Source organism: Tetrao urogallus (assembly GCF_951394365.1).
Source record: "Tetrao urogallus genome assembly, chromosome: 6".
Classification (NCBI taxonomy): domain Eukaryota; kingdom Metazoa; phylum Chordata; class Aves; order Galliformes; family Phasianidae; genus Tetrao; species Tetrao urogallus.
This window is the reverse complement of record NC_136819.1, coordinates 12,133,531-12,188,823: the sequence shown is the minus strand read 5'-3', so window position 1 is coordinate 12,188,823 and position 55,293 is coordinate 12,133,531. Positions and strand designations below refer to the sequence as shown.

At 36.7% G+C, this 55,293-nt stretch overlaps 1 protein-coding gene across 1 annotated transcript; it reads left to right on the top strand.

The window, feature by feature from the left end:
- Positions 1-2,354: 2,354 nt before the first annotated feature.
- Positions 2,355-45,016, top strand: USH1C (USH1 protein network component harmonin; the record flags this gene model as incomplete). Its single annotated transcript, XM_079537174.1, has 21 exons — positions 2,355-2,390; positions 5,956-6,023; positions 7,532-7,675; positions 8,192-8,330; positions 15,016-15,124; positions 15,224-15,248; positions 15,968-16,025; positions 16,750-16,853; positions 18,055-18,139; positions 18,532-18,591; positions 18,773-18,829; positions 20,535-20,677; positions 21,267-21,332; positions 23,036-23,160; positions 25,885-25,961; positions 41,003-41,044; positions 41,344-41,397; positions 41,518-41,617; positions 43,170-43,279; positions 43,981-44,036; positions 44,917-45,016. 21 exons carry the CDS (start codon positions 2,355-2,357, stop codon positions 45,014-45,016), a joined length of 1,758 nt encoding a protein of 585 aa, XP_079393300.1.
- Between the last annotated feature and the right edge of the window lie 10,277 nt (positions 45,017-55,293).

The following is a 55,293-nucleotide window of genomic DNA, read 5'->3' as shown; positions in this document are numbered from 1 at the left end:
CCTCTTCCTCTCTCTGTTGCCTTTTTTTATTATTATTTTTTTCTGTGCTTTTCCCTCTCCCATCTGCTGCTGCCTTTCCCCCAGTCATTTTGCAGGTGCACATATCCTATAACAGCAGCTTTAGAAGCTGCCCACACCGGGTGAGAAACTGCCTCGAATGAAAAGGGGCCTTTTCTGCCTGCTTTGGGAAGTCTGTTAACAGAAAGTCATTAAAAAGGTCTCTTTTCTGCCTTTGTAATTTGTCCCTGAGGATTGTATTTCTTGCTGCAACAAGTGTTTCATTTCTAATGAAATGATGGAAAACCAGCCATGTTTTCACCGAGGATTCTGTTCTCTCCTGTAAAAGTTAGAGGAAGAATGTGTATGAGAGATGAAAAGAAGAGACAGAAAAGATCCTTTTCTAAATAACCTCAAACAGAGTTTTGCAGTTGTTTTCTGCCCACGGCGCAGAGCCCTGCTCCTCTGGGCACACCACACACTCGGCTTTGGTGTGCTTTCTCTGTTCTTGACCGTGTTAATGGAAGTGGAGAGAGTTCATCAAAAGTATGTTTGTGCAACAGAAGTGCAAAAAACATTGCAAAAAAATGTTTGCACAACAAACATTTTAATGCATTTATTTGCTTTGCAAATGGGCTTGACCATTTTATTCATCTTTCCTTAATGCCACATGTAAAAATAATAACTGGAATGAGCTTAAAGCTGATTTAGGCATAATTTGATTTCCCAACATGAAAGATTTCATTACCAAAACTAATAAGCAGTCAAAATTATACCATCTTTTAATCTGGCCTATTTGAAGTAATGAATGATTCAGAACTATCTCACAAATCTCAGAACTATCTCATTATTAAGCTCACTGTTTTGGAGCAGGGATTTTACAGAAATTATTCTTTCATCAGCTGAAAATTAGGGTTAAAAAGTCAATTTCTTTCAAATACACATAATCTTCAGCTGACAAAAGATCCGTTTCTGTGAAGTCCTCCCGTAGTGATTGACAGACATCACTGACATAGAGTTCAATGTAAAACTGAAGGACGCGCACAAAGTAAGGAATGTCCTTTAAAGTTGTGCATCTCCTTCCTACTGTTGGCAAATACAAAACAATTTTATTTTACTTGTGCAGGGATGAAATTATTTCAATATGTGTAAAATGCTCGTTTAGAACAGCTTTTCAGCATGGTGTGGTATTGCAGCTTACCGTAGGCAGAAGACAAGTGATTTGTCTATTTGTTGTACTACTAAGAGAAGTTTGTTTTCTGAAAGCTCTCTGTGTTTGTACACAGGTTGGCAGTGCATTCCTCCTTCTTGTTCCTGATACCTATGTGCAAAGCAGGCAGCGGACCTACCACTGAAATGTGCCTACACAGCAAAAAGGGGCAGGAGCAATTTCCAAGGGAGCTGGTGTCACTTAACACAAATAATATATTTGTTATATGGTTTGTATTTGGCTGCTTGGATTTTTTAATTATTTTTATCATGCCTTTCTATACATCCCGACAGGTTCCCACAGTCAGGGAAGCTTCCAGTGCTTAAGTAACATTCCCTATGGAGCTAGGGAGGTAAAACTCATTCTGCTGTGAGGCTCAAGGACATGGGGCAGCTGCTCCCCTGCACTTCTGCTAGCCTTCATTGTAGAAGTCTTTATTATCAGGTACTAGATCAGGGAAGGTAGGAGGAGCAGGAGCCCAGGACAAAATGACCTACAAGAGATTAGTGTGAAAGAGCTTCCCTTTCAGGTGCTTTGAGCTTGATTCCTATCCAGTCACTCATTGTAGGCACTTCATGCTACCGATGTAAGCAGTAGTGTTTACTTTCATAGGAAAACCTGTTGGCAATGAAGTCAGACTTGAACACCCAACTACGGTACAACACAATCACACAGTTTACCTAAATATATATTACATATATTTCAGTAGAATAATTCACTGAAACAAATTTGCCTTCTACCCGTTTCGGGTGTTAGCATGCTATACATTTTATATCTTGCAGTTTGTGTATAAAGCAGAGCTAGAGGCACACCTGCCTACCAGAACCAGGGAGAAGGCTGGGCGTCAGCTCCTGCTGCGTGAGAGCAGGCTGTAAATTCATCCCGCAGCCAACAGGTCGGTGCGAGCTGAGGGAACAGCCCGCAGAAAAGGGTGACTTTTTTTTCTCTTATCTCCTGTTTTCTTTCTTTCGATTTGCCCTTAAGCAGCCGTCCCGTCGGTTCGCACTCAGGTACCCGCTTACAGCGGCCGGTACCGATAGCCGGGGCTGCTGGAGGCGGCGGCGGGTGCACCTCCCACCCCGCCGGGGCGCGGCCTCGAAGGCGCAGCCGCTCCGCGCAGCGTCCGCACCCCGCGTAGCAGCGCAGCATGGAGCGCCGGGTCGCCCGTGAGTTCAGGCACAAGGTAGGGAAAGCTCGGGGCACGGCTGCTCACCTCGGGATGGGGGAAACGAAGCGAAGCGCTGCGCTGGGGCACGGCTCTGGGCTGTGCGCCGCCCGTGGGTCGGGTGACAGGAGTGGCAGGGTGAGACTGCTGTGAGAGGGTCCCTGAAGTGGGAGGGAGGAGAAAAACAAAGAATCAAACCGCGAACAAGTAAGCAAACAAACAAAGCCACTACCAGCAAAAACCATTCTTCGAAGCATGAGCGTTGATACAGTGGGTGTTGTGTTATTTTAATAAAATCATATCGAAAGTGTAGCGCCCAGTCTGGCTTGCGGAAGGCAAAGGTGCAGGTGTTGAAGTCCAGGCCCACGGTTCTGCAGGCAGCTTCTGTGCAGGAGTTCAGTTCCTCCTTAATGCTTGGGAGTGCAATTGTGTGTGTGCAGCCATGTGCAAAGGCACTTGATGCATGGAGCGGCTCCCTCTGCCTGGCACATCTTGTATCATGTACCATCAAATAAGCCTTTGGCAGAGATCGAAAGCGCATGAGTGGAATAACCGCAAAAGGAAATGAAGAGAAAAGTGATTTACATGTTTAGGATTTTGTTTTTCGTAACAGTGAGTGCTGGCTTTGTTTGTTTGCTTTCCTATGATGAGGAGTTTCTTTGAGACAGCTCCTGAAAAGAGAAGAAGTGTTTTGTAGAAATATCATCTGGTAATGAAGTTGTTAACAAGGAAATGTTAGAATGAAGTAGAGGGGCTGTAAAAAAACATAAAAAAAACCAAACCAAAACAAAATAAACAACGAAATGAATTCCAAAGACTTTGAGAACCTGGATACTGAATAATGATGGCTGCAGCTGTGCAGCAAGTACTTTCAGTTTTGATATCTATTACTGTGTAACCCAGCAGTGGGTTGTGCAAGGTATCTGTAAGGGCTCAGGTTGCTAGGCAGATGGCTGCCATTCTGAACTTTAAACCCTCTTCCACCTCTTCCCTTTAACTGCTGCTGCAATTATTCATAAACTACCCCAGTCCCACCCTGATCGAGTAAGAAAGGCTTATTGTCAGCATGTGTTGGTGCAAGTACGTAGGGTTCATGCCTAAGTGAAAGCTCTTCCTCTGAGTAAGACGATACTGGAACATTTCTTTAAGTTGGTTTGTATAATCATGCTGAAGTGGCCTCTGTGAGGATTTCGATATCTTGACTGCTTTTTTTCCTTTGTCAAAATGAGGAAAATGACCAGTTATGTACCACTCAGATATTTGTCTCTTTCATTTCATTTTTTGTCCTCAGTAATTTCAATCAATTCTCCCCACTGATGAAGCACTAATACAAGTTATATATGTAAACCTATTGGCCTGCTTTTCAGTTTTCCTTATTAGCTTTCCAAGGCCTCAAAACTCACATGGAACTTGATATTGTTCTGCAAAAGCTGACTGACACGCTGCTGCTGCAACAGCCCCAGCCCCATCACTGTAGTACGAACCTGTTTCACACCAAAAAGTGCTGATTTTAAACAGTAAAAATGTATTTTCACTTTATTAAGGCTCCTGAGAACTGATTTAAGTTGATTCTGCAGTGTTTTAAAAGGGCAGCAGATGTTACACAGTTTGCTTTGCAGTCTTGTGTTTCAAGTTAAATGGTGCCGTATATTGAAGCTCATTCCGGAAACTGAATCAGTAAATCCATTTCTAAATATTCACTTTTACCTACAGAATCTTTCTCTATATCAGTTTTCTGATGAAAAGCATGCTTGAAGGCAAAGCTCGTAACAATTTTACAGGTAGTAAAAGAAATTAGTAGACATGATTAGTCAGCAGCAGCCAGCTCTGTGTTTTGTAATTGCCAACAGCAAAACATTTCTTCAGCTAGTGAGAGAACTTTGTCGTAACTACTTTCTTCAAGTTGGTCTGCTCTTACAGTTAAGAGAGTTTACATCAGTTGCACTATCTGTTTTAATCTCAGGTGTTACCTCTTTTCAGATAGATGTCTGTTGAATGTTTCTTTGTTTTTTATTAAGCCTGCTAGTATGCTGTGAGTCTTGTGATAGCACTGCTTTGACAGAACACAATAAAAAAACATGGAGAAGTTAGAAGCTGCAAAAATTTGTTGCACTGAAGAAAGATTAGAAGTGTATCTTTGACAAAGTTAGTAGGTACAGACATGTCTTGGCCATGGTTGGTGTCTTTGTAGACAAGTTTACCTTGTCCATGCGTGTATACATGTGTAACACTGAGTATGAGATGCTCTATGCTCATCATGCAAAGTAACTTTTCATGTGTGAAAATAAACTTTGTCTATTGTCTCTCCAACGCAGAAATACATTGGGTGAACTCTTAGAATCTTTTAATGTCTGTTAATTTCCAAGAGGGACAGTGGAGTTGAACCAGAAGCTATGGTCCTGGAGCACAAATCAACAGATGTTTTATAGGAGTTTCATATAAGAAAAACAAGTGGAATGGACACTTCTTGGCTTGAAAGCTGTGGAATCACCTATCCCATGCCTTCAAAATTAACTTTTATTGAAAAATAAAGAGATACTAGAATATTTCACTTGTCCAAGTTATGTCACCGTTGATTTCCTCTTTTCTTAAATCTGGAGGCATGATCTTTAACAGATTTATGAAGCTGGAGTCAGCTGATAGAAGCTATTGATGGCCCTAGGTAAATTGCTAAAAGGGACAAAGGGAATGTGAGGCATGTATTTAGTTTAGAATATAATATAAAGCATTGCAAACTTAGAAAGCAAGGGCCTTTGTTTAGCTATGCAAATTGGTCCTCAGTCTACACCTCACAGTAATATTAGCCTTTAGGTCAAATGTAAATTCTTTTCTTAAATATTGAGCTTGTCTAAATGTGAAGCTGCTGCACTGTGACCTCTTGCTGGAACGTCTCACCAGCATCACAGAGTGTAAGTTGAATTCCTCATATAAGAATTCTAGTTTGTTGTTGTTGATATATTTATATCTATATATATCTTTATTTTCCTGTAAGCATTTGAGAACAGGCACTGTAATGTGACACTGGTTTAACTAAACGTACTATTACAGGGGGAGGAAAGAATAACTGGCAAGTTCTACCAGTTAAGAGCTGTAGCTGAGAGGAAAGGTAGTGCAGCTGTTTACGTAATGTTACAAATGAGGTACTGCCTGAAATCAGTGGATTGGAACCACAGAACATAGATTGTCATTATCTCAGAGGAATGTTTTTATCTGTGACAGCATGTGCTATATTAACGAATGGCCAAAAAGGTTTTTGAAAACATTTATTCAACAGTACAGCGATTATCAGGTAAGACTGATATTCTGTTATTTTAGAGGTATTGCACGGCCAAGAGGACTTCAATATTTACTATTTTGTCCAATTGCTGCAATAATAAATTAAAAGAAGTCTTGTCAATTTCACTTTTTGAAGGATACTTTGTTAGAAAACCTTTTTATTTATAATTTTTTTTTATTTATAAAAAATAAAAATCCTTTCCCTGCTAAAGTCTTTGATCTGTGACGTAAGAATTTGTTGAACATTTGTACATTTGACGTTTGTGGCTGTTTAATCAGATCTACAGTAACGTCCTTGGATTTTCAGGTTAATCTGCTAATTGACAATGAAGCGGAGAAGGATTACCTTTATGATGTGCTGCGGATGTACCACCAGTAAGTAGCTTTATATATGTTTGTGTAGAACTTTGTGAATGTTTTGGAAGCCAAGACTTTAAGTGCTCTTTCAGGAAGTTACATCAGAAGTAGTATTTTTTTGTGCTTTTTAATGAAATATTATGCTTCTACAATGTAGCCTGCAGACATTAAAGGGGCATTTCTTTGTCGCTCATAAAGTTATTTTGACGTAATGACTTGGCTGTTTTGGAAATGAATTTGGTTGATTAGGGGTGGACTGTGGGAGTGAAGCATCTGGATGATAGAACAGTTCTTCAGAGACAGGAAGAGAATGTTTATCAAATTAATTATTTCCCAGTGATGCTTATTTCTTTATAGCAGAGGTTTTTGTTGAGTAAAGATTTTTGCTTACTACTTAGGATAAGACTTACTTTCAACTGCTTTACCCAAAAAGCTGAAAACTTAGGGTGGGAGTCTGGCTTGTTTAACTCTGAGTTATTATGATATAATGGAAAGAAACTGTAAGGTGATAGGCTGGTCACTAGTTCTTTTGCTGAACTGATTTAAACCACAGTTTCTTTGGACCTGTGTCGCTGCAGATGAGATCAGCATCTCATCCATTGTTTCTCAAAGAGGATTAGAAAGTATTTTCCACTCATCATAGACGAGTGGCTCTGATAGACATCATTTCCATTCATACCTTAATAGCATCTAAGCTGAGTGAAATGCAGACGTTTCGATCAGATGTTTGTACGGAGCTATAGCTTTTGGTGTATTCAGCTGCATATCTGATTCAGTTTCACTCAGGTCTGCCTAATTGCTTCTCCTTTCATAAAGCCTGTTGTTTGGAAAGCAGGTTGAATCAGTATCTCTTAATTATTTAAAATCTTCTTCCAGTTATAGAACTAACAATGTGTATAGTGTAACTGTTCCTCGGTTCCCAAAATTGCAATAGCTTAAGCAGAATTTCACTATCTCTATGAACATATATTGATGAAGTACCAATTTTTAAAAGACCCTTTATGGAGTATTCCAAGGAAAAATTATACACAATCACCGTTGGACAAAACACATTTTTACATTTCTTCTTTGTGAAAAGCACTTCAAAATGAAAGCTGTGTAATATACATTCCTGGTTTGTATTTTCAGTGCAAATGCCTGGAAAATATTTTACGCCAGGAAATGTAAACTATAAGAAAGGGAACAGCTGGTACTACTATAGACTAAGTTTAAGTGGATGTTGCATAAGTTTTCTTTTAGGAGCTTTGTTTAATTACAGATCTCATCGATAGATGTTATGTATATGACCTTAAATGATAAAGACAATGGATAAGAGATGTCAGTCATTTTGAAGGAGGTATTCTTTTTGTTTGCTTATAGAAAGTTTACTTTTCCAGAGGTTATTTTGGTTTGGTTAAATGAAGATTCATATAAATAACTTTCTTAGTTGCAAGGACACACCAATATTGAAGCCACATCAACAGCAAGTTATTTAATAGTGCTTTGTGTTGATGACCCCTGCCTCTTTTCTCGCTGTGTTTTTGTAGATCTATGAACCTTCCAGTGCTTGTGGGTGACCTAAAACTTGTAATTAATGAACCAAGCAGGCTGCCTCTGTTTGATGCTATCCGCCCACTTATTCCATTAAAACACCAGGTGGAATACGATCAGCTTACGCCCAAAAGATCAAGGTAAGAGAAATGCAGAACAATGTAGCTAATTCCAGATAAATACAAACAAGAAATATTGACTGAGTTTTAAGACAGCAGGTATTTTACTTGGAGTTTATCTAGGCAGAGCTGGGCACATAGGCGCTTTTAAACTTTGCTGTGTTTTGTAGAAAAACTTGAACTACCTGAAACTTTTTGCAAAGTAGCTTAATCTAGTAAAAGTAGGGTGTGGGAGTCCAAAAACAATGCTTCTCTTTTGAAATAAACTTTTCTCATTTTTCCTGCATTTAATAAAAACAAAAAATCTTACTGCTCTAACACCCTAGGAGCACTGACAGCTTCAGTGATTGCAGTGATTTTTCTTACGGGAACTACTTTGTGGTTTTAATAAATAGACATCCATCAAAGTTTTAGTCAACTTGTTCTTTTTTCGTATCTGAATGCTCTAAGAGGAAAATAATACACAGCTTTCATATGAAATGCTGTTACTAGGAAACGTTATGCAGCTGGGCAGTTAGGTATCTTCCCCTGTTTCAGAAAACTGAAGGAAGTGAGACTGGATCGTTTGCACCCTGAAGGACTGGGAATAAGTGTGAGAGGTGGAGCGGAATTTAGCTGTGGCCTCTTTATTTCCCAGTTAGTTAAAGGAGGACAAGCAGACAATGTTGGACTGCAGGTAAGACAATTATATCCGTTGATACTGTGCTGTAAAAAGCTTTTCTGTGACATTAGAGAAACAGGCATTAAGAAGTGTTCTTTCATGTTTAGAAAAAGCTAGGTTGCTAGGTGATTTTTGTCTCTTCTAACAAAATATGTGAGATATGTACGTTGATGTCATAGCAAATGCCACTGGTGAATGCAGTTATTCAAATTGTTCTCTTCATCAGTTTTATTTAATTGTAGATGATAAAACCTTCTTCATCTTAGGGCTGCGATCATTTTGGACAATAAAAGGTTTTTCTGGAGTTTATACTTTGTTACTTGCAATAATTAAATGTAAGCAGACAGAGAAGATTGTTCTAATTTTGCCAAATTCTCATTAAATGTAGGACAGAGTACATAAATATTAAGAATGCTATTTCCATGTTGTGCTGATATAATTTATACACATAGTTCAAATAAACACCTCATTACATAAATTGTATTGTGGTGGTGGCTTTTTTTCCAGTGAAAATGCAGAAAAGAAACATTCCCTATTTAGCCATTACAAGTATATTTTATACTGTATAGAGTTGCTTTTCCAATGATTAAACTCTAGGCATCAGAACTGTAATAGTGCTGGCAAAAAAAAAAAAAGTATAGGAACACTTCTTTTTCCTAATTCAGTACTTCTCCGACTTGTACATTTGAGGTTGTGTAGTTCTGTGGGGTTTTTTTGTTTGTTTGTTTTGCTTTGTGGTGTGTTGTTGGTTTTTTTTTTTTTTTTTGTATTTGTTTTTTGTTGCTGTTAGTTTCTTTTTAGTGTGTCATTCCTTCTTCATGCATAGTGAAGAGAGAAATGAGCAGTTGCTGTGGCAGTTGTCTACATAAATCTTTCTGTAGCTGATAAGGAGTATTTGAAGGTCTATTTCCGAGTAGAACAGTTGATAAGTCTGGCTAATTTCAATTTGTGGAGTGTGAATAGTTGTTGAAAGTGTTGACATTCAAGGTTTCTATTTAATACTAGTTCAAAATGTGTTAATCATCATGATTCGATACAGTGTTTAATTAAGTTATATTTTGTAGGTATGCTTCATTTTAACCCTTCATGATACGGCTCTTATGGTTAGAGTTCTGTATGGGAACTGTTGAGTCACGGCCTGAACCACTGACTGATCACCTGAGGCAAGGACTGGGTCAGGCCTGGGAGCACAGGTGAAGGCAATTCACCTGTTGACTGGAAGGGGTGGAGCCTGGCTGCACCTCTCCTAGACCCCATTTAAGGGCTGATTGCCACAGGGGAAGCATCTCTTTCTGGAGATCCCTTCTTTGTAGAGTTTTCCACTGTGAGTCTATATCCTTAGATATGGATGAGCATTTCTTCCTTGATTATCTCTTTCCCACCATGATAATCTTTCCAACTATGACACCTGTAATGGACCATCCTAGCTGCATTGTACATTTGCTGACTGTACAAGTTTCATGTTTGCATATTATATTGAGAGCTTTCTAAAATGTACATGTTGTTCTTGTTTCCTTATACACACGTCTGTACACGTTTCCTTATATACACATGCTCTTTTGTGCATTTACAGCTATGTATACCATTCACCAATTCAGAATCAACATTGAATTAGTCTTGTCTTTTGGCAGTGTTCTCTGAACATGACCAGCTTCCTGGACACTCTTAGAAGTTCCCTTTTGGAACAGAACCTCAAATTCAGGGAACACATGCTCAAAAATTCTGAGTTTATCATTGAGAGGGTGGTATATCAGACACAGTTAACATAGGCTGTAATGTCAGTAGCCTATTCCTAAGCACGGCAGGTACCTGTGGGTCATCCAGAAAGGGACACCGATGCACTGATGTTCCTGGATTGTAGCAAGTTTGGTCGTGAGATTCCAGCTGCATCCTTCCTTCATTGCTGGGGAAAAAAAATAAAAAAGAAGACTAGTCATCTATGTTGCTTTTTTTTAAAAAGTATCTCCTGGAGAATGCTTGAAGGCATTAGTGGTGCTGAGCAGTAAAGGATTTAATGGCCACTGTCTTCAGCTGTCATGGTAGTACATTCATCTTAATGCTGTCTTGCAGATCTGATTCTCATTTGTTTCAGGCTAATGTTTGGACATGATAAATAGTGATGGTGAATGGGATTGCACAGGAGGGCCTTTGGGCTGCTCTTACAAGTTGTTCTGCAACTTAGAAGCTTAGCTAGAGTTCAGCAGACGTAACAGGGACAACGAGCACAGAATATCCTTCAGACTATGAATTTGTTAGGGTTAGATTATATATATTAACAGCTGGTGCATCACAGCTAAAGTAACTGCCTGATTTCCGTTCCCTGATACGGGCTGTTAAAGATCACCTTCAGGTGCCTTCATAATAGGTGGCACTGGGCACTTTCTAAAGCCATCTGAGTGGCAGGAGTTGACAGGCAGCCCATTGTTCTAAATTGCTGTCTCGCAGTAAAGCCAACTGCTACTGAAATTTCATCCACTTGTTTTATTTGACTAAATCTCTACACATTTTCTAACCAGAAAATGCCGTCTGAGAAAGATATAATGATCTTCTTTATAACATCAGTCCATTATTGTGCTTAAAAAAAAAAAAAAAAAAAAAAAAAAGCTAGTTAATTTTGCAAATTTTTCTCCTTGAAGTAGTTTCCAAGCTACATGAAAATGGCAGAATAATCTGGATTTTTTTTCTAAGGCATTTGACCTTTTTTTTTTTTTTAAGCTACATTTTCTCAAAAAAGGCAAGTGCTTAGTCCTTTCATGAAGAACTATTTTTTTTTTCCTCTGCTTTCTCAGATATAAATATCTGTGAGGATTCTGTTGAATACAAAGAGATTAGGTTGAGATGAATGATGAAAGTAGAAGTAGTATACCAAATGAGAAGTTTGAAACAATGGTGTTATTGTGTAAAAGCCATTCAATTTCCTGGAAGCACTAAATATTGTATTTCTCATGTTAAAAGTTGAAAATAAAGGGTGTTTCACTTGGGAAAAAGGTTTGCAGCTTGAGTTTTGAAAGTTTGATGTCTCCTTGTTTGTAGAGAAATAGTAATATACAGTGACATAAGAGTTAGTGTTCTACTCTGCTCAATTGTGCAAACTTTTCTTTACTGCTTCTGAATGAGACATTTGGTATGGAATAATACTGGTAGAAAAGTAAGAAAGATATATGAAAACAGGTACAAATTAACTATGTGGACGCTTTTTTTTTTCTTCCCAGAAAAAGCAATTCAAATGTTGTAACAAGAAGTGATGTGTTACATTCCTATGATGTCTCCTGTAGTTTCAGCCTAGACTGGCATTGTTCTAAGGCATCATCAGTTTTCACTGACAATAATGGAACTGTTTTTAGAACGAGTTAAGCATAGCAAGCTTCAGAAATGGAATGGCAACATAGTGAAGATGAGTGGTGAAAATATCTACGTGGGAAAAATTCATTACTCTATGGGAGGAGAAAAGAAAATACTCTCTTGGCTACATTTATAATTTTGTGTCTGTTAGGACAATGATGTAATGCTAACAGATACGGCTAGCTTACTTCAGAGTAACACTTCTTCCTCAAAGGTAGATTCCTTTGTGTGTCACATCACTGCAATTGATCGCATTGAATTTGGCTATTTCCTTAAGAACAATTTACTTTTCTTAAGTTTGTCTTTTTGTTTTTATGTAGGCCAAGGCTCCATGGGCTGTTGTAGTTTCTTGGCTTAGAAGCGGGGAATAAAGCAACAGGTCTTGAACTGTTCTTAAAAATATTTAAAAGGAATAAACAATAAAAACCACCAACATAAGTGTGTAAGGTGAACTGAGCAGATAGAACAACTGAAGACAGTAGTACATATTTGTGGTAAATTATTTTACACAAACTTCTGGTATTTTTTAAAGTGTGTAATCCAGAGAAGCCAAAGGTGGGAAGGGATGAGGCTTTGTAGGTGTTTTATTACTGAGGACTCAGCCAGCCTTCCTTTGAAAATTAGGGCCGCTCACTCTCTTACGGTTTCCTAGCTTGAGCAGTAGAATCCTAAATACATTTGAAAGTCTTAATTATTTGTAGAGAATGTTAAGTCTCTGTGCACAAAGCCAAAAGAGTCTGAGTTTACTCACAGCTTGTTTTTTTCTTGGCAGTACAACCGTTGCCAATGAGAAGCCTGGTCTTAAAAATGCTTTTCTTACAATGGATTTTCTGAAGTGCAGAGGGCAGTGAAACAGATCTAGATTATATTCACTCTTAGTTTTTGGGGCAGGGAACTGTCTTAGAGTTTCACAGTGGATTTTCAGAGGAAAGGCAGTAGCTGTCAGTTAAGAATGAGTGAATGGATGTGGCTTTGAACATTTGCAACAAGACGGTTAAGAGAAGTGTCTCTCACATAAATAGAGCAATAAGAGGTGTGACACTACATTGCAGATGCGGTGTGCTTTTCTTTCTCAGATGCTCTGATTTTTATCATAGATTGTATGTTCAAAAGCCTTCAGTGCAGAGTTAACTCCCTTCTTTCTGAAAATCTTACTGGCTTAAATGAAAAAAAGTTAAGCTCCAGGAGTGCTGAGAATTGCACGTGGGTCATTGCCCTGTCTGATGTTTCCTAGGTAGTCCAGTGTTGACCACTCTGTTCATGAAAGAACAGGCCAGGCAGGATAAGGCCCTGGGCAGCTTGGATTGGTGGGTGGCAGCCTGCCCATTGCAGGGTGTTGGAATTGGATGATCTTTAAGATCCCCTCCAGCCCAGGCTATTCTATAGTTATACGATTCTGATTGTATGATTTTGAGTGTCCAGCAGGTGGGGCAGCAGTTCCACCTGCTGTGGACTACAGTCATCATGTGCCTCTGCAAAATATTCTCTAATTCAGGAGTCGTAGATTGCTTTTTGTTTATTTTTTCCTCCTCCACTTTGGTGGTCTTTTGAAGTCATACTGTGTTAGCTAAACATATTGAAGTGCAGTGGAGTCTGTGCTTCAAGAGATATTTTGGCACGAGGGGGAGGTTTCGTATACTACTATGTATGTAGTATTTTGCATACTACTATGCATCATGTGACACTTCCCAGAAAAAATAGAAAAGTTTGGGAAAGAATTGGAAAAGTAGACTGGGTTTTATTTTTTCCTTTGTTCCACTTGAACAGAGCACAGTTGGAAAATATATTTATTCCATATGAATAAAGGTAGAGATGGTGGATGATGGCATGTCTAATATCCCATCAAACAAGTTGGTGTACAAGACACAAGCCATACTGAAGAATTCCTGCTTCCTGTTCATTGTCTTCCTCTCCCAAGAACGTGGCAAAGTAAATGGTAGGATTTAGATAGAGCTAAATAGAACTGATAGAGCGCGTAGAGCCAGAGCAGGAATTTCTATCTGTCTCCATCTTTGCCTTAAAATTGTCAGCAAGGTACGAAGAAGCTACTCTTCAGTGGTCTAGACTGTGACTTCTTCACTTTTTAAAAGCCTTTTCAGGCACAGATACTCCCATCAAAATTGTATGATGGAAAAAACAGTGGAAACACTTCATGATTTAAACTAGCCACAGTAGATCACTTTCTTGTTGTGACTAAGGCTGGTGGTGTTATCTTCTGTCCTAGAACAGTAAAGCTGGAAAGTCTCCATGGGGGAGACTTCCAATCAAGCTGTCAAAAATAAAGTTGTCAAATAATACGCATGGATGTGAATTAAAGGAGAGGAGGCCTTTTTAAATGAAAGCTTTGCAGTGGTGCAGTGTCGTTTTATCACTAAATAAACATGAGCTATTGATACAGCTAATTCTGGTTCCACTTGAGCTTTCTTCAACTGAATTTGCCTTGGGAATAAACTTAGTTTTGTTCCTGCTGCTATTCAGGTTGCTTGTTCTTGGTCTGTTCTGTAGCTGATCGTGCTCTCTCTCGTCCATGTAGCCCAAATATGTATCACATGCATGCAGAGTAGCCTTGGGAATAAAATAATAATTTGTCTTCCGTTTGGTGGGAGCTTTCTTGTATGGTTTTGTTCCAAGTGTCCCGCTTATTTTTTTTGTGTCTTACAACAAGAGAGTTAGGACAATAGTGTGGCAGTACCATCTCCCCAGCCACAGTGTATGAAAAACAATGGGTTGCTGCTGTGAGACTCATGAAAGGATGTCAGATGAATAATGTACTCTTTTGTAACTAGTGTACATACTCCAAGAAGGTTTGAGCTACCGCAGCCCAGAATAAACCTCCATTATGCTAGTGTACGACTCTTACAGCCAATAAGATATTGCATCTGAAATTGAGCTAAATTCATTAAAATAACATAGTATTCTGAATCTAGAATCAGACAACTGGATAAGACCAAGTTTTATGTCCTAATGACCAAAATAGTTGAAAAGATATCTCAGAGAGCATGTGATAAAAACTAATTTAGCCTATTAAAACATAAAGAATCATCACTCAAAAATTGTTTGAACTGGAAAATGGACACCTGAACTTGAGATAAATTGTGAGGCAGAAGTCTGGCTCATCTTCATGCTTTCAATTGTATATTATTTCTAAAACTGTTATTCTGGCCATTAATCTATGCTATTGGTTTTGAGTATTAAGTTCAAGCAAGTACAAGTAAATTTCATCCAGTGTTTACCTGAAATCCCTAAAGTACTGAACAGAACATTATCAAACTCCTGCATTGTAATTATTGTCGATTACATCATTTCTTAGAAACTTTTACTTTCATTCACATTTTCCTTTTATCTTTCATTTGTTTAGGTTGGGGATGAGATAGTTCGTATAAATGGATATTCCATCTCATCATGCACGCACGAGGAAGTCATAAACCTCATTCGCACAAAGAAAATAGTGTCCATAAAAGTGAGACGTAAGTGGCATCAAAAATCACCTCTATTACTAAAGGTTGTTAATAGATAAGCAGCGACCAGGAGAAAATGTTACTTAACGCAGCATTTCTCTTTTTCAGATGTTGGAATGATACCGGTCAAAAGGTAATAATATTTAATTTTCACACAGCCTTTTTAGTACTCAAGGTATCACTCTTGTTTATCTGTATGCTTGAAAATTTGTGCCATGCATCTCTATAGCTAGTTAAAATGGCTTGCCTAGTGTGTTATCTTGTTACACAGGTCTGACTTATTATATGGCTGCTTTCTTAAATGAACAAATTCTGATTTCTTTGTTAATAGTTGATGCTTCCTAAAAATTTTATTCTCAACACATCTTGCTTAATAAAGAGCTTTACTACTTCTGCATGTATGCGACATTCAAGAATTGCTTTAGAGCTTAGAAAAAGATCAAACTATTGTCCTCATCCAATTTGTTGACAGTTTGACACTGTAAGTGGAACATTTGACAAATGTTGATGAAGTGTGCATCTGCATAGACGTTCATATAAACTGCCTAAGTTTTTATGATTATTTTCCTTGCTATTCCTGGAGTTTCTCATTATTGTTTCAGTTGAAGAGGATTACTCAGTTTTAAATTTGGCCAGCTTTACTCACTGAAGTAATTGAATACTTTACTAGTCTAAATAATTTTATGCTTGCTTGATATTCTGTTTAAATAGCTGAGCAAAACATACAAGTTATAGTGAATGGTATCCTAAGGAATGAGTGGATGCAAAACAGAATGCCTCATTTCAAAACAGCTTTTTGAACACATTCATGTTCTTTTTTCACTGTCATTTTTAATCACTCTTTCCTTTCAGTTCGGCAGATGAACCCCTTAAATGGCAATATGTGGATCAGTTTGTGTCAGATTCTGGGGTAAGAGATGAATTATGCTGTTTTCTGTGAAGTCTGTAATTGTTCTGAATCATTTTCTTCTTGGAACTTATCACAGAAGTCTTTGTATTTATTTTTTTAGGTGCCATATCTTATTACATGTGTTTGGGAAAAAACATCTTTTGTGATATGAAATGATTCTAGAATCACTAGATAAGGAAAGGGCCAGATACAAGTGTAATAACTTTTACTCACTGATTGGTACCTTATTTTGTTTGACCAGGCCATTCTTTAACTGTATAAATATTTAACAGATGATTTGATCTATCTTTCTTATATTGGTGGAGGAATGACAACGTGAATGCAAGTGAATTGTAGACATGTGGAGAAATACCACAATTATCTAATTTGTCTTTCAGGAAGAAAAATTACGTTATGTAGTGAGCATTATCAAGTCTTTTATCAAGCTTTTTTTGTTAGGGAACATCTAAATTATTATTTTGCCATATCACTTTCCTCTAATTTTCCTTCATCCTTGTCTGGAGAAAAAGGTGGATTATTGAAACAATTTTCTCCAAATAGATGTTTGTCTTTCACATCAGTCACACTGCACCACTGTAGTTCATATTCACTTCTAATTGATCCATGGAGGAATCTTAATTTGGTATTGTCAGGCTTTGTTCTTAGCTTTGCGAAGTTTCTATTGGTCTTCGTACAACTTCATTCAACACAGAGTAATGCCTGCAGTTTTTAAATCTCTCTCTAGGAAGGAAAGGGCAGTGTGGCTGGTCTTGCTTCTTCTGGAGGAAGAGACAGTAAAGAGAAGAAAGTCTTCATTAGCTTGATCGGCACAAAAGGCATGGGATGCAGGTGGGTCCACGGCTTGTTAAATGAAACATCCAGGGCAGTTTGTTCCTTCATTCATTGAGGTGATACGTAGAACATGAAGAACCACAGAGGACCAAGAAAACTTGACAGGAAAAGGAGGACATCTGTGACACGTATATATTATTAGACAAATATAAGTAACCGCGTCCCAGGTTCTGACTTAAAATTTTTTAAAAATCTCAATTTAAAAACCAAAGGAAGATCATAGTAACATCACAAAAGATGCGTTGTGGAACTAGATCTTTTAAATGCTTTCAAATTTCTAAATTTTTCAATATTTTGAAATGCTGCTCTGTAATATAGTAGGTTTTAGCATTGTCTACTGTCAAATTGACTCACCCAGACTACTTTCTGTGAAATTTTTCTGAACTAAGAGGCAGTGGTTTGGTTCCTAATATTAATTTTGGATATCTCGCATTTTTTGAAATATGAGCAAATGCTTCTCAGACTTGTGTCCTTTCATCTAGTTGTGAAGATTTTGAGGTAGAAGAGAAATTGTAGGTTTTCTTTGCATGTTGCAGTGTGTAGCAGCTGAGATTAGCAAGATTTGCCCGCACAGAATATTTTCAGAAGAATAATTTTTCTTTAATATTGTTAGGAAGATAAAAAGTTTCAACTATATTTACAAAACCTGGAAGGGTGATTTGACATCACCTGCAGGACGTATTATCTACAGAAATGACTGTTGTCTTGAGGGCCAGCATGGATTGCAGGTTGGATTTTCAACGCTAGATGTTGGATCCTGATTGCAATATCCTTTTTGTTTTTGGTAAACAATCCTGAACAATAATACTGTTATACATGTACACAGTATACTATAGTTCAACAAATAATTATGCAAGCAGTTATTAATTCTTCACTGCTTTACATGCTGACTTTTCAATACCATAAGCACCCTCAGTCCCTTAGCGTTAGGACCATGTACTGTGTTAGCTTCAGCATCCAAAGCAATCTCCAGAAGCCTGAATACTTTTCTTTTGATGTTGTTCTTTTAAGTATGATTTTGTGGCAAGAAGGGTAGAAAAGTATTCTCTGTACTTGCAAAGTCCAGTGCTTGTTTCAAAGTAATCTACACCATAAAAATACTTTCTCAATGAGAAAGAAAAAAACAAGACTTGTTGATTGCTTCTGTATCAGTCTATAATTATTATTTTTATAATTTATTTTTTTAATCTTCCACCAGTATTTCCAGTGGTCCGACACAAAAACCAGGCATTTTTATCAGTAATGTTAAGCCGGGTTCTCTTTCAGCAGAAGTGGGCTTAGAGGTAAGTATACCATTTTACAGTGTTGGTACTACAAAGAAATCTTGTTTGACATTTATTTCTTCAAGGATTCCGGATCACTGTAGAGACGTTAGCTGTTATTTCTTTCTATGAAAGAAATTTCTTTCTATGGGAAAGAAACACTGTGTGGCTAGATTTCCAGTCAAAAAAGTTCCCTGCCTTTCAAAATGTGTGGGTCAGAACAACAGTCCACCTAACTCAAAATTTCATCTCAAATAGTGGCAATTGGAAATGCCGGTGGGAGAACTTGCATGCTTGGCTGATTTCTGCCAGTACATGTAATTATTATATTGAGAATGTTTGACAGTCTCTCATTCCAGTTAGTATGTGTATTAGTACAGAATCTGTACTAAGATTTGGATTTACTCCTTTAGGTTGGTGATCAGATTGTTGAGGTGAATGGGGTGGACTTTTCGAATGTGGATCATAAAGAGGTAGGATTATAACTACTTAATTCCATTAATATGTAATTGTCAGGTTTTTTGTTGTTTTTTTTTTTTTTTTTCTTTTTTTTTTTTAAGCTTCTGTCTGATTCTCTTAGCTGCTTTTCATCGTATGTGCACAGGATGTTTACCACTAAGTGCAGGATAAATTTTATTTTATTTTCTTTTGCAGGCTGTCAGAGTGCTCAAAAGTAGCCGTACTTTGACTATCTCTGTAGTGGCAGGCGCTGTAAGTAGTATGTTTACAAAAGCACAATGTTTGTGAAAATTACTGTGTGGACAAGTAAATAGTAAAAATAAATAAGGAACAAAGCTGCATTTCATTACGATGTTTTTACTTCCAAATTTGGTCGAACTGAAGCCATTTGGAGTGGCTTCTTATTATTTCTAACTATCCACAGTATGCTCAAATACAACATTTCCAGGAATGTGTATTGTTCATGTGAAGTGTCAGGACAATACTGTTCACTTGCAAGGACTGGGAATTAATTTTTTGGTAATGATTTTTTCTGATTTTAGAGCTTGTGTTTTGACGGATAGCTTCTTCTACTGATACATGAAAGTTTGAGTCAATTAACATTTTCTCCTGAATAGTTAATGTATTCCTTGTACAACTGTTAGATCTCTTCTCTTTATTGTGTTTATTCAACACATTGAAAACTGTTCAATTTTTAATTTTCATTGTTTGTACAACAGAACAATATGCCTTTGGGTCCTGATCTAAAGTCAGCTGAAATTAATTTCTGCTGATTTCCGTGTGGCTTTCAAATAGTATTTCAATACTTTTTCTGCTTTAATCCTGACAGTAAAATGCGCAGTTTTATACAACAGCATACTTAAGTTCAGTAGACTAATCAAAGAAGATACTTTATAATTACCTCACAACTGAGTTAAATAGAAATAAGGTTTAATAAATCATTTAGACTATTTCATAAGGGTTGTTACATGCTGTTTATCTGTATGAAGGAATCCATATTTTAATTAAACAACTCTTACTGGAAGAGACAATTGTTCAAAGGCATGATAAAATTGTTTAAAGAAATGCTCCAGGCTAGCTGATTAATCATCTCCTAATGAACATCCAAAGGATTTCAGTTCCAAGAGATGCTACAAGCTGTTAGAAAAAGTGTGTGCCATTGGCCTCATTAAAATTTTTGCTGTGGAACTCCTCAACTCCACTGTACTTCATCTCATTTTTTTCTCATTTCTTTGGTACATGTCTCTGTACCAAAGAAGAAATGGCAATAGATAAACTTTGTTTCTTTAATCCTCTTTTCTGGTTAAATAAAGACCATGTCACAAAGGCATTCTTCAATGCCTATTTTTGTTTATGAGCTTTAAAACCACAGAATTTTGAAAACTCATGCATTGATAATTAATGTTATTTATATTTCAGTAATAACTAAATATTTTCAACGCATTCCACAATCAGAACCACTGATACACCTTTCTTGAGTAGTATTTTCTGGATTTTTAACTGTAAAGCAAATAAAATAGGACTAAAACCAGCTGAAACACATCATCTAATATAACCTCTTGCAAACTACATACCCTGCTTTATGGTATTCTGTAGCAGATAGGCACAAGAATGTTAAAAGATGATTACTGTGTGATTGTCTTTACTATTGGATTCTTTTGGTGCCTTGTTCACATTCTGTGGGATGTATTGAGTGTGAGTTGGGCATGACAAATGCACTACTGCTGCAAAGTAGTTGCATATGTTGGCACATCATACATTACTCCAAAACTGGAGTATTTCTTTGGAGTGAAGTGCCCGATCTTCTTGTCTTTCACAAAGCATTCTTGACTGAAAGTAATGGGAAGTAATGGCAAATGTACTTATGTGTTATGTAAGCAGTTCAGAATTATTTCCTAGGAAAATTGCATTTGTGAGACTCTCTAGTGACTGATTTGTGTTGGGGTGCTGGTTGCAGGGAAAGGAACTATTCATGACTGAAGAAGAGAGGCAGAGAGAAGCACATCTTCGTGAGCAGGAACGTCAGGAGTTAATGCATCAGAAGCGACTTGCACTGGAGACTAACAAAATCATCAAAGAGCAGCAAGAGAAAGAGAGATTGTAAGGAATCTGTCCAGGAGGGTCTGAAAAATTTTAGCTTAGATTTGAAGAGGGCAAGTAAGACAGGAATAATTATAAGAAGATTCCCAGCTGAACTTGATCTTATGGAGTCTCTAATCATGAATCCTTATTCCACTGATGCTTTGGGTTTTCAAAACCAGCATCATTCAAATAGGTGTACTGAGTTAAAGGGTTACTTTGTTCCTCAGCTGTCATACTCCCAATGCTTGGAGTATTGGGCATTTTCTTGATGCCATTCCCTTCTCTATGATTTTTAGTAGGATGGTAACAAATCTGTGCTCTTAGAATAACACACTATAGTACTGTCTCCGAAGGAGATAGAGAGTTAGAGTTAAATAGATAATGTGTCCTTGCTATCATATCATGAATGTCCTCAAGGTTCAAACAAAAGTACGTTGAACCCTTGGTATCTTAAAGACTTTATTAAAAAAAAAAAAAAAAAAAATTCTTTCCCTATGTGTATGTATTTGCTGACCATGTATTTCAGTAATTATATGCTGACACATTTTGTGCAAGTTCTTACTCAGAAAATACTATTTTTATCACGGTGTCCTAATTCCTGTTATAGAAGAAAAATGGAAATTTCCCAGAAGGCTGCAGAGGAAGAAGAGAGATATCGCAGAGAAATTGAGCAGTAAGTAACAGGCTACAGAGGCAATATGCTGCCTGGAAAAAGAAGGGGAAAAAAAACAAACAAACAACCAGGATTGTTATGTATTAGATCTGGCCAAAAACATTCTTTTCTAATAAAATTGTACATTTAATGAACTGTAGTATCCCATGGATCTCAATAAGAGCACCAGAGAGTTGCAAAATGGGAAACTGAAAAGCAGCACCTGGAAAACACAAGTGTTATGTTGATAATAAATAATGTAAACTTCAAGTTGAATGAAGTTGAATGTTCTTTTTTAAAACTATGTTGTAAAGTATGTGTCGAACAGGTATGTACAGAACACCAGATAAAAGAATTTGTGTCTCAGAACTTGATTATTCTGCTTCTGGTGTTTAATTTTAGTGGAAAGGAAGAAATGAATGTTGCAATGAAATTGGTCAAGGAAGAAATGGAAGAATGGCTGAAGAGCTGGAAAACATAAATTTTAAGAAAAAAAATCAGATATGCCTAAGTGACAGAGGTCATTAATTCTCAGTATACTTCAAGTTACATTGTAACACCATAGATTTTGCTTTTTTTATTAAATATAACAAGTTTAAACATTATTTTCAATGTGCCTTGCTGACTGTGCTTCCAATTTTAAATACTGACTTTCAGTGCAGATTAAATAGTGCTTTGGCCATGTGGATATGTTTTAAATTTACCTTAGCTAAATTTGGGATCCACAAGAAAATCCAAGTGCAAATAGTATCATATAAGATCTGGTAAATTTTGGCGCCGTTTGTCAGTTTACCAGTTCAAGACAGGCTGGAGCCAAGAATTAATCTTAGGCCACTTAAAGGTACTGTATATGAAACTACGAGTTATTAGGTTATGTGGTAGTACTGTTGTGATGTGGGATTTTCAGAATTTTCTTTTGAAGTGTCAATTGATTGATGGTAGTGCCTTTCTAGTTTTTTCCTTGTTTTATGAACTGCATTTTCCTGCGGTGTTTTTCTAAAATGCTGACTTTAATGTGTTTTGTGCCTCAACAATGTTTATGTTTCAAATTCCAAATGAGTCATTTTTTTAGTGTAGCCTAGAACTATGTCTTTAGGAAGCAATCATCAAAATAGAAATAAGATCCAATTAAAAATTTACAACTGAAACTTTTGACTCTAGGCATGTTGTAGATACTTCTACACTCCATATTTTAGTTGAAATGCTATTTTTCTAATATATACTTCAAATTTTGAAGTGGAAAAAAAATGAGAAACAGTTGGCGACTTCAATTAAGGTGGTAGTGTTGTTGTGGATTCCTCTTGGCTTAAAATTTGTGAATTTGTTTATATATCTGTATATATACATCTTAACTTGATATGAAAATCAGAGTATTTTACATAGAGTTTCCAAGTTGTCCTAATAGCCATTGAGGTATCAAAGACCATTAATAGATAACATTAAAATAGCTTTTTTTCCCATCTGTAATGTTGGAGTGTGTAAGTAAATTCTCATTTAGTGTTTGAACGTATTTCCAGCAAATCAGAAAGAAGTCATTAGGTTCTTCAAAAAATGACTCTTAAATCACTGAAAGGATTTTGGTTTGGTGCAAGAGGCATTTTATGATGCATTAATGGAAAACAAACACACCAAGATGTACTACAGAGTAAACAATTCTAATGAATTTATGTCTGTGTTGTTATTTTTATACTTTGTATTCATAGCTGCATTTTATTTCCACATAGGATAACAGCAGAGGAAGAGAAATTTAAAAGGGAGTGGGAAGAAGACTGGGGGCCTAAAGAGCCTCCCAAACCTCTGAAAACTGTAACTGCAGAAGTGCACTCTGCTCCTCGTTCTAAACACAAAAGTAAGTAATTGATTTTGGTCTGATTCCTTGGTAACTTTTTTGTTTCAGACACATTGAGTTGTATGGAATATATTGTATGTCAAAGCTGGGTTAGTGATCAGTTTGTGATTTTCAGAAGACTGGGAGCACGTGAAAATTGTATTTAATGGTTCTTAGGAGGTACCCAGCTCACAGATGCTACAACTACTCAAACAATCATAGTTTTTTTTTTTTACAATCAGCTGCAGGGAAGAATAAAATCAGTTAACTAAGAAATCACTGCTTGAGATACAATCTCTTTAATTTGGGGTTCAGATACATTGCATTCCTTGTTGTTTTTGTGTTTCATTTGTCAAACTTCTAATGGAGGTGTTCTTGAATCAGTGGACATGCAGTTTCCATTATATGTCCAAAAGAAAATGGTGTGTTTATATTTTTTATATATATGATGGTACATATATATAATGTACATGTACATAACGTGTACATAACATAATGTACACATAATGTACATAACATAACATGCTGAATTACATACATAAAAGAGTATTTACTTCACTGAAGATGATGTCACATAGTAAGTTACAGTTTTCTTCCATTTGTCATAAGTTTGTTACTTCTGAAAAGGAAGGTATGAAGAAGGGATAAGGGATAAATGTTTCTATTCTTTTTTCTCATTTGGGAATAGTTCTGACTTACTATATTATTCATAGCACTACGTAATTTAACTTTTTTTTTTTTTAATTTAGTGAGAGGCCTTGGGAGGTAAACTTTGAAAACACAAAACTAATACAAGATTTGCAGTTTGAGTTGGAGTGAATGAATGTTCTTTGTTGTGCTCCTTCTAATGCTTTTTTTTCCTCCCTCACTCTTAATTGAAGAATTATGTTAATTACTTAATTGAAGTATTATGAAGGATGGAGATAACAGTTTTGTGTATTTTCTGTATTTTGTCTTGTACTACTTTTGGCTTGAAAGAAATGAATGCAATGTTTAACTTTCATAAAATTCTAGATATCTTTTCTGTCCTCTTTTCACCAGAACCTGATTATCTTTTATTTTGGCAGACTTGGGAACCACTGGGATGTCTTACAGCTCCCTCACTTCTCTTTTACAAGGAGGAAGTGACTGAGCCCATTCTTAGCATCTCCCATTCTCACTCAGCATGAGGCCATGTGTTTCCCATTGCCTGAAAAAAAAATAATTCTCACTTCTTGTACTGAACTACAAGTCGTGTTGTACGGGTCAATATTTAGTTATAACCTTTAAGTAAACAATTGAGTAAGCAATTTAATATAATCAATGTGACTACAACAGAAGCTATTACTGCATGATGACAGTAGAGCACTGGATAAATGAAAAAAATCAAACACATCTTATGTGGTTTTCCCACTCTTTTTCTCTTTTAACAAATCAACTTCTTACTGTTATGACTTTCAGACCTCCTTTATTCATTTTAAGGCTGAATTACTTCATATATCATCTTCTGGACTTCGAGCTTTTTTGATTACTATGTTGAAAATGAAATAATGGCATAACAATGTTTGGAGTTCATACAAAAATTGTTGTATCTGTCTGTGATGCATGCTAAGAGCTTGTATGGACGTAACATCCACTAAAGAAATCAGAATTTCCACTTCCCAGTGACCTAATCCTTTGGGAAGCAAGGATACTTGTAAGCATTTGAGAAATCTGTGCATTTGTCTGTGAGCTAGTATGTGTAGCAGATGTGTTAACATCTTTAATAGACCATCTGTTAGTGGGAGAAAGAAATCCTGCTTTTTTTTCCTCTTTTTCTGTTCCCATCTTATTGTCACCTTTCTTCATGGATCCTGTTGTTAATCTTCTATTTCCTTCCCAGCCCTCCTTTTCGTATCTTTTTTTCATCTGTTGCAACAACTCTTTAACAAATAGTCTGCAGAGCCTGATTTGTTATCACTGGGCAGTCTGCATCAAAATTATTTGAGAGATTGAGGGGGTGTTTTTGTTTTTTTTTTGTACACTGCAACTTTTCAGTGAGGAATTACACTGAGGTGTTAAGTTGTCCAAAGGAATTTAAGGCGCATGGAGCTTAATTTGCAGTTAAGAAGCGAAGTTGGAAGCTATACATGATGACCAGAGAGTGTACTAAAACGGTATTAGACAAAGTAAGTAGTGGGAAATGCTTATGGAGCAGGTATTGCAAAATTTAAGGGAAACCTGGGTCATTTCTGAACGCACGTTATTTTTTTCATGAGTGGGCAAGTCAGTTTTCTTTCCATGGGTAAGAAACTGAGCTGGGGGAAATATTTCATCCATTTCATTTTCTGACTCTTCTGGACAGTGTTATCCCTGTACAGTGTTTGCCATACTGGCAGTGCAACAGAAGGCCGTTACCTGTTTCTGAAGCCAGACATCTCAGGACTTCTGATGGCTTAATAGGAGAAGCCACCTGCACATTTATCTTTATTGCAGAGCAGACTAATTGGCCATGTGTAAATTCTAACTGCTTTCTGAAGTTAGAGGAGATTAGAATTTGATTTGATCTGAGCAGGACTACAATCTTTTTTTTTTTTTTTCTTTTTTTTTTCTTTCTTTTTTATTTTATTTTATTTTTATTTTTATTTTTTTTGAGGCAAGATACCTCATTGCTAATTCTTTTTATTTCATGAAAACTACTAGTCACCCATTGCTGGTCTCTTTATTTCATAGGAATCTCCAGTTGACTTTCTGTCTCCTCATTCCCTTCCTCCTTTGTTTCTCTAGTAGATTTAGAGGGAGTTGCACATGACCAACTTGAAACAGATGACATGGATGAAGTGATCATGAAGCAGGACAAACAGGTTTGCCATCCAGCCTTAACTTCCTATCCTGATTCAGATCCTTCCTATGTTTCTCTTCCTTCTGACAGTCAGTCTTGACACTGAACTATGATCTGATTTTGCTAGAGCAATATATGTTGTCCTTTGGTATGATGAGAGGTTATGATACTGTTGTTGTCACTGCTTTCTAAAGATACTTCAACAAGAATACAAAACATATCAATCCTACAGAAACATGGATTATACTGAGAACTCTGTGTATTGTCAGTGTTTATTATGTACAATTATAATACTATATTATTTTGTCTGATTTTACTCCACTTTTTTTTTAATGTTTATGCACCTGCATGTGCATAGTTCACTGTGGGAAACAGCTTTTCTTGTCATCCTAAGCACCAATGTGTTCTGCAAGCTTGAAATAATTTGATTACTTTTTCATTTTGATAAGGCTTGTTATGGTTTGTGTAAAGTAGGAATTGGACTACAGAAATCTCAGCAATGGATATGGCTGTATGGTTCTGTATAATAGTTAATTGTTGCATTTGCTTTGCTTAATACAAAACGTGTATCAGCAAAATAACGGATATTTGTGACTAAATGTGCTAGCACAATTAATGAAGAAGTGGTTTAAGTACTTGTTGTATAATATTGAACATTCATTGTGCCTCCAAATAAATTTTAACCAGTTATATCTATCAACAGGGATCAATCTGAACTAGACATCAACTTTTCTTAAAACAACAACTTTTCCTTTACCTTTTTGTAGCTTTTGGATGGTTTTATCGGTATGAAGGAAAATTCCCCACAATCCGTAAGGTACAAAGTGTGATAAGTGAGCTTGTTTGCTGTGCATTTGAATTTTAATTCCTCTTCTTTCTTCTCTTCCACTTTAACACATAGAAATTTAGATGCTTTTCAGATATATCTGCCTATGAATGCACTCTTTTGAACACTTAGAACTTCTCAAAACCTGCCAGCTGCAGTGAGAATTGAGTGTATACTTTGCAGAAGCTGTTCAGCACAGATCAAAAAGTCCTCAAAATAATAAATAAATCCATAAATAATAAAAGTTTTTGAAGATGCAAAAATTCAATGGAAGTCATGTGTGCCATTTCCAGTTAAAGTTCTGCAGATCTCCCATTGAGAGTGCTGAAGGCAAAAGGCTTGTGTAAATCACACACAGAGAGGAAAAATACCAGAAAATCTTTAAGTATGATGGAATGCTTCTTAAATCGGTAGAGTCACATCTAAGACATTACTGCAGTTCCAAGTAGTACTTTATTCCTGCTATTGCTTTGTTCTCTTTATTTCTTTCAATATATCTTAGTTATATCATAGGTTTCTGTGTTGTTTGTTTCTTATGATGGCTGATAGTAATTTACTGGGGTAGGACAAACTGTCAAAGAGGGCTCATAGATCTCTCTCCAAAGAACTCAAAATTTCTGAGGACAGAGGAAGTATTTGAATCATCGTTTATGACTGTTTTTTTAACCTTCTAGGAGGGTAAGAAATGCCAGCGGTTTTGATCTTAACTAGAATAAGAAAACGACAGTGTGCTCTGATGCCATTTCTTATTGCTAGTGACTGTAAATCATCTTCGATCTGAAACACATAAAATCCAGTATGGTTAGGATCATCTGACAAAGATAAATACATTATGAAAATTCAGCCTCTTCACACAAATAGAGGATTTTTGCTATGGCTGCTGACCAAGATAATTTACGGAGTCTCCAAATACCTTCTCATATATTAATAAAGATTCAGCTCAGTTCCTGTTGAACTCTGCTACACAATGTGGACTAAAACTTGAAAGTACCTTAACCTTTTACTTTTAGAAATACTTTTAAATATTCAAATGGTAAATTTTCTTCCTACTGAAAATTGCAAATGGATTTCCTGCGTGTGCACTAAAAACAAAATTTCACTCTGTACTTAAAATATCTTTAATAGGAAATTAACTGAATCCATGGGGAAAAAGGACAGAAGAGATGACTCATCTTGTTGTATCTGAAAGCAATAAATGCAGCTAAGATGGTCTCTGATGTTGATATTTTGAAACTCTTTGGCATGCATACTGCTTAGCGTGCCTTTAGGTTTAGTAATTTTTCAAATGTTGAGAGCTGGTGGGTTGACTACCACCTTCCAGATGCATTAAGTGCTATCTATGAAATGTAGTATCTTCTAATTTATTAGAGGATAAAATTTTATCAAAAATTGTAACTAAACTAACTAGCCCTGCATAAAACATGCCAACAGAATGTTATTAAAACATGAGAAGCTAGCTGTTTGACTTAAGGTTGTTTTGTGGTTTTCTTTTTTATCTCTAAAAATGGTTGGTTTTCCAACAGTAGCTACACTTAACTGCAGAGCAGTAGTCAACTTATCACTGAACTCATCCAACAGGATCATGGGCTAAAAGACTATGAAGAAATCTTGCCCTTTGGTTGCATTGTGCATTCAACATTTTAGAATTATTATGTACAGTATTATTTCATACAAAAGCTGATTTTTGCTGCTGGTGGTAGGGACTGGTCTTCACGATCTGGAATTCTTTCCCGAGAGAAACTCTGTTGATCTAAACCTCTCCTTTAAAGATGCTTGTTTGTATTAAGGCATGCAATGGTGTGTTTACAATGTATGAAGTATGAAGCATTTCTTTTTGTTTTTTTAAGCAGAATGTTCGCATCTATGTGTACACGAGTGTCTGAAAGCAGTCAGTCTCCTACTGATGTAAAAAAAAATTGAGATAATAACTAACCAAACCAAACTAACTAAAGAGAACTAATCAAAACTGTTTGACTATTTGAAGTTTTGTAATGGACCTATCGGCTCTACAGTTGTAGCTTTGCAGAGAAGTAAGCTGAACTCTCAAATCTTCTATAAGCTAAATGGCTGTGTACAGGCAGTCCAAAAGAGGTTGAATTTCTAGCAAATTGCTGAGGAAATGCAGTTAAAAATTATACCTGAAAGACTGATTCCACACTTGCACTATACTTCAGTTTTCAAGGCAGGCACTCATGTACTGAGCTTGAAGTTTGCCATATTTTTAGTTTATGTAAAAATCTAGCTTAAATATAATAATAATTCCCAGAAAGGAAAGGAGAGAAAGAAGTCAAAAAGTGACAGTTTTTGTGAACAGAAGAAGAATAAAAAGGAAATGGAATTTGAGCAAAGACTTGCCAAAGAGAAAGAAGGAATGCTGGAGAAAGAAAAACAACTGAAAATAAATCGTCTTGTGCAGGAGGTATGTTGTATTCTTCTATCAGGTGAAAAATTACACTGGAGAACAATGAGGTGAACTTTCAGTGGAATTATCTGAATTGGGCACTTGTTTAATTGTCAAAGATAACAAAGTTTAAAAATGAATTACATTTCACTACAAACCTCTGTTTCCAAATTTGATTGTTGCTACCATCAATTTTTGTTCAAATGAGGCAAAAACTGCATTTATGTAGCGTCCACATTTAGTGGTGAGTTTAATGGAAGACAGCAGAATAGGAAGTCATTCTCAAAAGCACAGCTAGTTGTTAAACTAATCTAAATGGCATATCCTAAGTTTGAAGCCTTTGTACTGTAACTATATCTCCCATCTTTTTTTTAATACACTGGTGATATGCTTAAGGTATCTGAAACAGAACGTGAAGATCTGGAAGAATCAGAAAAAGTGCAGCATTGGGTGGAAAGACTTTGTCAGACACGGTTAGAACAGATTTCCTCTGTGGAAAATGAATCTCCTGAGGTAAAATGCTAGTTTTTCTATATGCTGCACGATCTCAAAATTACTCACTGGTTTTCTCCTAACAACAACAGCTTTTACCAGATGTAATAGAGAAAAAAAAAAACTGTCTTGTTCTTTGCTTCTCAGCATTTATCCTAATAAAGGAAAAAGGAAAGAAGAGGAAAACTGTCAGCAGTTGGTGAATGGCAATGTAAATCTGATGGTTAGACTAGATGATCTTAGAGGTCTTTTCCAACTTTAATGACTCTATGATTCTATAGCATTTGATGTTTCCATAGTTCATAGAGATGATGTCATCTGTTAAAGGTCAATGCTAGTGTTTCTGGTTTGTACATTTCAGTATGCTATTGCTACAAAATAACTTAATTGGTTCATGAGCACTCTTTGGGATAGGTAGAACATGCTGCCAATAAAATTTACTAAGTGAGAGTAGAATATCCAGCTGTATTTTTTTTTAATATTCTACACAAATGATAACATCACTAATCATTTCTTTAATGCCTGCTTGAATTGTAATCACAATTCAAGTACTAATTGCAACTAACTAAGTGACATTAAGAGACTGACAAAAGAAAAAACCTCCCAAATAATCAGATCCTTTGTTTTAAGTAGTCCCCTCAGATGAAGAAAAGTTGCAGAGAGTGATTGTGCCTTAGCTACGTGCCTCTCTGTGTGGAGAGAGGCTTTCCCACCATCCTGCTGTGTGGCTTTCTTCCAAGCACAGCTGCTTTCAGGAGGAACACTGCAATCTACTGAATTCCCCTGGGACTCCAAGCAATTGTAACCACACAACCACAAAGGGACCCTTGGGGAACCCTCTGAGTCAAATTTTCTACAGGTCAATATGCAGCAGCCCTGAAAAAAACAGCTGGTCTTCTATTCTTCCTACTCATAGGTTTGGATCCACTTTGTTCTTTAGTGCAGGTCTCCAGAATGGTGGAATGATTACGCTAAGTTTTCTTCGGCTTTCTACCGGATTTTTGTCCCTCTTTTTGGAAAGTAAAGTTGGAACATTATGGGCTAAAGTCATTGTTGCAGAGCTCTACTCTCATTTGAGACAAATATTCTGTATTTGCGCTACCAATTCTTCTGCATTGCATATAATTAGCCTATTGTAGAACTTCAACAAAACTACTCAAGCAGTTACACTCATATAATATGTAAAGACAGAATGCTTCTGAGGAATAGATGCAACTGAACTGTATTCAGGTACTACAGGCCTGAACTCCTGCTTGGGTACAAGAGCAACCAACATCTATTTTACTTGGGAAGAAATGTGTATGCTTTTTTTAGTACCAAAAAGTGATTATGCCACATGAGATCTCAACGTCAACAGAAATCCATTTGGGGAAAATGGTGTCAGATTAGGTTAAGATGCATGCGTCTGTAGAACAGCTTATCTCTCTTTAATATTTCCTAAGTTGCATCTGTCAACTGGAGTTTCTTACCTACTTAGATCATACCACTGATGAATGTCTAAACGAAACATTAGTAACTGTAACAGCACATATGCAATCTTTCTTTATACTTGTAAATGCTTTCTCTTAAGTTTCTGGGAGGTGAGTGGCTTATTCTGTTCAAATTGTGGAATTTGCAAGTCTTGTGTTGATCAATAGAAATTATAAAGTCCAGAGCTTCCTGAAGATTTGGATTTCATGGAACCCGAAGCTGTTTTGTTTTGATAGCTGTTTACTTTTACTTCCCCCTTCATCATTATGATCTGCTGCAAATTGTTTTCTTCTTTGTTTTTTTTTTTTTTTAAATGTCTTGAAACTTCAGGGATGCCTTAAGTTGCTTTTCTTTGATATGTAAAAAAAGCTTCCATAGAAACACTTCATGGATATTCTGTGTGCAAGAATCCAGGAGTTTTCAGAGCAGGAGCAGTTAGGTTGGGTGGTAGTGCAGGATTTGCCGTTGATTTCATTAGAGCTGTTGCGGATATTAACTAGTAAGGCAGATTTTTGTTTTCTCATGCATAGTTGGCAAGTGGACGTCCTGCCGCTTCTTCCTCTGCCACATCAGTGAGGCGGTTTGCTGGTGGCTTACAGCTTCATACCACAGATCTTGATGATATAAACTTAGATGAAGTTGAGAAACACGTGGCACCACTTCCACCACCACCACCACCACTTACTGTTACTCCAGTATCATCAGCTCATCCACTTCCTGTATTGAACGTTCCACTTTCCAAAGGTCCAGTCCTAACAGTATCACCAGCTTCCCAGGTGACCTCATTATCTGTTTGGATGCACGTGCCTCTACCATTCCCCTGCTTGGCCTCCCTCCCTGGTTCCATTACCCACTTCATCTATTGGATCAGCCAGTCTACTATTTGTAACATTAAAATAAATGAAGTGTTTCTGTCGTTTGATAATCCGTGAATGCAGTCCAGAGGTTGTTTCATTATTTATTCTTGAAATTTAAGCCTAGAGGGCTTTGCTCTCTCCTTCCTGCATGTGTTGCAGACCCATCACGTGCAAATATGTTGGGCAGAATGTAATAGTTAAAAAGATATTTGGATGTGTTTAAAAAAGAAAATGTCAGGCAGCAAATTTAATTCAAGTTTGAGAAAAAATATCTATGTAGTGAAAATCACTGCTCTGAAAGTCTTTAAAATTTTATCAGGTTTGTTTGTTAGCTGCAAAGATTGGAAGAAGAGAATTAGCTTGAAATCAGAAGACCCAACTTTTAAAACCTCAACACAGCATAAATTATCAGTAAAGCAATTTTAAATGAACAAGAGTTGGTGATCTTTCTGTAAATCAGGTTTGCTGACTTTTTGCTGACACAAAAGAGCTAGAGATTTCTTCTTCAGAATATTCCAACTTTATTACAATCTCATTCTAAAAGAGGATCACATATGTAAGAAATCTTGTGCCAGATCTCATTCTAGGAGAGAAATGGTAGCTGCTGCATTGCACTTTCTCTTGCACTGTGATGGGATTTGTGTACTCCAATTTGTGTACCAAAATATTATTGTTTCTTTCAAAGCAAAAGAGGGTCCTGTATTATCACGTCTTTCCTACATGTTGTTTTTCCTGCATGGATTTATCGATTGCACTATTGTGTGTGTTGTTTGCTTGGTTTTTTTTTCTTGCATTTTTACTTGGAAATACTAGATTTCTGCTTTTGCGTGATTTTGGTTAAAGTGAGAAAGGATATGCAAGTTTATCACCTCTTGGGGGAAACCGGCAGATTATGTGAATAATTGCCTTAATGCAAACTACATATATTTCATTATTATCTTCTTACAGTGCTTCCTCTTATGTGGGTTACAAGTTTGAAGTGCCAAGAATATGCTAGATCCATTGAAATGGAGATGTCGCATGTTCTTATGGATAACAAAGGTCCCTTGTTGTCCACAAATAAGTGCGTGTGCATCTAATGCTAAGGGTCTGATTTTTAAAGGTAACACAGGAGCTTCTAAACTGGATCTAACCTCAAACTCACATATTCCAATATGTGTTTCTGGTAATTATTCACTGCCAGATGTCTTTGAGCAAAAGGTCAGTAATTAAAGAAAAACACAGCTGGCAAGAACAACAAAAATCACCTAGCTTTCAGTAATGATAGGCTAGTTCTCACTGAATATAATTAGCTGTGTATACAAGGAAAGAACTAAGCTCTTAATAAACTACTAATACTGAACTAGAGCTGCTTTGTTTATAAGCAGTATTATCAGTAACCTAGTATTGCTAATGGGGCATCAGACATGATAGTAAAATCAGAAGCTGGACAGCTTCTCCTTGCCTCTTCTTTAAAAATGCTGCAAGTAAAACAAAAACATTTTGTTTGATTTCAATAATGAAACATCTTGCATTTATGCCAACCAAAGCAAAAATTAAGGAAGACTTCGTGTTGTCCACCAAGAATATTTTTCTCATTTTATTCAAAACTGTAAATCTTTTCTTTGGTGCTATTTTTCCCCCAAGATCATTGTATTTCAAATTCAGCTCTTAACAAATACCTGACAAAAAGAACGAAATTTCCTGTCGAGTATGTTCTTGGCAACTAGCTGTTAAAACACCTCGTATAAAAGGATCTCTTTCATAAGATTATTAGCAACTGTATATTTTTACCTGAACCCAGTACTAAGTCTGCTACTGTTTAGGTTGTAAGAAACACCTCCCACGTTGGCAAAGTGTCTGCCGTGTCAAGCAGTCCGCTGGTATGTCATGTGTTGTTAATAATGAATGTCGTTTTATGAGTTTCCCGTGTAATGGTAACGTAAAGGAAAGGTTAAGGGTCTCACTCTGCATGGCTGATTTATTTCAAATTTGGCACTTGCAGTCATGTCTATATCCTGTTACAAGATACCTAATGCCAGGTAGTGATAGTGACTTGTAATGATCTGAAGACTTCATATTTCAAATCTTCAACCATATACAGTCAAAGTTTGTGTGTTCCATGCAAAGTCTCTACACTGCTCACCATGTGAGAGTGCTTTTCTGCTAAGACAAAGAGCTGGGACTGAGCTGTATGTTAAACATCATGGCTACATGCTACAAAGTGAGCTCTTTTTTTCTTCTTCATGAGGACAACTGCATTTATTTCATGAGTGTTTGCATTGATTTTAATTTAGGATGACCGGATGTCAGTTTTCCCCATTCTGAGGCACTCTTCATGTTGCGCAACTCCAGGAGAAATTATTCAGTTCCAGTGTGATTTTAACAAAGTTAATCTGTAAACTTTCTCTTCTGAAATCAGAAAGTAATAATATATTTTATGGAGTGGAAGCAACATTAATTGAGGGATGTCTACGTGAATTGAGGGATTTTCAAAGAACTGGTTCCAAAAATTCTTTAAATAAATAAATAAAACAATTTACTGGAAGCAATTCAAATAATTTTAGAAGATACAGCATGTACCATGTGAATAAAATCTGGAATAGGCCATGTTTCTGATGAGAAACATTGACAAGACTGTCCTGAGAGATGCTGGGGTTAAGTCAAACTAAACCCACAGGGCTCAGTTTTGAACTTTTTACTTGAGCACAGCTACATTTGACGTCAGTAGGAGTTTTGACTGAGTAAAAAGTGTGGAATCAGTCACATAGCTGCATGATTAAATTTCAAATGCTTCTGGACATCTGTACTTTGTAGACTAGTTAGCATAGCTAATCTTTGTTCTTGACTCTGAGTTATCTTGAAGTTATTTATGTGGAAAGGTAATCACTACAGTCCTATTGAATTTCATCTTGTGTAAATCCATTTAGCCACCGGTCGGTTAAAATTTCATTTTAAGTTCTCTATCTTCTTGCATTCGATTTTAGCATTTTTTCTGTGGTTTCTCATTCAGTTCATTGCTTTAATGGGATGAATGCCAAAAGCAGAGATGAGATTATTTTCCATAATCTTGCTGGTGACGCCAAAAGTTAAGGGAAAAAGTTGTAGTTGGTATTTAAGAGAAATTGTGCTTTCATTTGTTAACTTTGACAGTATCTCATTTAAAATATTTGTGTAAGACTTTTGCTCTATTAGTATCATTAAATTCATTGCCATAAACTACGTTGGAGTATTTGGTGAAATTATGGTTTATAATAAATTATGCTGTAAATTGTAATTATCTTAAATTAACCCCATAGCAATTTGCTCCAAGTCCACCTACCCAACGACATCCAGGGGTACCAATAATCTCTAAACCAGTCATGCTTCATCCTGACCCAAACCTTATGGTCAGGCCAACTATCAAATCAGAGGCCCTGGTAAGCCTTTTAATGCTTTTATATTCTTGTGAATGTTACAGTACTGTGGGATTTGTTGTTGATTTCTTCTCAAAGAAGCAGTGCTTGTCTCATTTTCTGCTAAGTAAAAGTCATATAGACTTTCAAGTAATCGCTAATGGTAAGTACAAAAGGATATTTTTCCAGTTGTTCATAATCTAAGAGTCACATTAATGGCAGTTTTTGCACTACTGTGTAGAATTACAGAGCAATATAGACCTTAATCTCTGTAGGAGAGTGTGTAGATGTTATTTTTTCACTTGTTCGTGCATTGATTTGCATTTTCACAATTCGTGGGTCCTTTTAATAGAAATGAAATAGTAAAAAGCTTATTATACTGCTTTTTTTTCTTCTGTAAATAGTCATAAATATACTTGAAATGTATCTCTGCATCTCATTCTTCTGTTGGCAGAGAGAAAACAATGTTGGTATCTTAGATATCAATAAATGGATGGTGCAAAGTCTATTCACAGTTAGGTACTTTTTTATTTTACCAATATCTGTTTCAAATATAAATGAAGAAGAAAACCTGAAGATAAATATTATTGACCAAACATATAGCATCTTCAAGAACTGTTTTATGAGGGAAGATAAGCTATGGCTTTCTGAAAAGAAGGAAATACTGTTATGGCAAGTGGTAACTCCCACACATCAGCCCAGAAATTTCATCTAAGATAACTGATGGAGAAATCAGTAGTTACAACGTTATTATTGAGGATAACTTTGGCTTGTTTTGTTACCATTGGTGTTATGTGTCAATTATATGTATGTGTGTAGATGTGTGCATATATATGTACACAGTTACAAGAGGAGGGCTGTATATTGTAGTGTGAGCTTTTCATGTAGCGCAAAACATCACATTTGCATTCCATTCATTTAATTAAAAGCTTATGCTATATCTGACAATAAATGATATGCACAGCATTCGTAGCTGTATTTTGTGACAATGGGATGGATTTTTCTGTTACTTTCTTCCACAATTGTTCTCTACTTTCCCAATTAAGTTTGAAGAGATTCAAATGCTATCAAACAGCTCTTCTATAGACATATTTGCTGTGAAACTTCTCTATTATAAACAGATTGAAATGAAAAATTAAAGCAGGTTTTGTAAGTTGCTGCTCAAGATGAGGCAGATGGATGAGCTTGAAAAAAAGATAAAAATCATTCTAGCATAGTTATTTCCTTCAGTTGTATGCAAGGAACTTCCATTTTAGTTATGTTTAGAAATTTATAACTTCTGTGCAATTTGAAATTCCGTAGAGGAGGATTAAAAAGTGTAAAAGGCATAATCTACAGTTAATACAATCAAAAGTTGAAAAATAAATATCTGATATAGAAATATTAAGTAGTATGAAAATTTGGTAATACCCTTGTGTGTGATGAGAAGGTCTTGATATAAAATGGAAATATTGCTTTGTTTATTGTCACTGTGTACAGTTAGTGTGACAAACTGGCAATAAGATTCATTCTCATAGGGAAATTTCTTACCATTTGTTATGCATCTATGCACACTGTCCAGACCACAAGAGTACTAAAATGTTTTAGATATCAATAATCCTATTCCTCAACTGCCTTACATGAGTTGGAAGATCACAGTTTCATTGAGAGTAATATTCTAATAGGACTTTGAGAAAAACATCTGTCTGTGAATTGTTTTTGCAGACCTCTTTACCTCTTTGCTCTATTTATATCTTAATGCTATAAGAGTTATTCATCCTGGCTGCATTTGAAGCCACAGTAGTAGTATGTAGAATAAGACTTGCACGGACTCTGTCTTATATGTTGTGAATAGAATGCATGCATATATATTTTATATATTATATATATATTTTTTATATGTGTAATGTTTGCATATATATATAGTGTGTGTATATGTATCTATACATATATGTATTTGCAAGAATGGGTAAAACTTTCCAAATCTCCTGTTATCCAGGAGCTTTGATGACTGTTGTTACTTAAATCTTTATAGTAACTGAATTCAGGCTAGGATTTCCAGGTTTCTTAATATTTCATGAAAATGAAATTATTTTCACTTATAAAGTGACGGATGGAAATTAAATGTTGAATGTGGCCTTGAATGCACAGAGCTCTCTGGATCAAAATCAGTTTCAACTGTGTTGCTCCGTAGTGCTGGAGTGAATTAAAATACACTCATGGCAAGGCTAGTTAAGTTTTGGTTCAGAGAACAGGGGAGGATGGCTATGATTCAGCGGTAAGGTTTTCAGAGGGGCAAAACCAACATAGATACTAGTCTTCTCTCCCAGCTATCACAAACATCTGTTTTTGTGTTAGAAGGCCTTGATGCAATTGTGAATGATTTCTCTCCTGAGCTCCACTGTGGTTTGATATGGAGTTTCAGAAAGGAACAGTTAATATTTAAGCTTTCCTTGCAAGATGTGAAGCTTGATTCTGCAGGACTGCAGCTAAAGTGTATCAGATGTAGCAGCAATAAGACATAGTCAGAAATTTCAATTGTTAACCATAGTTACAACAAGACCATCTGAACAGAAAAAATTATTGCTTGTTGTTAAGTGGCTGGGAAGGGGCTCGACAGTTTTGGGATGTGAAAATGTGCACTACCTACATAGTTCCTTTATGATTTGATATCATTTTGCTATGTGTAGTCTCTCACTTGCAGTTGTGTAGGGAACATGTACTAAAAAGTGCAAGTATGATTCAGTCCCAAGAAGAGCAAAAAAACATTGAATTCTTGTTTATCAGGTGATATTTGTCTACAGCAAGGAGTTAATACCTGGTTTGGCCGTGTTCTTTCTTTTGCAGCCACAAGAGATGTTTAAAAGGATGGTGGTTTACAATTCATCATTTAGATCTAACAAAAAACAAGTAAAATAACATTTTCCATGTTTTGTGTGGTACTTCTTTTGACTGGTTGCAGATTTTAAACCCTCTTTTCTAATCCTGTTGCTCAGTTTCTAAAACAGAGGACTTAAGGCAGCACTAGTGCATGAAAACTGCTAGCCTTGGTAAGATTGCAGAGTGTGCATGTGGCTCCTGTAGCCTAGACAGGAGCTTCAGGTTGAACCATCTTGTAGCTGCTTACATAACGCAATATTTAAGACTGTTGAACTGATAAATGTCCTGAGATTGGGTGGTTTTTTAAAAATATATTCCCACAGCTGTTTGGTTTTTTTCCTCTTTCAGCTTCCAGTTACAATGCTTTCAGTAATAAAATATTTTCTTAGTTAAACAAATGAATCTATTATCATGATGTAGTTGTTGGTAGGAAATCAGAGGCACTGATGGTGGAAAGCACCTATTCATATAGCATTATATATATAATATATATGTAATGTATACATATTTTGTAGGACTTTCTACCATATTACTGTATTTATTGCCTTCCTCTGTGCAGCTTTAAATAACCATAGTGCTAAAACTTCCATCTCCCCCTCTTTGGTTGACTGCTCTGTTTTAATAGATTGTGCTGTCAAGTGAACTTTGTGCTTAAGTTCTCTATTGCTGTTAAAGGTGCCATTTTCCATCCAAAACAGCTTTACTAGTGCAAGCTAAGTTATGTGCATTATCACATTATATGGAAGTGTTGAGGCAAAGTTGTAAGCTCACAGGGTGAGCCTTTGGTAAAGCATGAAGATCAGTCATGACTTTTTCCTTCTTTTGTTTAGTTTTAGTCTTTCTTGATATTCAACATGGGTCAATTAATACGTAGAATCATTACATAGGCACCTTTTCCAGATAAGTGAAATTGTAATGCAGAAGAAGGAAAATAAAAATGATTTTTTTGAGAACTTCAAGGTTAACCATTATGTATCCTTATGAAAATGATGAATTAGAGCTGTCTCATAGGTGCAGTCAAGTTAATATGTGAAATGCTAGCAAAATGTCAAATATTTAAGATTTTAATTACTCCACTGAAAAACTCCCCCCAGACAAGATATGTCCACCATACATATGCTAACTTAATAAGATCTTTCAAGTGTCCACTTGAGAAGATGAATTTCGATGAACAGACCCACTGAGGATTCAGGTGACTTCAGATGGCATGAGCTGAAGGCTTAGTCAGAATGGAAAACTGGATTCAACTGAGATAGCAAATCAAACTTGAAGACTTTGATTGAAACTGAATATTAGTATGTTTTAATTTTTCTTTTCTCCTTATGTCAATCAGAGCATGCCATTGGCTTATGTGCTTTTAGAAAAAAAATTATTTTTCCATTCAAAGCAGCAGCATCAACTTTCATCTAGAAGTCCAGACAGCTGTTTCAGAGTAGACAAACATTTAAATCTTCTGTATTCTACAGATATTTATTCCTTTGAATGTTCTTGTAATTGACAATATTGTCAGGGATGTTCATAACTTTCCCCTGTAATGTGTGGGAGGTAGAAATAGCCCAGTGGTTTCCAGTTAGTATTGCTTGGTGCATTAGCCCTTGCTTGCATACTGTGTGCACTGCCTACACTGTAAATTTATGACACTTGTTCAGAGGATGTGTTCATTTTATCATGGCTGTATTTGTACATTTGTTGAATCCAGATCACGTAATTTCTTCATATGTAGGTTTTTTTTGTTGTGAAGTTTTAGTTTTTGTCCTGCTTAAAAGTGGCTTTCCCAGGAAAATTTTCTTCAAGGGCAACATCTGTTTTCTGTGAGGATGACTTGGGACAAAGAGTTCAATGACTTGCTTTACATTACGTAATGAATTACTGACTTGGCTGAGATTGGAGTCCTTTCCTCTAAGTTGTTTGCTCCAAGACCATAGATGTCTACTTCAACAATTGTACCAGAGATCTCTACAAATTCAGCTATTCAATCTATTAGTTGTTTAGCTAACTATCATTGTAAAATGTCTCTCCCAGTTTAGCAAAAGTGTTTGTAATACTAATATGCTTTCTAAAATCATGAACGATTGTGGTTTTTTTTTTTCCCCACAAGATGAAATTCTGTCCTCATTGAAGCCTGTGATCAAACTGCAAATATTTAGTTCACCAAAAGTAGCAGTTCATAAGTGCAGCGCAACCAATTCTTACTTAAATACTAAGATGTGGACTCTCAATTCATGTGGACTCTAAATTCTCTGCAAAACTGCATACAAACAAATTTGGTTTTTGTCCTTTGTTTGCTCATGGTGTGCAACCAACTCCCTGAAATGCCGCGAAGAGGAGGAACGAAGGAGTTTGAGTCTGGTCTTACAACTTAGAGTTCATGGAGCAGAGCTGGTGATGTGCAAATCACAATGTCACTTCTGTCAGTGTAAAACAGTGTCCAACGTGATGACAGTCCCAAGAAAGGTTACTTAGAAGAACATGGCAGAACATATTCTCCTGTGATAAATATGTTCAGCTCCATCAGGTGTAGAAAGGAACCAGTAAGAGTAGTAAACAGGTCCTCAAAATTGTTCCATAGTGTGGCCAGTTCTAACTGCTGACTTACTGTAAGGTTTTAAAATTTCTTCTGACTGTCAGGACAGACTATTTGCTACCTTTCTATGCTTTTCTCCATTTACAGTCTTTTTTCTTATCTTACAGAATTATGTTTCTCATTAATAGCTAAAATGGAGTTTGTGTGTTTAATGTGAGGCTCATGCACATGTTTCTATAACTGTCTTATTTTATTCACAGGGCTTCCAGAAATATGTGGAAGACTTTGATCCGCATTCAATGGTAAGGAGAGAATTCATACATCTTATTTTAATACAATATACACTGGAAAAATACAAACATCCTTGATTATGAGGCCTAGGAGGGGTAATAGTCTTTCTTGCTGGCTTGCTGGACTTTGTCTGTTTCTTCTAGACCTTATGAAAGGAAGATTTCTTACTGGAAAAAAACACTAGTGAGTGTTCTGCTCTTCCTCTAAGACTATTCTAGAAGAGACAAAAGACCCTTTTCACCAGTCAACTACATAGATCAGCTTGTTTTATGTTGCTGAGATGGAAATAACTAACAATGTATTTTTATAGTTTACTCCAGAGCAGATTGTGGGAAAAGATGTACGCCTCTTACGCATTAGAAAGGTAAATACTACCTCACTGATTGATACTTAAAGAGTTCATATAAGCAAGGTATGTTTACAGGAAAGAATGAAAGATTAAGCAAAAATTCACAGCTTCTTCACTAAAACTCTTGTTTAATAGGAAGGATCATTAGACCTTGCAGTTGAGGGAGGAATTGATTCTCCTGTTGGAAAGATAGTTGTATCTGCAATCTATGAGGGTGGTGCTGCAGACAAACATGGTGAGTAACAATGGGGAATTTGAGCATTGCTGCAAAGTGGCTTCTTGCACTGGCTGATTTCTTAGCTGACATCAGAGCTATAGCTGTTACTGAGAAACTCACTTAAACTGTCCAAGGCAACCAATTCTGTCTCTGCTCTAAGAGCAGCACAAAGAGAGGTTCATGGTTTGAGAAGTGTTGATAAGCTGATAAAGATATAAATTTTAAAAACTGTCTTTAAGAAATAGTCACTCTTGCTGTGTTTTTATCATGGTAAAAACTGTAATAACATGGACCAAAAATGTAGAGCTGTTCTCAAGGATTCCCCTTTTTCTAGTTGTATATCAAAAATCACTTATTCTGTTCATTAAAGAAAGTCAAATTTGGTCTTCATTATTTCATACTTCTCAAACAAGTACATCTGTAATTACATTAATGTGCAAAGCAGATACTAGCTAATAGCTGTACTACATTGTTTAGCTTTGTTCTTAATGTTACTTCCAATGGCAATTTGTTTTGTAAAATGTGTCTTTACTCCCAAAATCCATCTAAAGGCCTTCTGACAGCTTAGCTCTGAAAGCCATGAGAACATGCATACCTGGAGGGTATGCTCCTGTGGGTTGGTCTCTCGCATCCTAACCTTGAGAACCATGTTGATGAACAGGTAGATGGACAGGACATCTCCTTAGATTGCCTTCTATGACTTTGTCCCAACCACAGACATGTTCAAATCACTTTTTCTCTGAAAAGCTCTCAGCCCCTTAGTCTCTTTTTCAGGTGCTCTGTTTTTCTTTGACTTGTCACTGTTGTTGACCTCTCTTTATAGCTGAGGCTGACCCCTTACTATATGTTTTTCCCCTCCTCAAACCCAGTCCCAACTAGCTGACTAGATTAGCAAATCAAAATAAGTTCAAAGAACTAGAGATGACACACACTTTTGGAAAGGAATGGGAGTCCTGTAAAGCCTTGACAAACACCACTTAGACATCCAGGTTTTTAAGTAATGCTGCTCTTAATAATGGTAGCAGACTACAATCAACCACAATTTACAAGGAGTACGGATATGTTGCGCAGATAGGCAAACTGTTACTACAGAAAATCTTCCTAAACTTGTTGACTAATTCCTTTTGTTTTTGCCTGTAGATAATGCACGTGTGTTCAATCAATGAATATACAAATGATATAGTATATCTGAGAGCTTAGTTTATGTAGTTATTACACTAGAGCAGAAAAGAAGAACACTCACCCTATCCTGAGCTCACACAAGCAACTCCAGTGGAGCAGATCTCCAGAAGAGATACTTCCCCACTGGTGGTCAGTTCTTAAATGGGTCTAGGAGAGGTGCAGCCAGGCTCCACCCCTTCCAGCAGCAGAGGTGAATTGCTTGCCTCAGGTGATCAATCAGAGGTTCAGGCTGTGATTCAGCAGTCCCCATACAATGTGTCAACTTTCAGTGTTGGCTCTCACATCTAGTTAATAATAATCATCATACTCAGTACTGCATAAATACCCAACGTCTGTCGCAGATGTTATTTTGATAATGTGTATGTATGCCGTGTTCGTCTGTCACCAGGAGGCATAGTGAAAGGGGATGAAATACTGGCTGTAAATGGCAAGATAGTAATTGACTGCAGGCTGGCAGAAGCACAAGCAACTCTGGCAAATGCTTGGAATATGGGTGGGGTAAGTATGTGGGAATACTTTTCTGTTCTACCTGTAGCTCTCATGATGTGTATTTTTCTTTCACAATGTTGTCACAGCAATAGAAGTAAAGTTGAAAATGTCAAAAGTACCAGTATGCCATATCACCAGAGTGAGTTGAAATGTGTGGGTGATATTGGTATACAACAACTCTGAAAGTCTTGCCTGTAATTTACTCCAAAAATTTATGACAGCCACACATCAGATTTGTACTTAAACACATTACATTCTGAGTGACTGTAATACTTTTATCTGTGGAATCTCTCTTTAATATTGAAAATTATTTGGAAGCTGATCTGAACTTTGATAATAGCTTATCTAATCTTTGATTTCTAAATGTGCAAATAGCAACAGGGCACTTTGGCTACAGTACTGAACTGTATTAATTGGTAAAATGACCAAACATAGTATGATACTTAGAATGATTTTTTTATTTTTTATTTTTTTGAAAGCTTATTGCAAGACCAGTAAATTTTTTATTTAATTTTAGGATAAAAATCAAACAGCTCTATCTTGAAACTGTATTATAGAGGACCAGGCATCTCCTTAGGTTCCCTTTTCCGTGTGGCTTTCCAGGAATAGATTGTCTTTCTGATCATCTGTCTGATATTTCATGGTTGTCCATTAACCACCTCTAAAATGAATGTTTAGCAGCACACACTTCCTGTTCATTTCTGTTGCAGGATTGGATTGACTTAGTCATTGCAGTGTCACCTCCAAAGGAATATGATGATGAAATGTAAGTGCATTAGCTTTCTTTTTGTGGGGATTAAAAGACTAGTAACAACAGTATGCTTTTTATGGGACAGATAGTGCTTAATGTATTCATTTACTGTGGACTATATAACCTTTTGCATCACATGGTTGCTAATTTGTTAGTTACAAGTAGCTATCAGCAGTGGTTCTCAGAGTTCTCAAAATGTTGAATCTCAAATTTGGGTGTACATGACTACACTCTTATGCTTTTGGTTTAGAGTTGAAGGAATTTGGGGTGAGAAATTGCTGATCTCAAGTCTGGATCACTTACTATAATGCAGTGGATCATAGTTTGGAATCTGGATAAACAAATGTCCATAAGCATTCCTCATTGCAGTGAGATGTTTGATTCTGTGGTGTGGGCTTTTGTTTTTTTTCCTTTGGTGTTTTTTTCAGCCTTCATTTTATATTAGATCACAGTTACTATCTCTAACAGTGGGGTTGGGTTTTTTTCATTGTTTTTGTCATTGCTTTGCTTTGGTTTGATGATTTTTTGTTTGTTTGTTTTGATAATCAGTGCAGGTATGAAACAAGAATCCACGACATAGTGTGACGCAGTTATCAAGTCGATATAACTTGTTTTATATTGGACAAAGTTTAAAAAGCAAAACTAAGGTTTTGTTGCTTGATTAAAGCAACGATTAAAACGATTTCCAGATATCATTGCCACTAAATAAAATGGTGGAGGAAAGATTTATGGGCACTGTTAGCCCCAAATCTTGTTCTATGTAGAATACCAGTTATTACTTGCTGTAAATCAGTGTAGTTTTACTGACTAACACCAACTGAAAACTGCTGTAAAATTGTTTGATGTTTAATAACTGTCATTATTTTTCTGTTGTTTTCATATTTTGTATATTTAGCCCTACTATCCCCACCTCAGCAGTCAGTCCCAACACACACAGAAAGGTTTTTGAAGGCAGTGCACCTGTGTACAGACAAGGGTATCTCCTGCAGCTGTAGCCACTGCAGTGTTCCCTCATGGTGAATAGCCAGACCCGGGTTAACATGACTGTCCATTTTGGGGCCGCGTTATATTTCAAGCATGTGCCTGCTTGCGCATTGCATGCTACGCTCCACTTTGTTTCTGCCACGCTGGAGTGTTCTTTGGGCTTTTGCCATGCCTATCCTACTAAAAAAAATGAGTATTTGTAATGTCCTCTGGAGATCCTCCACAGAATTGGTTCATCATCTGCCAGACTATAAAATAAATAGGCTCTGCCTAAATGATTAGTATTAATCTAATGTTTTTTTTCCTCATCTGTGGACCACTGCTGTGGCTTTGTGAATTCATAACTATATAAGTATTTCTTTGTTAAGGCTTGTCCAAAGAACAAGTTTTCTTTTGTATTTTTCAGCAGTGTGCTTCTGAACAAGTGATCACAACTGTGTGGTTTTCACTGAATCTTACCTTTGTTGATTTGTCCCAAAATTACCCATGCTTTACAGGCTCAGTATACTATGAATGTTTTCTCTCTACTGTAATAGTTGTAAGTAGAGTCATAGATGTCTGGAAAACCAGAGTAAGGTTTCTTGTTGCATGTGGTATTTGTTTTATCAATTGCTACAATGCAAATAAAAGTTGGCCAACTGAAATCTAGTTACACAATTTTGTTCTTACTGCACTTCCGCTAACAGTATCTGTTTCTTTTTTTTTTTTTTTCTTAAGGACCTTTTTTTAAAGAAGACTACCCAGGAGAAATTTGGTCTTTTCCCTGAACAAACCTGCTGCTCTGGAATTTCATAGAAAATCAAAAGTCACATGAAATACGTTTTTATTTTAAAGAAACATGAACAATTGGAATCTGCGGATTGAACTTCATATTCCTTGGGTTTTATGATTAATTTCAAGTAATTCTTCAGACATATAGCAAAAAAATTGTTTAAATTGCACGTAGAAGGGCTGCCAGTGAACACAGCTTTATCTGTGAGAACTCAAAATACATATTTTTCTTTATTTTTAGAAGACAAATATCAAAAATTATCTTGCAGTTTTCCTGGAAATAGACACTAAAATGACAGATGAAGATAGATCACAGATGTCTTTTCCCACATGCAACGTTTGTTGTTACACATCCACAGGGTAGTTTGGGTGCGAGAAGGACTATATTTTTACTCTCTATATAGTGATTTTCCACAGGGGATTGGGATGTATATGGGTAATTTCTGTTCTCACTGATATCCTTGTAATGTACATTTCTGTAGCTTGGTTTTGAGTTGTTTTGATTGTGAAAATCCTGCCTGTGGAAGAGCCTCTATACTAGCAGTGCTAGTGTTATTTGGAATAATTTTGGTGATGCTTATATGATATAAAGAATACTCTACCAGCAAAATAAATATCAAGCAGGTAGTCCAGCAACATCACTGTGTGCAGTCAGTTATGCTAATGTATATTTCTATTGGTCCATAACAGAATTAGGAACATTTGGGTCTGAATCACAGTCTTCTTGTGTACTTTGTGCTCAGTAAATCTACACACAACTAACTTGTGTAGTCAGAAAGCATACAAGTTCATTGTTGGTGATGGTCTTCTGCTTAAGAAATTGTCTCCAGACCTTAGAATCTATATTTGCCTGACCATAAGGAAGTCTGATTACAGTTGTAGACTTAGTCATTTCTTTATATTGTCAGTGTGTCCCCTTGGAAATGCAGTTGTCTTTCTTCTTTCCTTGTATTTGCCAGTTTGTATGTGGTTGCTCATATTGTGTGTAGATTTTTCTTACCTGGACTAGTAAGATCTGAAGTTCATAGTTCTTTGGGTTATCAGTTTCACTCTGAAGTCTTGCTTCTTCAACATTTGGAAGCCCTCCTTTCTGTAACACAGGAAAGTAACAATTGCATTTCTGAGAACTCTGTGCTTATATAGAGATAAATAATTTTGTTGACTTCATTTTATTTGCAGTATTGTTCCAGTATGCCAATTAGTTTGTCAGGCAGGGTACACATGTTAAACTTTTAAAAGTTTTAATTCTGTAATTCTCACAACTAATCCAGAAATAAAATTGCATATGCCAAATGGGAAAGAAGTGTTGCTTCCTCGTTGTGAATTTGTACATTGTATTAATAGCTAATCTGCTGAAGTGTATAGATTTCAGTTGTTGTTTAATAACAAATGTATTTGCATCAAAATGCCAACCTCGTAAATTTCAAAAGAGAACTCACTCTGCACAGAAATGAATTCTCATTAGTCTGAGCTGCAGTAACATTTTATAGATTTTTTTTTTATGGGCAGATCTGCTCACTTGGTAGTTGGCATGCTGCTAAGTGCAGCTGCTCCCTTATATTTCCCTTACTACATCTTTGGATGTGTCCACCCAGAGCTGTATACTTCAGAAACAAAAAGTAACCCAAATGCATTACAATTAGCACCAGAGGAGAAATTCAAGCAGGATGTATTCCTCCTGCTCTGGTTCCTGCTTGCCTATGTTCTGTGACCATCTGCACACTATGACAATGCAAATGAGTGATGCTACAAGATGTTCTCTTAGGAGATGCTCTAATGTTATTAGCAGCAAATAGAACCACAGTAATGCACCAGTAGTGAACTTCAGCTTGCAACCAATGTTTGGTTGTACTAATCATTGTCTTGGAACATAAGAAACATAACATAGAAACCTTAGAGACCAGAAGTGTTTTCGCTGATGCTTTTCCAGAGAGTAAAGGAGCACAGAAAACTGAGCTGAGAAATCTGAAATCTGTGGGAGGACCAACAGCTGAGTTGTAACACAAAACTGTCTTGCTTTTCCCAGCCTACCCATTGACTTTCTTGAGAGGCAGCTGAGGAAATAGTTACTGCTCATTACTTCATATATACCTAAGTAAATGTTACTGTGTGCATTCACCCTCTGCTGAGATGACAATGTAAGGAGGTGTTTTGTGTTGTTGTTTGTTTTTTTGTTTTTTTTTATTTTTAATGAAAAAGGCTGTTATTTCTGAAATCTTACTTAAGCCTTCAGTCAGGTAGATTTTTGCTTTGTTAATGGCTTTCATTGCTCTGAGACTAGATCACATCTTTCATTTGCCAGCAAGCTCAAAGAGTTGGACAAAGCAATACAGTTTTTGAAACAACTTCCCTTTTTGGTTCCTTTGATGGGTATGACCAGCATGTCCCAGACACAGAACAGCTGCCCATTTGAGTTGCTACTGCACTGTTTCCTGGTGGCTGTAACAGTCACTGCATGTGCCCATGCCTCACTCCTGTTCGATCAAACCAGCTGTGAAAAGGTAACAGTAGGGTAAAATGGGGCTTTCTTTTTTATTCAGCCAATGCTTTGTTTCCTTTGGGAGTATGGAAACTCTGATCTGATGCACAAAGCAGGAAGAGCTCCAAGTGTTTCACTGATGGAAGCACATATGCTTCAAACTGCTTTTAACACAACATGCTTTTTTTTTTTTTTCATTCACTGTAATCTTGGAGAGAACATGTTTAGTTTCTCAGAACTGTTTGTTTGGTTAAGATGGCTAAGACCCACTGTCTCTATGGGATAATTACTCAGAGGAAGAGGTTTCTCAGAGCTGTTAATAGTCTTTCTTATTCTCTCAGGAATTTTTTGGCCGTGTCAGTCACAGAGTCGACTTCAGAGTACCCTGACAGTTGCTGAACTGGAGGAAGAATTGCATTAGTCTTCTCTTTCACATCTGCTCTGTGAGCCTGTGCGTGCCTGTATGCAGGAAACAGAAAATGAATCCTTATGGATTCATGACCAGAATCATGACACTCACTACAGAGTAGGAAATGTCATTGCTTAATATTCATGGACACTAGCATTGGGAAATCTTTGATCTGTTTATTGCTGGCATTCTGCCACTCTAAGAAATTCCAATTAGCTATTATTTATCACATAACCATAAAACATCCAAGTACATTTTAAAGATTTAAAAAAAAAAAAAAACCTATATGCATATACAAATTCATATGCTTGAGGGTGCATACCAACAGTATACTTTCTAACCAATTTCCATAGCACATGTAACAAATAATCTCAGCACTTTGCAAGTGTGATCTTTAATCTCTGAATATAAATAATCTAAACACTCTTTTGCACTAAAAACAGAACTGAGAACCATAGTTTAATGTCAAAGTGTGTATATGTGGTTGAAAAGAGTTTTGTATGCAGTAGCTGTTACATGCTTGCTGTATTTTGACCTTGAATTGATAAAACAGGCTCAGAGTCAGAGTAGCTGTTGTGGAACTCTTAGTCATCTTTCAACCCCAGGAACTATAGTGATGTGAGCAACCACTAGAATGAAGTTTTAAGGAATTAATTTCTATCAGGTACATTGCAGCCTGGCAGCTCTAAGTCTCAGTGGCTGGAGTATTCAACTCCAACTGCGTGTCTATATGAAAAAAAAATGTGGCATCTGATGTATACATGATGTATTTCTGACCCTTTTCGTTTTCTCAGATAATCTTTAGAAGTTATTCCTTCCCCTGACCACAACTGCCCACTTTCCTGGCTTAACCTCCTTTTATCTTTTCTCACCATTTCACTTCTAGATGACAGTAGATCTCATTATACTTCAGTAGTGATAGCTGTTTTGTTTATGTGCTTGAAAGAAAGTTTGAGAGACTGAGATATTCCCAACAAATCGAGTACAGATAGAAATCAGAAAACTTCTTTTGAGGTCTGGGAATATTCTAAACAATAGGGAAGGGAGAGGAAAAGATTGTTTAGGGAAAGCTTCCTCCTATCCTTTCAGAAGTTGCTATTTTCTGACATAATTCTGTCCCCTTTCCCCTAAGCAGTCCTGGATGCTTTAGCAAGAGGGGGACTAGTATTATGTATTGATGCTGGCAAACAGCTTGAGGTTTTTAACCATTACTGCCACCCAGCAGAGAAAATGTAAATAAGAACAGATAGAAAATGTTATTTAGTAACACTGGGCACAAAATTAAGCTTTGATCCAACTCTCCTGCTGAGTATTTTCTTGACAGTATGAAAGAACTTCTGAGGGTTATCCTTTCAAACTGAATTTTTCAAGTAGCAGTCTCTTTTTGTTACCTTTATTTCCTAGTATAAACATCAAAATTTTCAGAGGAGAGTGAACAAGGAATATTGTCTAATCAGCAACAATTCCATCAGCAAGGGAGATCAGAGAAAGAAAGAGGAAGAAAGATGTGGGTTTCCATTTTCATTGTTCACAAAGAATTGTGTTTAAGTGGATTCCTAAGTGTGAATCGTCAATCAGGTAAGACAGAAGGAGCTGTGTGCTGTTTCTACTGAAAATCAGACAGCACTAGGATTGATAATAGGAATATTAGGATTAGCATAATAGGAATTGAGAACTGAAGAGCTCCTCAAGGTGGGTGAGATTGTTCCAGTTCAGGGCAGTCACTTATAATCGACATCAAACTGTTCATACAGATGTTGTAGTTGGTTAAAAGAAACTGAAGTAATTGAGGTGTTCTGTTTATTGTTTTCACGAGTCCAAGTAGTTTTTTCCTTCACGTAGGTTGTAGTGGAAATGCTAAGTCATGGCCTGAAGCAGTGATTGATCATCTGGTGGGAAGGCAGGGCCAGCCAGGGAGCTCAGGTGTATGCAAAGTACTTCAGGGACCAGAAAGGGTGAAGCCAGGATCTTCCCCTTCCCAGACCTCATATAAGGGTTGGTGAGGGCATCTTTTGTTAGTGATCACTCTGTACCTGAGGCCTTCCAAAGGTCAGTAGCTCTTTTCCTTCATTTCTGCTCCGCAGCTGCTGCACTTGTGCTCGTTGTCATTTGCTGCAGCCAAAGACTTTGCCACTGTGCTATTACTGCAGTACTTTCTGTCTCATTATAGCATTACACAGGGGAAGGCAACTTCCCCATCACATAGCTCATACCTTGGGTATGTGTACATTTTCTATTTTCAAAGAAATTATAAGTAAGTCAGCATGCTTTAGACTGATCCTAACTGAAAATTATTAAGGTATAAATGAAGAATGAGAGAAGGGCTGTTGCAACAAACATTTGTCATCCAACGTATGTTTCAGCAGTGATTTCAGGATTAACAGGTGGGTACAGATAATCTGTAATATTTGTCTTATTCAAGGATTTGATTGCAAGATTAAAATGGGTTGAGCATATTTTGTGGTTGGACTGTTGGCAGTGCAAAGCTGTCTCAGTGTATTAAGTTGCTTAATGTACTTGTAACTATTAAACCTGTATTACTGCAGTGTTGCAGTAAAGCTTTAATTTTTTTCTAATTGACAATCCTGTACCTCTCACCAAACAAAAAAAGTTATATACTTTCTAAATTACAGAATTAACTGTGCTGCCTTTACTAATGGTGTGTCTAAACCCAGGTGCAAGTGAGCAGATATGTCTGAAGTATACCTCACTCATTATTGATGTATTCTCTTAATCACAGAGCAATGACTCAGTGTAGTGAGCTGTGTTGTCAACGTAGCAGATGAAGGCAAAGTTTATATCTAATTCTAGCACGATCCATTTCTCATCTTCTAGTATCTGCAGTCTTTATGGCTCCAAAATAGAGGCAAATAGGGAAATGGCCAGTGCTCTTTTGACATGCTGATATCCCATCTGATAGAATAGGAAGTTTTGCATCTGTTAAAGAATCCCTGGCCAGTTTGAGGATTGGGAACTTCCTGTTCTGGCCAGTTACATTGAGTTTGTACTGAGGATTCATCCCTGCCACATGTGAGAACTGGTTGGATGTGGTTGTTCTCATTTTCCTCACTGCACTGCTGTTATCCTGTATGTGAAAACATAGACTGCAGATGATTGCACGTGAAAACTTCGGTGGCTGAACACTAGTGCATGACATCAACTTTCGCATTTGGACTGACAAAAAGAAGACATGCTGAAATTTTCCATTAACTTTTACACTGCCCTTCTTATCACGGAAAACAAATATAACTAACAGAAAACATTCTGAGACAGGCTATTTATAATCATGAGAAAAATAAAGAATTGGAAATAGTAAGAATAGGGTCTGAGAATCATGCCCTATATAGGTGACATAAAACCCCAAACAACATTCGTTCGTGTTACTTGTGTATTCCAGTTATGGCCTCAGTATGATTTTAGCTTTATCAATCACAATTGTGTGCAATTTTGAAGCTCTTTTACTGTTTTAGCACACTGTAAATTAACCTTGGTTACAGTGAGAGCCAGGGCTGTTTTCTTCACTAAAGCTATAGAGTGAAACAGTGGAACATATAATTGCTGTGGAAAGAAAACATTTATCAACATCGAGGGAGTATATTCTCTTAAGAGATACATAATACAGAACGTAAGCATTGTGTCAGCAAAAATTTAATACGTGTGCTGAAGGAGATAATTACTTTTGAGGGAACAGTGATTGTTATTTTCACAGCTAGAGTCAGAAAAAACAGATTTTCCAACTTGTTTTTTAAAGCTAACAATTCCTGAGAGCAGTTCTTACAGAGAAATCGGCAGTCGCTTTACATCCTGTAGTGCACTGAATACCTAGAGTTGTTTACAACTCTATTTGTATGATGATGGTGCACACTTATTGCATCTTAAACAGCCTCCCATCTTTATATCTTTTTTTTTTTTTTCCCTTAAGAGATTTCTCAGAGGAAACAATTGTGCATAAGAATAGGATTAGCTGTAGTATTTTATTTTAAATGCTGCTGGAAATGAATCTTTCTCTTTTTCAGCACTTTCTATGCCAGGGTACATTTTAGAGGGATGCTGTAGCTGTACAAAGCCCTTCTATTATTCATTCAAAAAAACAAACAAACAAAAACTTGCAGCTTTTAAATACAGTGCATAATATATTAATACTAACCTATGGCCACAAAAATGATCCAAGGGATGGAACATTTCCCGTATGAGGACATGCTGAGAGCTGGGTCTGTTCAGCCTGAAGAAGAAAAGGCTCTGGGGAGATCTGACAGTGGCCTTTCAGTATCTAAAGGGGGTCTATTGGAAAGAAGGGGACAAACTCTTTAGCAGGATCTGTTGTGATGAGACAAGGGGAAATGGTTTCAAGCTGAAAGAGGGGAGATTTATACTGGATATAAAGAAAACGTTGTTAACAATTAGGGTAATGAAGCACTGGAATCAGGTTGCCCAGACAGGTGGAGGATGCCCTGCTCCTAGAGACACTGAAGATCAGGCTGGACAGTGTTCTGAGCACCTGATGTAGCTGTTGGTTCCATGTTCTTTGCAGGAGAGTTGGACTAGATGGCCTTCAAGGGTCCCTTCCAACTCAGTTCTGTGAATATCCACAACTTGTGCCCACCCCTTGATTCAGTCACTTAAGGAATTCTGAATTGTAAGAGTGCATTAAGAATTGAAAGTATCCTAACAGGATCATCCCATAAGTCTTCTGTTACTCCTAGCATGTTACTACGACATTAGCCTAAACAGCTGAGGTTTCTGACACTGCTGAGGAACTGTACCCCCTGACTCCCAAGGACAAGCTGTTGATGGATGCTGAACAAATAGCCTCACCCCTCTGATGGAAGCCAGTTTTCAGTCTACAAAAATAACTGTCATTGGCTGGTCTTAATGTGAACCGAACTGGCCCGTAAAACGTTGACGTACATGTTGGGCTGTTGCTTTTCCTCATCTCACCTTTGAGCTAAGAGTAGCTGTCATTTATAAATCACAGGCATGAGCTTTGCGTTGCCATGAGATTGCTAGATTGGTAAATGTTCCTACTGGTCTTGTTGAGCTGTAGCAGCAGGAAGAGGCCCAATTTTCCTGTGGCACTGATCCTGCATGTGAGCCTGCTGCACAGTTCCTCACGTCCCAGCTGGATCTAACAGCAGTACAACTGCACTTCTTGTTTGCTTTGTAGAGCTGTCTACATTGTTGCTTTAACTTATTGGTGACTCCTATTAGTGGAAGATTCCTGCCATTATTCTTTGCCCTGGTCCTCAAGTGGTTCCACCCCCCCTTTTTTTTTTTTTTTAATATGTTGAGCTGGTTTTAGCAGCAGTTGAAATGGAAGTCTGCAACAAAGCTGCTGTTTGATCCTCTGATGAACTGATCTTCATCTCTCAGGAACTTTAGGGGCCACAGAGCATATCTGTCAGATGGCACATTGGTTTCTTGTCAAACAAGGACAAATTCTTGGTGCTGACTAGTTTTTTTTCCAGTTCAGTGGCTGACTGCTTCACAGAATCGGTGGTAGTTAAATAAAAAAAAAAAAAGTTTCTTTTTTCATAGAAAAATGTCAAATCCCAGGTGGGGAGGGGAAATTGTTATTGAATGAAAACTTCCACTTATTTCATTCCCTCAAAGTAAATAAATAAATTAAAAATCACCCAACACGTATTTAGAATTTTTCCTCTTTTTTTTTTTTTTTTGGAAGAAAAAAAAAGTGATGGAATGTGACACAAATTTGCAAACAGTTTTAGCTCCCTTGATGCTGCATTTTTTGCCCTATTTTAGTTTTGTCAGTGCTCACTGATTTGTGAGTTTGATATTCAGCTTCTCACCATTTTTGTGGACAACACTAACATTAAATGTTATTTTCCTGTTATTGAAAGCAAAGAGTAGTGCCAAGTTGCATTAGCTGGGGGAAGTGTTGAAGCAATCTTAATTTCTTCTTTGACAGAAACCACTTGATTCCACAACAGACTGAGAACACAAATATTCCCTGCCCAGAGTGGTGAACCTCTGGCTGATGTGAAGGCTGAGGCTGTGCACTATTTGGTGTGAGGACACAAGACTTCCTACCACCAGACAGCAGAGTTGCACACTACATGCAAAGCTTCCAAAACAATGGATACAAACACTGTGCTTCCTAACAGATAATAAGCTTCTGCTTAAAATTTTCATGGAAAAAAAAAAAACAGGTCTCATTAGCTTAGGAATTAAATTATAAACTAGTAAGTAAATTAATTTTCATTACTTTTTGCATTGTTTAATTCCCTTGAGCTTCTGAAAATCCCAAACGTGGTCTGCATGTGGGCTGAACTCAAGAGGAAAGCTTTCTGAAATAGGACTTGTAGGCCTTTGACAATTAGTTGGTGATAGGATGACTCACAGCAGAGAATAAACAGCCTTGGCTATGGAAGATCAAGCTTTTCTATGCATACTTATGATTATTTTTTTTTAAAGCAAATCCAAAATGTGATATGTTGCTGTTCTTTTAAGTGCTTAAATAAATACCATATTGAAGTCTATTCAGAGTGAATGGAAGAAGTGACTGTAGGGCAAAAAAATCATTACATTGCAACAGCAGCTTTTTCAGTTATTTATACATATGTCAAATAGTGCCACAGGACTTACATATTCTTAATCCAAGTCTGAATTGA